This window comes from Meriones unguiculatus, chromosome 11 (genome assembly GCF_030254825.1).
Source record: "Meriones unguiculatus strain TT.TT164.6M chromosome 11, Bangor_MerUng_6.1, whole genome shotgun sequence".
NCBI classification, from domain to species: Eukaryota; Metazoa; Chordata; class Mammalia; order Rodentia; family Muridae; genus Meriones; species Meriones unguiculatus.
The window spans coordinates 47,653,265-47,720,497 of record NC_083359.1 but is presented as its reverse complement, the minus strand read 5'-3'; the positions used below and the strand labels follow the sequence as shown (position 1 = coordinate 47,720,497).

Below are 67,233 nucleotides of genomic sequence, written 5' to 3'. Positions count from 1 at the left end.
TGTATGTGTGTGTGTGTGTGTGTGTGTGTGTGTGTCTTTGTTCATGGAGGTCTGAGGACAACTTCCAGGAGATCATTGTCTTCTTCCACTATGTGTGTTCCTGGGCTCTAATTCAGATTGTCAGGCTGCCAACCAGTGTAATGGATTACAGGTGAGCACCACCATGCTGGGTTACAGGTGTGAATAAGCAAGCTAGATTACAAGTGTGTCCCCACCATGCTGGGTTACAGGTGTGCACCACCATGCTGGGTTACAGGTGTGAATAAGCAAGCTAGATTACAAGTGTGTCCCCACCATGCTGGGTTACAGGTGAGCACCACCATGCTGGGTTACAGGTGTGCACCACCATGCTGGGTTACAGGTGTGAATAAGCAAGCTAGATTACAAGTGTGTCCCCACCATGCTGGGTTACAGGTGTGTACCACCATGCTGGGTTACAGGTGAGCGCCACCATGCTGGGGATTAGATACAGAGCCTCATGGTATATGTGAAGCAAGCACTGTAACAACTGAATTATATTCCCAGCCCTTGCTTTTTTATTACTTTGAGACGGGCCTCAACTGCACAGCCCAGTTTGACTTTGAATTCATGGTGATCCTCTTGCCTCAGCCTCCTAAACTCTGGGATTAGGTGTATGGGTACCATGCCGGGCTTAGTCCCATTTTATATGGTGCTTTTATTTACTGTATGTGTGGGGGGGGTGGCTCACCTGGTAGTTTGGCAGTGCACCCCCTTGTCTGCTCCCCAAAGCCAGCTTTCTGAGGAATACCATCTCCCTGTGTTTCTGAATGGTCTGCATTGTCAGGGTGTTCCCTCTTGGCTCGTGCTTGGCCTCGGATCTTTGACAGGAGTCCGGAAGGGGTGTTCTGAAGACCACCTGGCAGGAGCCCCAAAGGCAACACTCCTCTGAGAACACGGCTTTCTGTTTGCAGTGGCCCCCACTGCTGACACACTTCCTTCTTCCTGCCCTCTTGGATTCTGCCCCCTTTGGCAGAACAAAGCCACCTGGGCCACAGACCCAGGGCCCCAGAAGCAGGGCAGGACTCCCAGGTCTGCTGGGCTGCCTCTTGAGATAGACAGAACACTAGCTGGTCTTCCAAGAGGGCTGCACTAGAGCCCAGAGCAGGGCTCCCACTGAAGGCCTTCTATTTGGCAAGGACTTTGCCAACTGAGGTGCCACCCCAGCCCCAAGATGGACAGAGGGAATAGCAGGTGCAGGTAGATGGCCGGGAGGAGAAGCACTGTCAGTGTGATGCTTAGGAAAGGGGCGGCTTTGGCTGAGGCACCCAGGACAGTCAGGAGTGTCGTTCTTCCACCCTGGGGAGTGAGAGAATGCTGACGAACAAGGGCTGGTCTTTTACTGTGAGAAGGGCTGACCTGGGGAGGGGGTACTGGAAGGCCAGCTTGCTCTCAGTCTCTGCCATACCTCCAACTCACCCCCAGCCCTTTCTTCCCCTTCCTCTGGGAAGCCCGCCCCTCCCCTAGACCTATTGTTCAGCCCCTGAACCCCTGGGCCTCCCAGCTCTTAGCTTTGAACAATTGCTCCTGGAATGCAGTCTGGAGCACACTTGGTTTGGAGCATGATTTCAGGAAGGCAGCATTCTCACCACACCAAGAGCAGGATGCCGGGCCCCACACAAGGGCTGTGGACCTGCTGAGGGATGAGACCTGGCTGAACCCATTGCTGGAGGGATGAGCCAAGATTCACCTCTCTTCTGGCTGAGGGAGGAGGGACCCAGGGTACAGAAAGGGCCACAGGAGACTCAATTGAAAGTGTCTTACAATATGGAATGTTCCACTTCAAGCTGTCTGGGCAAATAACAGCCACTTAGAATGAATTACCAAGCACTCCGTGAACTTCACCAAATCAATTCACTAAGGTTTTCATTTGCATGACATGGTTACATGTTTGTGTATGTAGAGGTCAGAAGTCAATCTTAGGTGTCTTCTTCAATCACTCTTCACTTTGTCTTTTTGAGACATGGTCTCTCTCTGACCTTGTACCTTGCTGGTTCAGTTAGGCTAGCTGGATGGCTAGTGAGCCTCAGGAATCCCCGTGTCTCTACCTACCAGTGCTGGGATTATAGGTGTATGTAATTAGGTGTGCTTTTTAGTGTAGGTGCTGGTGGTCTGAACTCAGGCCCTTATGCTTGTATGGCAAACAGGCCACCAGCTGAACTGTTTCTTCAGCTCTCCGTTCACTCAATCTTCATAGCATCCCTTCATCGTAGGAATTATCTTTATTACTATTTTACAGATGAGGAAATGAGGGTCAAACACCGGGTCATGGTTGAACTCCTCAAAAGACAAGGAGAGTAGAGCAAAGGAGGTCTCCCTGCAGCCCAGACACGGCACTCCATCAGGTTTGAGACAATGACATCATGGGAATTTGCAGGAGGAGGCTGGAGAGGTGAAAGTGCATATTGCTCTTCAGAGGACCCAAGTTTTGTTTCCCGCACTCGCTTCTGGCAACTCACAACCTCTCTGATGCCTTCTTCTGTTCTCTGTGGTCACTTGAACTCACATGCACAGACACACATGAAAATTCATATATGTTACACATAAATATTAGAGATAGCTAGAAAACCAGAATACCAGCACCTCCAAGCTCTTTACACGAATCTTAAACTTAAAAATTAGATGCTAATGTGTAACTTGCAAAATTTGGATATAGATTTGCTTCTGGGGTTCCCTCTTGTAAATCTGGAAGTACTGGTGCTTGGGTCCACATCCTTATGTCTCCCTGAGGCAGCACACATCCACAGAAACAGCAGATGTCTCCTGAGTGGCTGTTGTAGCCGTCTGATGCTGGATACACAGCACAGCAGCCCCCACTCATGGAGAATGCTTGCTCTGTAGACATAGACATAGAAAATAGGGTTAGAGAGGCTGCCCAGTGCTGGGTGGATAAACACACTTACACACTTGCTAACAAGCCTCATGACCTGACTTTGAGCTTTCCACATAGTGGAAGGAGAGACTCAACTCCACAGGCTGTCCTCTGACCTACACAGTATGCCATAGCATACACCCACACACTGGAGAGAGAAGGGAGAGAGAGAGAGAGAGAGAGAGAGAGAGGGGGAGGGAGAGGGAGAGAGATGGGGAGAATATGATTTAAAAGCCCTGCAGAAATAGATTCTATCAGATTTCTTAACCTGCGTAGATTCTAAGTCTCACGAAGGAGCCACCGTGGTCATGTAAGTGTGAAGTGTGTTTCATCTGACTGTTAATGTGTTGACTTCTTAGGCTCTTTCTCCAGAGGGCCCATGGCAGGGGATCCTCTGTGAGGGCTGGGAATCTCTGTCCTGCAAGCATTTCCCCTCCTTCCTAGTATTCTTTCCCTGGAATCAAATGCACTATACCATACTTCAGTCTCCTCCTGAACCACACTTTGGGGAATGTGACTTTTGTCTTTGGACACTCAGAATAACTGTGGTACCCTAGCAGATGATGCTAGACTGAGAGCCCAAGGGCCCAGGTATTGTCCAGGATTTTTATTGACCACAGCCAAATCTGTCCAAAATGCATCCAATTTAAGCATCTTCCAGCTGGGCCCAATGGTTCATACCTGTAATCCCAGCATTAAGTATGCTGAGGCAGGAGGCTTGCCCATGAGCTCCAGGCTATCCCGGGCTGTGCAATGAAATCCTGTTTCTGTCTGGAGGATCCAGCCGAGGCTCACACATCTGGGCTTCTGTCCTAAGGAGTGGTTATCCTCTCCCTGCAGATGAAGGTGCCAGGCCTGAGTGAAACCTGTTTCCCTGCCTATCACACAGGTGTGAATGAAATGCCTTGGGCTGGGCTGGGTGTCAGAGAGGAGAAATTAACATTCCCTTCTCCTGAGAGCCCAACTGGCCACCCCAGCACTCTCTCTCAACAGAAAGGGTTGGTATGTGAAGCTTTGCAGAGATAAACGAGGTCTTGCCATGGCTTCACGAATTCATAGGCAGCAAAGGAAGGTCACTAGCTTGGCTATCACTGGACAAAACACTCAGAATTTGCAGAGGAATCACACTGGGTGTGTGAGTTGGGAGATCTAATCTCAAACCGAGAGCAGTGGAGCAGGACTCACGCAAGCCACACCCTTGGTATTGTATTGAGTTACTCTCCCGCGGTCACCATGGATCACCAGATGAAGCCACCAAATAAAGAGCTGGCATCTGTGTACAGGTTTGGCCCCTAGCTGCAGAGAGAAAAGCTCATTGTTTGTTTGTGAGACAGTATCCTTGCTGTGTAGCCCAGGCTAACCTCAGACTTGAAACCCTCCTGAGAGCCAAGACTGCAGCTGTGTGCCACCATGCTTAAGTAGCAGTGAAGGCTTCACAGTGCGGCCTCCAATAAGCTGTGTCTGATCCTGGCCACTCCTGTGGCCCACCGTAAATCCCACAAGTAGACTACATTTCTTCATTTACTAAATTTTTATTTTATTTTATTTTATTTTATTTTATTTTATTTTTAAGTGTGTGTGTGTGTGTGTGTGTGTGTGTGTGTGTGTGTGTGTGTGTATGAGTGCAGTTGCCCTTGGAGTCCAGGAGAGCATGTTGGCTCCTCTGGAAGTGGAGTTAAACAGTTGAGAGCCACCTGTGGTGTGTTCTGGGACCCGCTCAAGCCCTCTGCAATAGTAAGTGCTCATAATCTCTGAAACATCTCTCCTGCCCCACGTTTTCACACTAAGAACATGGACCTGCTAGAAAGAGACCAGATGTGGCAGCCTGGGCAAAGTCTGTCCACAGCCCTCTGCCATCTGCACCTACAATGACAAAAGGATAGGCTCATGCTAGAACATTTAGGCTCCAGGGAAAGCAAGCCTGTTCTTCTTGCAACTACACAGGTTTATGGTCCTAGCTAGTGCTTGCTTCTGTGGCTGTTGGCACATGGGCGAAGCCAGGTGGAGACATGTGCTATGGAAGTTTTCACTATCTCCTGAAAACATGTCAGGAAGACCACTGCTGTTCATGGGACATGCAGGTTCTTTCCTTTACCCTGCTCCACACCCACCTTGCTATACAGGACAGCTCTCTCTCTCTCTCTCTCTGTCTCTCTCTGTCTCTCTCTCTCTCTCTCTCTCTCTCTCTCACTCTTTCCCTCTCTCCCTCTCTTCCCTAAGAAAGGGTTTCTCTGGGTAGCCCTGTCTGTCCTGGACTCACTTTGTAAATCAGGCTGGCCTGGAACTCACAGAGATCCATCCATCTGCCCCTGCCTCCCTGAGTGCTGAGATTAAAGGTGTGTGCCACTGTGCCTGGCTGCAGTGGCCTTTCTTAATGCAGCTCCTCTTGAGCTTTGAAGGGAAGGCTCTGTCTCTCTTCCAGCTCCATCATGCCACCTTGCATATGATGTGTTAATGGGACTGCCCTCCTGAGTCTCCTCCCCTTCCTGGAACTGTGAGGCTCTCTTTTTACAGTGATCATTCTGAAGGGTATTTTTGTGCCAGCTCCTTTCTGGGCCTTATTACTTCTAACATTTAGGATTCACATAACCTCAAAACAAACAAAAAAGTACCCTTGGAGGGATATTGAAGATGAAGCTTTCTCAAGGATGAGAGAACAGGGTGAATAAGGGGTCCTCACCCTCTGGGGTGGCTGCTGAGTTTTGAATTTAGACTCTTTTACGTTCAGGAGAGTTTTATTTCAGAGAATCCTGGTCTTCTTGACAGCCAACCTTGATCTGTAGCCGGGCATGTCCCCGTTGGTTTGGAAAGCTTTCGGCCCTGAAGAAGGCTTGGCTGTCCAATCTGTCCACTCAGCCTCCACACACAGCTATTCATTTGGAACTGACACGGACTCTGAGTTAATGAAACTGCAGATTTTCAAGTGTTATTCTTCAGATAAAAAGAAAAATATTCCTGTACTTTTTACTTGCTATCATGATAACACAATATAATGAGTTAAAGAAAACACATTAAAATAATTTAGAATCTTAGTATATGGCCCAGGTTGGCTTTGAACTTGCTGTGTAGCCCAGGCTGTCTCTGAATCCTTGCTCCTCCGTCTTTAGGTTTCCAAGTGCAGGGATTGAAGACAGCTTATTCAATGTGACTACTAGAAAATATAAAAATGACATTTGTCAGGGGCACTTTCTTCCTGTTGACCTCTCAATTGCTCTTTTGCCCCATGTCCCTGGAGCAGTATATGGAAAATTTCCTAACTGCAAGCCCAGTTGCCTTGAAGTGACACACAACATGGGAAGAAGGGACAGGTGACTCATCTTCCTTTGCACACAGAGTCCAGGTTAGAAAGACAACACCTACATTGTGTTTGGCTAAGGCTTAATAAGAAGGGAGCAGGGGTTGGGGCTATGAGCCAGTGGTAGTGCGGCAAGAACAAAATAAAAGCAAACAAAAGAGGCTCCCGCCACTGTAACAAGTTTCTACAGTCTAAACGACACTCCTCGCTGCTGTCCAACCCTGTACTGTCGCAGGAAATTCTCTGTTCTTGTCTCTTCACAGGGAAGAATTCAGCTGAGAGACACTTTAACGAGTTTCCTTAGCAAAGCGCTCTAGAGAGACTGCAGTGGACTGTGCCAAGATGGGAGCAGCACAGTGGGTTCTGTGTTGTGAGTCTGTAGATTAGAAAGATTTTATGAATATTTATTAGGTGGGTAGCATATTCATGAGGTAAAGTGACTCTTCGTCCCTCCCAAATCATGGTGGACTGAATCACCGGTTTAGAATATTTTTTCCCATGATCCTCTAGGAGAGCTCATTAGGAGGATCAAAACCACGAAATAAATGACTCTGTAGCAAAGCCTTTGAGGATGCCCGGTCACTAAAGCACGTGTGTGGGCGCTTTAGTTTCTGACATGGTGGGGACAACCAGTCTGCAGCCTCTAAGGGGTGTTCTGACCACCAGCAGAGGCTGCCAAGGTGCAGCTGCGGTTCTCCCGACTCCCTCCCAGCCAGCTCCCCTGGGAGTCCCCAGGCCCTCGGCTGATCTCATTGCTGCGTGATATATTCACAAACACACATATACACAGAAAGATGTATGTAGGTGCATCTATATGCTGTGGATGTGTGTGTTGTGTATGCATGTGTGTGCGTGCTGATATGTGGATATCTTTGCTCATATATGCATCTGCAAAGGCAAGAAATGAATACTGCATGTCTTCCTTTATTACACTTTACTTTTTAAAAAGAATTTATGTGTTTGAGTGTCTGCATGTCTGCATGTTGTCTTAGTCACTGTTCTATTGCTGTGAAGAGAAACCGTAACCAAGGCAACTTAGAGAAGAAAACATTTAATTGGGGCTTTCTTACAGTCTCACAGGGTTGGTCCATTGTCATCATGGCTGGGAACATGACAGCAGGCAGGCAGGGTGTTGGAGAAGTAGTTGAGAGCTACAGCTTGATTTGTAGGTAGTGGACAGATACAGAGAGAGACAAAGGCTGGTGTGAACTTTTGAGACCTCAAAGCCTGCTCCCAGTGACACACTTCTTCCAACAAGGCCACACCTCCTAATCCTTTCCAAATAGTTCCACTAGCTGAGTATTTAAACATACAAGCCTATGGGAGCAATTCACATTCAAACCACCGCAGGGAGGCCAGAAGAGGATGCTGGATGTTGGATCCCCTAAAACTGGAGTTACAAATGGCCAGAAGCCACCATGTGGGTGCTGCAAACTAAATTCAGGTTTTCTGCAAGAACAGCAGGTGATTTTAATCACTGAGCCATCTCTCCAGTCCCTCCATTTTTTAAAATATATTCATTTATTTATTTATTGGAAATAGGTGTCTCATGGAACCTGAAGCTCACTGATTGGCTTGGAGCCTAGCCGCTCCTGTCTCCACCTGTTGGTGCTGAGACTACAGTCCTGTACCACCGTACACACCTTTTTACATGAGTCCAAACTCAATTCCTCTGAGAACACTACCCACTGTGCCATCTCCCTAGGTTCCTGTTGTTGTTTTTTTTTTTTTTTTTTTTACCAATAGAAGATTTTATTTTATTTTTTCCTTATTATTATTATTACAATTAATTCACTTCATATCCCAGCTGTAGACCCCTCCCTCATCTTCTCCCAGTCCCACCCTTTCTCACTCCTCTCCCCATGTCCTACCCCTAGTCCACTGAGAGGGGTTGTCCTCCTCCCCTACTATCTGACCCTATCCTATCTGGTCTCTTCAGGACTTCTGGATCCTCTTTCTCTGTGGTCAGGCTGCTGTTGTTGTTTACTTTGATACAAGAATGGGAGTGTATATGCACAACCACACACGCACAACATAATTCAGGGTTCAGAGATAAGGATGCACATGGGAGATAGCTATGTTTTGGGGAATGTTTAGCAAACATGCTACTGTCCCTTCAGTTGTGTGAGCTCAGCTGTCACTATTCCCAAAGTTCCAGCTGTCTCTGCTATAATATTCACCAAAGGACAAGACAGTACGAGCAGTTGGGCTGAGAAATTGAGTTCTGAATTCTTCTACATCAGCAAGTAAGAGGTTACATGACAGTCTCCCAGGGAAATCCTCAGAGACGGAAATATGCTTCCAAGATGAGTGGCTGCAGATTTAGGACATGCTCCTGAGTCTCCGATCTACACATGAGGAAACAAAAGCACAGAGAGGTTGAGGGACTCCACCAAAGGCAACACAGCCTGAAACAGAAGAAAGATCAAACACATCACCATCACACAAAGCTGAGACATCATGCAAGAGGCGGGTCGGCCTAAGTAAGCAGAGAGAGCAGATGAAGGGAAGAGGATGGGAGGCTGTAGCTTCCAGGGACTCCTGCTTCTGCTGCCCACCCCCAGCTAATCATGGGGTTCCAGGCTCAGGGTATACCAGGCCCTATTGGGGTTCTCTCCTGCAGACACTGAGGAGGTTAGGAGGCCTAGGTGTGAGCTAGTCCTTTGGATGAGCCTTGTGTCCTTCCCAAGACCCCAGCAGCGCCCTGGATCTGGGTGTCCTCAGAACGCGCTGACACTGACTGCAAGCAGAGACATTCCAAACCTGGAGGAATGGTAACAATGCAAGCCTGAGATGAGGCTGGGGAGTGGGCGGGGTTGGTTGGGAGTCTAGCCAAGGCCTGCTGGGGACTGTACACGTCCTCAGCAAATATTCTCAGTGCCTACTGTGTAGCAAGGCACCCTACTGTGTGTAAGACCATGGGCCGAGGCATTCCTGCATTCTAGCCCTGAAGCTCTGTGGCACTGGATGGGCCTATCTTCATGGAGTAGAGGCACTTCTACCTCCTTCCCCCATTCTCCACTCCCTTCCTTTTGGGCTTCATGGGACCTGGGAGAGATAAGGCCAGGCAACTTGAGCTGCTGTCTCTTGAATGCCGGGCTGGGCAGAATCATCACTCCACCCCTATCATCACCTCATGCCTGGCTTTCTGAGGCCAGCTGTTCCCAGGCGGGGTCCACGGTCTTGGGGCCCTTGACGCTGCCCCTTGCTCTTAGAGTGCATTCCTCTCCAGCTGGAATCTGCACCATGAACAAGACAAACATCTTCAGAGAAGTGTAGGCCAAAGTGGCAGGGTGGTGACAGGTGTGGCCTTGAGTGAAGCAAATCGTCCCCCTCCCCCAGTGAGGGGATCCTGAGCAAGAAAAGGCCCAGGTACAGGGTGAGTCTTCACTTCTGCCGGCCTACCTCAGTGGCTTTGTGGTCCAAGGACATTCCCATTCCTGATTCCCAGCCTTGGATTTTTACTGTGGGGTCAGGGAACAGTTGGGGACACAACGGCCTGTACAGTAGGCCTTTGCCTTGGTGCCAACGGAAACCTCTACTCCAACACTTGGCCAGTGGGCATGCAGCTGGACCTTATAGCAGCCATGCACTCATGCACCCGTCTGCGTCTTTGTCTGTCTCTTTGTTGTTCTTCATTTTATGGAGAGAGGCGAGTAGACCCAGAGAACAAATGCTTAGGAACCTTCATGTCAGCTGGGTATGGAGGATCATGACTTAGGAGGCTGAAGCAGAGGGATTGGTTGTGAGTTCCAGGCCAGCCTAGGCTGGCTGAATTCTGGCTCAAAAGAAAAAAAGAAAGGAAGGAAGGAAGGAAGGTGAGAGAGAATGCAAGAGAAAGAATGAGGGGGGGCAGCTTCCACTGTGATTGGCTGCTGTAGTGGACACCTTTGTTGGGATTGGCTGTTGCACTGATGATTCAGGTGCCACTGACGGTTGCCTAGTAAGGAAGTACTACTTCATGAAGAACTAAAATTAAATACAGGAAAGCGGGTCCCTGCCATTCCTGACAAATTGTCTAACAAACTCTGAACTGCGGAACTTTCCAACAGGAAGCAGTTTCCAGGGATGTTTGTAGCGGGTCTGGGTCACTAGCCTTGTCTTTTTCCTTTTGACTCGCAGACCTTGAAAAGTACTGGACACCTACCAAAGTTTCCCCCAAGGGTCATGGTGTGGGTGTGTCCCTCATGAAGTCCTGGGAATCCCAGGCATGCTCAGTGGAGCCAAGGATCCTGGGCCGGAACACACAGGAGATACCCCAGAAGAGAATTAAGTGTCTGCTCTGTGCTGGAAGCAGACATATCTGTGTCTTTCCGCAGTGTTAGAATGTATTGAATTGAGGCAGAGACAGAAGATGTTGCCGATGATAGAGCAGCTGCAGAACTTGGGTGTGGCTCACTGGTAAGGTGCTTGCCCATCGTGCATGACATCCTGGATTCCATCCCTACTACTGTGAAAACTGGGTGCAGTGGCACACACCTGTAATCTAGTACTGTACCCAGGTCTTGGAGGCAGGAAGATCATAAATTCAGTGTCATCCTTTGATACAAACTGTGTTTGAGGTCAGCCTGAACTATACAAGACCCTGTCTTAAATAAAATAAAATCAGATAAAAACTCAAAAAGAGTCACCAAGCGATTAAAGATAACAATGAACCTGGCTGGAGAGCTGCTGGAGGCTCACAGAACTGTCGGATTGCTGAGGGAACATGTGGGCCCAGGTCCAGATGGACTGCAGACAGACACAGGCAATTCAACCAGAGGAACTTGCAGAGCCAAAGCCCCAGGGACAGTAGAGAGTACATCACGGGGGAGGGGGGGAGTAGAGGGAGGACGGTCCCTGGTTCCCAGGGACAACTGAATGAACTAACATCGTCAGACTCAGGTGTTCAATAGGTACCCAGGATTGGTTTTTCCAACAAAGTTTTATTTTAATTTTTAAAAATTTTCTGAATTGTTTCTGTGTTGGGTTGATCTGAGCTTTTATTAGTCAAACACTAATTGCTTGTCCCACCCACCTTACTGTTCTGTGAGCGAATTCTCACATATCCAAAATGATGTTGTGTAAACTTTGCCTCCCAGACTATCCCTGATTGGCTAAATAAAGTTTCCTACAGCCTGGACTGGACAGAAGAGAGGCAGGCAGAGCCAAGGTTCAAGGGCTGGGGGTGGCAGAGAGGCCACAGGAGAGAGGAAGGAGGAAGAAAGGAGCAAGTCACCATGGGTTAACATGAAGAAGCTTGCATGAGGATTGGCATGATGAGAGGAGCAGCCCAAATGCAAACATGTGCAAATATTTATTGGGATTTTGCCTGGGAAGTAGACAAGATAGCTTAGTGGGTTAATATCTGTCCAGCCCCAGTGTATTAAGGCTTATCAAAAATCTAACAGGTTTCTGTGTCTATATTTTATAAATAGCAGGTTAAGGAATAACTGTCAACTTAATAATTATTATAAATTAATATTATATATTAATAATCAGTCTACCTTTCTTACCAGTCTTCTCCTTCCACAGTGTAAGTCCTGGGACTGAACTCAGGTTTTAGGCTTGGTGGCAAATGTCTTTTCCCACTGAGCCATCATCTTGCCAGCCCTGAGAGGGTTTTAATACGTCCTTGGACCGATATGCTACGCATCCACTTTGTCCTCCTTCTACTTTTGGAATAGACTTTCAGTTTGTGCCAGTAGTGAGAATTCTGTTTGTTTGTTTGTTTGTTTGTTTGTTTGTTTTCAAAACCCAGTTTGTTATATTTTTGTTTTAATCCCAGGTGTGGGGAAAGAGCTGCTTCACAGCCTCATGATTTGCCTCATGCACTAGCAGAGGTGTCATCTTTTCCAGCTGCAGATAGTTTAATTCTGAGGATTCTGAAGAAGGTATAAATGCCAGAGCCCTGAGACGGATGGAGTTGGGAGTGCTCTGAAGAAGGGGAAGGAAGAGGAAGAAAAGGAGAAGGTGGAGAAGGAGGAGAGGCTGCTGCTGCTCCTACAGCTGCTGGTTGGTTCTGCTGCTGTGCTTGCTGCTGCATTTGCTGTTGTGTTTGCTGTTACTGGATTGCTGGTTTGCTGGACTGCTGGGTATTCTGATGATGAAGATTAGACTTGCCTCAAGGAACTTTATGTCCCTAATCAGCAGGAAGCCTATAGAGGGCTACACCCCCTTTTCCCTCTAACCTTCTTTCTCTCCTACCTAGTGTTAGAGGGTTGGAAGAAATTAGGGTGGAATAGGATTGGAAGAGAGGTAAAGGTATAAGAATCCAATAAAATAGATTAAAAAAGAAAACACCAAAATGTAACAGTTCCCTATGTGACAAAACCCTCTATATCAAAGAAGACTCCTATCTCAAAGAAGAACATTCAGAACAAAGAATGTTCTGAAACAGCTGTCCTCAACCTGTAGATCACAACCCCTTTGGGGATGAACAACCCTTTCACAGGGGTCACCTAAGCCCACTGGAAAACAATTTTACATTATAATTCATAACAGTATCAAAATTATAGTTATGAAGTAGTAATGAAAATAATTTTATGGTTAGGGGTCATAGCAACATGAGTAACTGTACTGAAGGTTGTAGCATTAGGAAGGTTGAAAAAACACTGCTCTGAAGGGTGGTAAAACATCCCATTTTGCAGGGAAGCTTGTTGAGCTCAGGAAGTAAACAACTCAAAGGCTTCAGAAAGCCCCTGAAACTGACCAGAATCACTAGGTCCCTCCCTCTTCAAGTGTGTATAAGCAGTAAGGCCAGCCGAGTTGGATTGGTGCTAAGTTAGAGAATATATTGTGTGAAAAGCACCATGATCACTCTTATAAAGGAAAACATTTAATTGGGGCTTGTTTACATTCAGAGGTTAGTCCATTATCTTCATGGTGAGAAGCATGGCAGCATGCAGGCAGGCATGGTGCTGAAGAGGTAACTGAGAGTTCTGCATCTGGACTGGGCAGGCAGCGGGCAGCCAGGCAGCCTGTGACACACTTCCTCCAGCAAAGCCATACCTCCTAACAGTGCTACTCACAATGCGTCTTTGGGAGCCATTTTCATTCAAACCAATACAGATGCTCTTCAACTTTGGAGCTGCCCGAAAGATGGTGCAGAATGCTCCAGATTTCTAGTTTATGAGGTGTTTGATGATGCAGCTGCCTTTGTGTCATTTCTGCTCCAATAAGTAACCCCAATAAAATTAATTGGTTCATGACATTGGGCTTTGGTGGTGTCCTTACTTCGTTCTGTCACCAGTTCTCTATCTAGGGTGAGTAGACATTTTTCATGTCTCCCCAGCCGTGTCATACAACAGTGCCCCATGGGAGGTGCCGGACAGGTGATGGTGGTATCTGTGTGCACAAACAAGATGCACAATTATCTTGCCTCAAGTCAAATGCTACTGTGGAAAATGGAGTCACTAAAGGCAAGGCACAGCTTGAAAGCCACTGCCTCATACCATAAAACGTAATTTAGGTCACAGCTTATTCTCCACACTTTGCACAAAAGAACCCTTCATTTCCAGGGAATGCTGGGTCTTGCCTTCCACTTGTACATAGTATTACTTATGGAATGGTCTGTGTCTTTCTTCATTCCTCACCCCCTGCCTACAGAACCCTGTCTGCATGCTATGAGCTGAAGAGGGCTCTCAGATGCAGCTGTCCCCTAGGCAGGTCTGTCTGCCTCACCTGCTTCAGCTTTTTGTGGTTTGGGAGATATTCAACTTCTCTGGGTAGATGGAGGACTTTGCTCTTGAGGTCTGAGGGTCATGACCCTGCAGCCCTCTTCAGCTGTTACAAGGGTGCCTGTTGTTGCCTAACAAGTCCCACAAATGGCAGCACTATACAACACTGATGTTAGCCTGGAGTTCAAGGGCTGTGCCTGGTGGGTTTGGCTCTTCTCTTAGAGCCTCCCCACGGTGTCCCCTAGCCCATGGATCTGGGAACAGAGCCTGCTTCCAAAAAAACTGTCATTAGAGCCTAGACTGATGGCACAGACTCATCATTCTTGCCTCTGGGAAGTGGCAAGATGACAATTTCAAGGCCTGTGAGAACTGCAGAGTAAACTCAAAGCCAGAATGGACAACTTAATGAGACTCTGTCCCCAAAGGAAAAGAAAAATACAAAAGAGGGCTGGGGTCACAGGTCACTGGCAGAGTCCTTGCCCAACACATGCAAGGCCCTAGATTCAATTCTCAATTAAAACGAAGAAGAAAAAGAAGAAGAAGAAGAAGAGGAGGAGGAGAAGGAGGAAGAGGAGGAGGAGGAGGAGGAGGAGGAGGAGGAAGAGGCCAATCATTATGTTGTTGGAAAATCTCTATTCACTACAGTTATTGGTTGAGGACTACTTTCTCACTCCGTTTCAGTGGGAGCCACCCTTCGGGAACCTTCTAGAATTCCTTCTTATGTAACCTACCATCTTCAAAGAGTCCAGAGCCCTTCTTCATTCTCATACTCTCTCTCTCTCTCTCTCTCTCTCTCTCTCTCTCTCTCTCCCTTCCTTCCTCCCTTCCTTTCCCCTCTCTGGCCCCTCCCCTTCTTTCTTTCTATGTGAACACTGTTCACATATATAGTCCAGGCAAGCCTTTTTCGCACATATAGCCCAGGCTAGCCTCTAGCTCTCGGCTTTCCTACCTCAGCCTCCAGTATCACACAGTTGCCACGCCCAACCCTCTACACTGTGATGAGCCTGTCTCTCATTGTTCTCTGTGCACCAGCCAGAGAAGACATCAGCCTCTCCTCTCCAAATTTACTTAATCAATACACAAAATAGTTTATATTCTATCCTATATTTTGAAGGGCATGTATATATCAGAATGGCAAAATATAGCCATTTATTTTGCAGACTCACCAGTTTTGTCGAGACAGATAACCCCCGCTCTCTCAGCATGCAGCAGGAATGAGCTGTGCCGAACAGAGCTATGGCTCAAAGGTCAGAGCTTGCCTGGACTACAAAAGGAACTCAAGACCAGCCCAAGTATCTTAGCAAAGTTAAAAAAAAAAAGAGAGAGAGAGAGAGAGAGACAGAGTGGGGGAGAAAGCCAAGAGCATAGCAGAGCCCTGGTCTGGGATATGCAAGGCCCTGGGCTCAATCTCCAGCACTAATGAAGAGACAAAGCAAAGAAAGAGAGACAAGAAGAAAGAGAGAGAGAGAGAGCAAACAATGTATTTTCATTAACTTTCTGAATCACAGATCTCATGTTTGCTGTGTTTAAGATGGTGGCTGATGTAGTCCAGGCTACTCTTGAGCTCCATACGGATGAGCAAGAACTTCTGATTCTCCTGCCTCTACCTCCAGAGTCCTGGGTTCCCAAGTGTGTGCCCCATGCCCAGTTTCTGCAGAGCTCAGGCCTTGTGCATGCTAGGCCCGCACTCTGCCAACTGAGACCCATCCCCAGGAATGGTACCACATGTCTCCTAACCTTATTCTTCCTGTCTGATATGTACACGAGACCAACAGCTCTCCAACCATCCTCCCTTCTAACCACCCAAACTCTGCTTCCCGCTAAAACATTCTGCTCTGGAGCCCCACCTCCACCCTACCTACAAGCTCCACCCACTCTTGGGATTACACCGGCTGTCAGTGGGGGTGGGGAGCACCTTCTCACAGTTCCATCTCCCCAACTAACAGCTGCACCCCCATGTTCACTCTGCCCTCGTCTGATACCCTACCCCCAGGGTTGAGCTGGCCTGGGATCTGAGATCTTGACTTTGAATTCTGCATGTCCAGTAGCTGGCCCCAAGACCCTAGACAAATTACCTACCTTCTTTCCCTGTTTGCATACCTGGGAGACTGGAGTATGAAGTTCTTCCACTGTGCTCACCCTTGGGGAACACCTGGGACACTCCAGGAAAAAGTAGCAGGGAGCCTCAGCAGTCCAGGCTCCATTACTTTAAGGTGGAGTCTGGGCAGGGTTTATCACAAAGCCATCCCGGTGTCTGACAACTGTGAATCAGGAAAGTCCCTAAAGTGGCCAGGCAAGAATGTGGCTCCCATAAGACCATGGGGAGCTCATGACCCAGCACTCCTCCCCAGGGCCTGAGGGGAGTGGCCAGAGGCAACACTCTGGCAGCTGCATCCCAGGTACCAGTGTGCATCCAGGGAGTTAAAATCACCAACTCCTGTAGACTGGGAGCAAGGAAGTGGCATGAGAAAGCCCGGCATGGTGATGCATGCCTATAATTCCAGCACATGGGAGGCTGAGGTAGAAGGATTGCTATGGATTTTAAGCTAGCCTGAACTACCATACATACTGACAAAAATGACAAAAAAAAAAAAAGAAAAAGAAAGGAGGAAGAGGAGAGAAGGAAGAGAAGGAGGAGGAGAAAGGTAGGCAAGCACATATCTGTAATCCAGCCACTTGAAAGATGGAGGCAGGAGGATTAAAAGTTCAAGGTAATCCTTAGTTATAGAGTGAGTTCAAGGCCAGTCTGAGTTCATGTGTGTGTGTGTGTGTGTGTTTGTTTGCCCCTACCTGTGTGGGTATGAGTGGCAGCCAGAGATTGACACTGGGGTGCCTCCTCAATCACTACTCCACCTTATTTATTTGAGAGCTGGACATTTTGGCTAGAACGGCTGACTCTCCAGCCCTGGGAACATCAGGTGGGTTTCACCTCCACTGCCACCGTCACCCTGACAGTGCTGAGCTTACAGGTATGCCTGGCCATGCTCTCTTTCTTATAAGGGTTGTGAAGGACCATGGTCTGGAGCGGTCCGGCGCGCCCCAAAGCCCTGGCTGGACTGGGGAGGGAAGCACCCAGCACCTGAGTGTCTGTGGCGGAAGTCAGAGCTGTGTGGCCCCTGAAGGCTCTCCTCAGGACAGGCCTGGGCGTTGTGCCCCCAGCACAGTCCATTTGATGTTCAGCCGCACTCACTCTGCGAGGTTTCCTTCCAAACAAACAGCTTCCCCTTCACAGGGGTTATCGGGTCACAGCCAGGTGGGCAGGGCCGGATTTCTGCCCTGGGCCCTCCCCGGAGGTGGGAAGGGGGCCAGCCCGTAGGGTTAAGGGAGGGCTCTGGCAGGCCTGGCGGAGCCCTGCTGGTCTTGGCCTGGACTTCCAGGTGGGGCAGCTCTGGCTGGGCTGGCTGCAGTTACATGCCCAGAACCGCTGGGCTATGAGGAGCTTGGGAGCTCCGGAGCTACTGCTGGCCGGTGAACAGTGATCTGCCACTGAGGTTATCAGGGTGTCCTGCTTAAATGCTCCCCTGGGTACCCCAGGTCTTTCCTCTTCTGGGCCTGGCTGAGCTCAGTTAGTGTTTGTTGATGAACAAACGAATGAATGAATAAATGAAAAAAAAAAAGAGAAATGGAGAGATTAGTTTAACAACAGAAATGCATGGTGCTGTCGGGGTTTAGAAATTATGTCACTGTTCTGAACGTGATCTGTAACAATTCTATTTGTTTGTAAATGTTTCGTGGCCGTGGGCCTAATTGTGAGCTAGTTGGGAATATTCCCATCTTACGGGCGAGAAGGTGACGGCACAGAGAGGCTAAACCACCTGTGCAAGGTCACACGCTCCATCCGCAGCTCCCTGTGGGGAGAGCAGGGTCTTAGGCTTACTCTAACTTGAATGGGAAGAGAGAGAGAAAAGATGTTTCATTACACGAGGCCACACCCACATGAGGGCAGTAAGTACCCCTCAAGAACTCTAGCTCACAGCCTGCATCCGTTTCCCCATCTACCAGTTAACAGAATGGGGTTGCGAGTCTCCTGAGTGACAAACAGCTGGCACACACAGCTGTCCCAGAAGTTAGTGGGGTGGAGGAGGGGCGATGGCTGAGAGTGGGATCTGACCCCAGGATGAGGTCCAAATGGAGGCATCATACCCATCTGTGGACCTGCCTTTGTCCTGTTCAGCCCTCTGAGGCTCAGTCTCGTTTGGGGACTACCTTTTGGTCACCGCATGCAGATCTGGGAGTCTGTCCAGTGGGGCCCTTCATCTCCCCACTACTCTCCAGAACAGATGGACTCTTCAAGCAGTGCCAGGAAACCAGGAGAGAGGGAAGACCACACCTGGCATCAGCCCCCCCCCCCCCCCCGCCAGGCCTGCCAGGCACTGGGTGGGGCTGTCTGTGGAGGGCATTCCCTTCAGGCCTTTTCTACTTCCACCTACTTTCCCTGTCATTGTCCTTTCTGACACTCTCGGGTTTTGTTCTGTACTAGGCAGAACATTTCTTACCCCAGGACATTTGCACATGCTGTTCTGTCCAGGAACAGCAGGAAAAAGTTCCATTTTGCAGTGGCTTTTTGACATTGCAGATTGCAGGTGTCCTAGAAAGGCTGTGTAGGTCAGGATAACCATAGCCTCAGCTGGATTTCATTCAAGTCAGCCTAGCTTACTTTGCTGAATGATTTAAAAATTTGTTTACCGGCTGGGTGTGGTGTTGTACTCAGGAGATAGAGGCAGGAGGGTTTCTGTGAGTTCCAGACCAGTCTAGTCTACATAGTGATATTCTGTCTCCAAAAATAAAATAAAATAACTTTCTTTGTATGTATAGTTGTGTACACCATGGTTCATGAGGTCAGAGGACAATTTGTAGAACTCAATTTTCTCTTTCCACCATGTGGGTACTTGAGAGGATCAAACACAGGGCATCAGGCTTGGCATCAAGAACCTTTCCCACTGATCCATCTCCCTGGCTATGCTGAGTGACCCCTCTTGTTTGACATTGTCCTAGTTAGGGTTACTATTGCTGTGGTGAAAACCATGACCAAAGAAATCAGGGTAGGAAAGGGTTTATTTGGTTTACACTTCCACATCACAGTTCATCATCAAAGGAAGTCAGGACAGAAACTCAAATAGGGCAGGACCCTGGAGGCAGGAGCTGATGCAGAGGCCATGGAGGGGTGCTGCTTACTCAGCCTGCTTTCTTCTGCCACCAGCCCAGGGTGGCGCCATCCCCAGGAAGCTGGGCCCTCCCCCATCAATCACTAATTAAGAAAATGTCCTACAGGCTTGCCTACAGCCCCATCTTATAGAGGCATTTCCTCAATTGAGGTTCCCTCCTCTCAGATGACTTTAGTTTGTATCAAGTTGACAAAAAATTGTCCAGCACAGACATAGATACCATGAGAGTCCTTCTCTGAGAGTTTTGCCTTCTGTTGCCTCCCAGTGCTGGAGAGCTCCTGGCATTTGGCTGATATGGGGGTGGGAGTCTGTATAAATAAAGGAAGGAAGGGATGATGGAATGGGCAGAGACTGTATATGTATGTTAGAGTGGCAGCAAGGGAGTTCACTATCCTGTTCTGCAGCAGAGAAGAAAGCCTAATGTTCTGCCTTCTGTGTGGGATGGTTCATTGACTTCCATCATAGCAAGAGTGCATAGATTCTGATCAGCCACACTTTGCCCTGATCAGTGCTTTCAGAACGGAGCCTGTTTTTCTGAGGCATGAAGAGCACTGCCCTGCATGGGCAAGTGTGCCCTTCCTTGCAGATCTGAAGCTGGAGGCCCTGGGAGGAGAAGGGCAGGGAGCGGCAACTGGCTTAGGTATCAGACAAGCTGGGTCATGCCTTGTGCCCGTGGATCAGGCTGACTTGTGGGTGGTGTGGCCTGACTGGTTGGGTAAGTGTAGGGTGTGGGCTGGTGAGAGTAGAAGCCAGGGAACTGTGACACTCAGTCTGGAGAGGGGAGCCCTCAGTGTGGACAGTGCCTCCTGTCCTGTCTCTGGCTCTTGTCAGGACTGATTCTTGGATTGGGGTCATCCACTGCAGAGCTCCCACAGAATCCTGGCATTCTTCCTAACCCAGGGAGGTGCCAGGAACAAAATCACTCTCAGAGCGTTTCCCAACAGCAGTGTCCTTTTGGTAGAAGGTGAAGTCAGGTGTTTGGGGCTGGACAGGCAGGAGCTGGGTTAAGAGAAACGAACCTGGAGGCCGATGAGGAATGGATCCCCAAAAGGGGATCAGAGAGCTGGGCGTAGTCATTAGGTATGTGGGGGCCACAGCCTTCAAGTCCTGACTCTTACTATGCATTTAATTAACTTGTCTGAATCCTGGTTCCCTCAGATCATAGTATCTACTTCCTAGTGCTACTGTGAAGATAGAAGAACTTGGGTGTGTAGGTACTGAGTATCTAGAAAGTGTTTACATTTCATTCATTAAGTGGAGGAGCTTAGGGCAACAGAGGACTACATGGCTCCTGCATGTACTTGCTAAGTTTCTCTTCCCTGAACACACATTGACGGTGGACCAACAAGATGCCTCAATGGATAAAACACTTGCCACTAAGCCTGTTCAGTCCCCCCCGCCCACACACAACCCATATAGTGGAAGGAAAGAGCATATTTCTGCAAGTTGTCCTCCCACCTCCCTCATAGATAAATCTAGTAAGGCTAGGCGTAGTGGCCCATGCCTCTATAATCTCAGCACTTGAGAAGCAGAGGCAGGTGAATAACTGTGAGTTTAAGGCCATCCTCATTCACAGTGCATTCTAAGCCAGCCATGGCTACATAGTGAGATCCTCTTTAAAAAAAAAAAAAGTCAAGCTGTAAGAATGTTTCTAGCTAAGGTATTAGTGGCTGCCTTGCAGCTAACAGAACAGTAAATAGCTTGAGGAGTCAAAGGAATAGTCTCTGTAAAGCCTAAGAGGGGAAAGGGGAGCACAGTATGAAGAGGAGGTCTGAGCTTAAGGGGGCTTCCTGAGTCCCCCCCCATGTCTACCGATGGTCCTTCCCTTCAGTCTTGGTTATATTATACAGACCATTACTAGACACATCCTGAAAGAGGAAGAGGGGAATTGAAGAAGCCCTAGTATCCCCTGGGGAATCTTCTCTCTCTTTCGCCTCTGTGAAACGACAGGATCAACAGAGGCTCTGCATGGGAAGTGCCCCGAGGTTCCTGTCTCATTCCTCTGTGGTTTAGCCTAAGTTCTTAGGATGTATTTAGAAGAGGACCCTTGAATATACCCATCTCAGTACCATCTTCGTGGTCGCTGTCTGTACATGTGTGTGGAAGGCTCGTGTGCACTGTGTGAGCCCATGTGTAGTGTGCATGCATATGTGTGGAGGCCGAAGGTTCACTTCAGGTGTCTTCCTGATCACTTTCCAGTCTACCTGTTGAGACAGGATCTCAGATGAAAGCAGACCTCTCTGCTGTGGCTGAACTAGATAGCTGCTCTGGGGATCTCTATGATCCAGAGTGTCAGAAGTCTTGAGCCCTTCCCAGTGTGCCCTCTGCCTCCCGGTTGAGGATCAAGATGTGAGCTCTCAGCTGTTCCTGCCACCATGGTTTCGCTTTGCCACCATGGACTCTAATCCCCTGGACCATAAGCCCAATGAAGTGCTCCCTTTTATAAGTTGCCTTGTGATGGTGTCTCAACAATAGAAAGATAACTAAGATGCGCCGCTATCAGTGTGTACCACCACTGCTTGATGCAGTGCTGGGGATCAAACCCATGACTTCCTGCACGCTAAGCAAACATGCTACCAAATGAACTACATCCTCAGGCCCTATAAATACTTTAATTAGATCATAACCACCCCATTTCTTTATAGCTTGTGTGGCTAAAGCTATGAGGCTCCAAGTAAGGTTTTTGCTCTCCATCTCTTTACAAAATATATATATATATATATATTGTAATAGTAATATATATATTACTATTACAAAATTACTATTACTATATATAGTAATATACATATTACTATATATATATAGTAATAATAAAAATAAAAAAAAAGCTGATGCTTGGTTCTATATCATTGGAAAAATAAAACTATTTCTTTAATTCCCATACTCAGGAAGTTGAGAGCTCAGAGCCAGCATGAGCTAAGTAGTAAGTTCAAAGCCAATAAAACAAGGTAGTTGAGTGGATAAATTAAAATCCCAGCACTCAAGAGGTGGAGGCAGGATAATCAGGATTCAAGGTCATCCTGGGAAGCATACCAGCTTCAAGGCCAGCCTGGACTACATGAGGTAATGTCTCAAAACACCACCCAGTACCGAGGAAAACCAAAGCAAAACAGCCTTTCCTCCCTAAAATCTGATTTATATATATATAAATATATTTTTTGTTTGTTTGTTTGTTTGTTTGTGTGTGTGTGTGTTTGTGTGTGATGTGCAGGTGCCCACAGAGACCAGAAGGGGGCATCAGTTCCTGGCTTTATAGGTAAGACACCCTAAGCGGGTGCTAAGAACACAACCATACGAGCAGCAAGGGCTCTTAACCACAGAGCCATCTCTCCAGCCCCAGCTTACGTTTTTAATGTAAAAAACATTACTTTAAAATGGGCCATCTTCTGTTCTTTATCGAAAGCACTGAGCCTTGCCTATGCTCTACCGCTAACCTGACATGAAACTTTCATCATGGTCCCACATAGAAATCAGCCTGAATGGGAGGAAATAGGAAAAGTAAATACAGCCAGAGCAAAACAATGAGCTCCAATTCCATCCGGAGGCTGCTGGCCAGCCAGCTTCTGCACTGAGGCTGGCAGCTCCTTCCAGAGCATCCCACAAAGCTGCCAGAGCATGCTAGGAGCACTCAAGCACATGGCTCGCACACTGCCCTCTGCCCTGCACCTTCAGCAAGTGGAGCCCTGTCTCTGGGCTTGTTCTTTCCATGTAAGTGTTCATCCAGTTTGCCTTCCGGAGGCCTTCCACCTTCCCTAAACAACAGGAATCTTTTCCTTTAACCTTGCAGCTGTCTATCTACTACGAATCCCTCCTCCATCTATTGTTTATCATGCAATGTTTATCATATAACCTTTAACACAAATCATTCTTGCTCTTGTATATATGTTTATTTCTTTACGTATTTTGCCCAAGCTCCCTTGCCTGACTGCACCTTCCACAAGGTCAGAGATTAAATTGTTTTCTTTCATCGTTGTGCTCCCAGCAGCAAAACAAAGCAGGGTTTTGGAGGGGCTGTTAGGTAGGGTGTGCCGTACATGCCTGTGGTTCCAGCATGCAAAAAGTGGAGATGAGGAGGACCATGAATTTGAGGCTAATTTGGGCTATATTGGGAGCTCCAGGCCAGCCTGAGAGACATAGAGAGACTCTGTTTCAAAAACTAGTCAGTTGGGAATGTGACTAAGTTGGTTGAGTCTTAGTGTGCTAGAAGCCATGGGTTCAATCCCCAGTGATAGAAAAATGCATGTTGGTGACTCACACCGATATCAGCCCTTGATGGATGGAAACAGGAGAATCAGAAATTTAAGGTTATCCTCAACTACCTTGTGAATTTGAAGACAGCCTGGAGAAGATCCTGTCTCAAAACAAAAGTTGGTAGTGGTGGGCTGGAGAAATGGCTCTGCAGTTAAGAGTACTTTCTGCTCCTCCAGAGGACCTGAGTTCAGTTCCTAGCTCACCCACATCAGTGAGCTTACAACAGGCTGTAATTTTTGCTTCAGGCATCTGCAGGCACACATACACACTCACAGAGACCATAAAAAGCCCTAACTGGATATTGGATACATGAATATTTATTTGCAGTACTTCTCAAGCCTTTGTATACACACTAGCCATCTGAAGATTTTACTAAAATGCAGATTCTGATTCAACATAAGGTAGAGAGTGACTGAAGGAGACAGCAGATATTGATCTCTGTCCTCTGCATGCACACTTGTTCACACATGGCTGCACACATAGGCTGATAGACATGTGGGCATCCTTGGAAACAAGCTCAAGATATTCACACAACATGTGAATGATGATCACAGGTGCATTCGTAGTGCCTAGAGCTTATGTTTTCCTTCCTCTTCCTTCTATTCAGGTTGTGTTCCCTTTGTGTCCACTCTATTGTGCCTGCGCTTTTGATCATAAGCTCCCTTAAGCTTCCCTTTGGAATCTAGATGGAAGGAGTGAATACATGAGTTTCTCACGTGATCAGCTGTTGAAGGGAGACACCCTGCACCCTGGATGCTCTTGTCACCTAACCCACTATCAAAGTATTCCTCAATATATGGTTGTTCAGAGAATCCATCTGTTAGAGCCTCGGCTGAGCCACTGAGTCTCCAGACCTGCATCCAAGAAGCATCCTGCACCATCAGACATGCCCAAAAGAGAGCCATGCCTTCAGATTTGCCCCAGAGAAGTGTCCATTGTACCTGACCCCTGTAAAGAATATCATTCTCTCTAGACATCCCTGTCACTGGGAACTTTAAGTTCCAGACCCTGAATCATTCCAAAGTGTGAGTGGGGGTAAGGATGTAGCTGGTGCAGTGTTTGCTCAGATACAGGTGGCGCTGAGTTCAATCCCTAGCACCACATAAACCCGATGTGGTGATATTGTCTGTAACCCCAACATTTGGGAGGTGGAGGCAGCAGGATCAGAAGTTCAGTGTTACTGTCAGCTACACGGTGAGTAGGAGGCCAGCCTGGACTACATGATAGGCTGCCGTAACCAAACCAAACCAAACCAAACCAAACCAAACCAAACCTAACCAAGGAAACTAAAGTGTGACTGGATCTCGAAATCTGGATTGCCATTGTTCACACATCCAGATTTCTCCATCTGAGCCCAGTCTTACCCTCCCTAGTCCTGTCTATATAGCAAGTCAGTGAAGATCCATCACCCTTGGACCAGCTGCTCACCCTCCCTTCTCTCATCTCTCCAACCCCATTTTTGCTCTGCCCTTTCTGGTTGCTCTTCCACACTTTCCCACAAGGCTTTTGCACTCACAGACTCTTGTTTGCTTCACCAACTCCCACTTGCCTGTCAGATGTCAGACCTAACTTCCTTGAGGGAGCACTCCCAGACATGGGGGTGTGTGTGACAGTTACTATTGACTGTCAGTTTTACAGGATCTGGAATCATCTAGGAGAAAACCATTTGAGCATGTCTGTGTGGGACTGTCAGATTGGGTTAGTAGGGGGAGGGTTAGGTGGAGGGGGGTTTGGGGAACCCACCCTAAATCTGGTTGGCACCATTCTGTGGGCTGGGGTTCTGGACTGAATGAAGGAGAAAGCCAGCTGAGCACCAGCACTCCTTTGTCTTCTTGGCTACAGATGCCACATGGCAAGCTGCCTCAAGTTCCCGCTGCCATGACTTTCCTGTCAGGACAGACACTCTCCTCAGACTGTGAGCCCAAACAACCCTTTTCTTCTTAATACCTTTGTCAGGTATTTAAGCACAGAAGTGAGACAAGTAGCTGACACAGGGAGTGAAATCCCCTCAGTGCAGTCCCACAGACTGCTGGGCACCCTTCTTTCATAGTATGTGGCTGAGGCATGTGTAGTTACCTCTGGGGTGACTACACATCTGTTTCCCTGGACACCTGTGGTCCAATGAAGGGTCTAGCTATGAAGGCAGGAGAGGGGCCCTTGTCTGAGTCTCAGACCTGTCTTGGTGCCAAAAGGTAGGTACCTAGTAAGCAGTCCTCCAGAGAACTAGATCAGCCTACTCCACTGCCTATGATTCAGTCCTGGAGAACCACATGGTCATAACCACCATATTCTATTGGTGGACCACATGCCAACTGATGGCACACCTCTCAATAGGCTGAGTGTCAGACAACATGAAGATATATTTTAAAACAATCACATATTCCCCAAAACTTGAAATCCATCCATCCATCCATCCATCCATCCATCCCCCATCTGTCCACTCATCTATCAGTCATCTATTTACCTATCCATCTATCTATCTATCTATCTATCTATCTATCTATCCATCCATCATCCATCATCTATTCATCATGCATCCACCATTGGTCCACCATTCATCATTGTTTCATCCATCCATCATCCTTCTGCCCAAAGATGAAAGGGACCTTGATGCCCACTATGAATGAGATGTTGGTGACTAAGGGGTGAAAAAAATAAACAAGGCCTCTGTTCTCAAGAGGTGTTTTTTTCTGTTGGGGAATGAAGCAAGGTGACAAGTAGAACTTTCCAGCATTGGTTACCACATTCCATAAAATAAATGTGGTGACACATTTATTCTCTGCTGTAATGCCAGGGCTCAGTGTCTGGTGCACGGAAGGTCAAATTAAGTATAGGTTTAGTGAATGACTGGGAGGAAATATCGTTCCCTTGAGACATTGTTTGACAGAGGGGAAGGATTTTGTTTTGAAAAATTAGAAATAGTTACAGAACACAAAGATGCTCTCCCAGGCTGAAGGAAGTACATTCATGATGGTACCAAAGATGTTTAGATGTGACTGCCCACCCCTGGAACATTAGTGATAAGGACATTTCTTTGTCTTTTGACGGGGTCTCATTTATCCCAGATCCTAGGCTGCACTCAGACTCTATGTAGGTGAAAATGTTCATGGATTTCTTATCCTACTGACTCCACCTCCTAAGATTACAGGCATGTACTACAACACACAGCTAAAGGGGTGTGGAGCTCCAACTAGAAAAGCTAGACAAAACACTCTACTGATGAGCCATGTTCCCAGCCTAGGCTTTCTCCCCCCTAGGAATTTTCAACACCGTGCTTTACTCGGATCTTTCTCAAAGAAACAGCCTTCTCACTGGGCTGAGGATACAGTGGGGCTCTCTCCCATAAGCCATCCTGGTCTCCAGATGTTTGGGCCATGATGAGGTTGGTGGTGGAGAATAGAATACCCTAGGCCCACTTCTTGCTTCCTGGTGTCCTCTCTACTTCAGAGAACTTGAAATCAGGGAAAAGGATGAGCTCTGGCCCTATGGTGTCAAAGATCCTGATAAATGTGGGAGCCAGAGGCAGAGCAACAGGTGTTTCAGGCACAGTGGGAAAGCCCTGGATGCACGGTTTGTGTTTCACAGCAAACATATGTCCTGAATCACTTACTGTTATAAACGTTAGAAGACACGAGCCAGCCCAAAGCAGCATGCGTTGAGGCTATGTCTGTCTCCAGGGGCTGGGAAGTTCTAAGAGCATTGTCTTTGAAAATTATCAGACTTCTTTGTCATAAGTCAAGCAGAAAATGTCATACCATTAATCTTTCTCGTTCAATTTCTGAACTTTATGGGGGTGGGAAATTACAAGGCAACCAGTCAAAGCCAAACCTTGACAGTCTTCCCATCCCAAGAAAGGCCCTCCTCCACTGCCAGCTCTAGAATCCCTCCCAGCATGGTTCCTGAAGTGCTGATGTTTGGGGAGAGAGGCTGTCACTCAGATGGTACAGTGCTTTACTAGAATACACAAGACCCTGGTTCCATACCCAGCACCACACAGACTGTGTATACTGATGAAAATGCCTGCAACCCCAGCACTCAGAGGGAGAGGCAAGATGATGAGAAGCTCAACATCAACCTTGGTTATGCAGGGAGTTAGAAGCCAACCTGGGCTATGCGAGTCCCCACTCAAGCCAACCAACCAACCAACCAAACAAACAAACAAGAATAACCCCCCAAGCAAACAAAAATTAGAGTCCTGACGATGTAGGGTGCTGTGTTCTGAGGGGGACCAGGAAGGTAGTTTCTGGATCTCCAGGCACATAAATCTATAATAAGTAAGTGCAAGCCACCAGAGGAAAGGGGCCAGAGCAGGAAGGTGGCAGCCCATCTCTTAATTGGTTCCCTTATTTGCAAGAAGCTTCACAAAGATGGGTTATGGGTATTTCTGCCATTCTGTTAGACAGAAAAATCACCTCTTGTAGGTATGGCCCCTTGCCCAACTCACAGGCAGAATCCATGAGACCCAGAACTCACAGCTTGAAGCCTAGGGGGACTTGTATCTTCTAGTCTCTGCTGGGAACCATTGTTTGCAACCCACCTCTCAGAGATGGCAGAGGTAGGTGAGTGAGAAGGAGGAAAGGGTCTCAAGACAGCGTAGCACAGAATCTATGTACAGCAGGACTTGGCAGGGCCCTGCCTACAGTTTTTCACATGCTAATCGGCAACTAGCTGAACCACACCGAGAAGGCTGGGCCTTGGCGTTTTGTGGTGTTGGCTTGGTTTTTGAGGCCAGGTTTGATGCAGCACAGGCTGGCTTCAGACTTACTGCAGAGACAAAGAGAACTTTGAATTTCTTATCTTCCTGTCTCCACCTCTGAAGTGCTGACCACTCTCCAGATTTTGGGGGGAATTCCTCATCTGAGGACCCTCCTCTATCTCTGGGAGAGTAGCCAAAAGTGGGAATGTTTAGGAAGCTTAGAAGGCATTTGCTCTGCTCCTGTAACCAAAGCATGGAAAGCCAAGGTAAAGCCAATGTGGGATGAAACAAACTGCCATGGTGCCCAGCTCTCAGGAGATCTGTGCCGTGTGGCGGAGGAAATGTCATCTTAAAGTCCCACGGCCGCTTAAAAAGGGAAACGGGTGCTGGGAACCAGCCTTATCACTCTCATTCCAGACTCTCATTCCAGACTGTGGATGCAATGTGACCCACAGCCAGCTAGTGCTGCAGCCATGGAGGACTGCATCCTCAGACCATGAGCCAAATAAACCCTTGTCTATGCTTTGTCGGGTATTTTGTTACAGCAAAGAGAAAAGTAATGGACACAACTAGCCTTTGTTCCCAAGTAAAGATGACACGAACCATGTGTCTCATTCAATCTGTGATGGACACATGACACATGCAAGACATACAGACACCTGTAAGCCATTGGGAGTGGGGTACACCATCGTGCTTCTGCTAATGGGTGCAAAAGCATCAACTAGAACTCTGCCTCCAGATCTGATGTTACCTATGCTGTGTAACAAATTGTCCCATTATTGCATCAATTGTTACAATTGCACCCCCAAGCAACATCTGTTCAGATCTCACAGTTTGAGGGGATCCTGAGTATGAGCAGGATTTGGCTAAGCCCTCTACCTCAGTTTCTCACAAGGGTTCCATCAAGATGTTGGCCACAGCTGGAGTCTTAGCTGAAGTTTCAGCTGGGGAAGGATTCACTTCAAAGTTCCCATAATGTTGGGGCATTGTGGTCCTTTAATGGGACAGGCTGGCTGGGCAGTGGTGGCACATGCCTTTAATATTTGTGCTGGAGAGGCAGGGGCAGGAGAATCTCTGCAGCCTGGTCTACAAGGAGTTCCAGGACAGCTGGGGCTACACGAAAAAAACCATGTCTCGAAAAACAAACAAAAAGGGGTGGATGGGTGGGCTGAAGGTTTCAGTTCTTGCTTAGGTGTTGGTCGAGGCATCCATCAGTCTTTACCAATGAGATCACTAATAAGCTAGCTAACCACAAAGAAGCATGCAAGCCTGGAAGGCAAGAGTTGGCTGGTGAGACAGATGCTACAGTGTTTCACAACTTAGTCAAGTGACACCCATCACATCCAGTACACTCACTATAAGTAAGTCATACTATCCAGTCTGATGTTGGGGAAGATGAATGCACAAGGAGGGAAAGCACATGAGTACAAGGCACTCGGGCACTAGAAGTCAGCACAAAAGCATAGGCACCAACCTGTTCTCCAAAGGAATGGTCCCTGAATGGAAGTTAATACCTCCCCACACACCCGCATCTGTGAGGACTCAGCTCCCCAACCATGGTGCTTAAACCACACTCATCTTTCATTATTCCCTAATGACATTATGAGCCCAAATCACTATTACATTAAAATTGCCATCCTTTTTGACAAGAACTCAGGCTGTCTTCAAGAGCTATTCTGTTGGCCTGCGTGATGGTTCATGTCGGTTACCAACTTGACAGCATCCAGAATCATCTAGGATACAAACCTCTGGGCATGTCTGTCCAGGACTTTCTAGACTGAGTTAACTGAAGTGGGAAAACCCACATTTGAATGTAGGCAGTACCTCCCAATGGGCTGGGATCCCAGGCTGAATAAAGAGTGAACGGAATAAAGAGGAGACTGAGCTAAGGCCCAGCACCACCTCTTCTTGCTTCCTGACTGGATTCAGCATGAGCAGCTGCCTCACATTCCTGTTGCCCATGACTCCCCTGCCGAAATGAACTGTGCCCTCACACTGGGAACCAAAACAACCATTTCTTTCCTCAAGCTGTTCTGTCAAGTATTGTTACAGCCATGAGACAAGTGACAAATACAGGCTCCTTAAGGCATTGATCAGATCTTCCCCATGCTTGGTTAGCTCTGCTCATTCTTTTTGAAAATAAAGAAGAATCAACAGGAACATCAACAAGAAACTGACAGGACTGTGAACTGCATCAGCTGGAACACGGCCAGTGCTCTCTCTCCAGTGCTCTCTCTCCTTCTCGCTTTTGACATAGGGTCTTACTATGTAGGCTGGCCTGGAACATGCTATGTAGATCAGGCTATCTGCAAAGTCATGGAGATCTGTTTACCTCTGCCTCTTGAGGTTCTGGGATGTAAGGCATCAACCACCAAGCCCAACTGGTCTCTGTCTTTAAGAAGAAAATATGTGAGGTGTGTGTGTGTGTGTATCTATGTCTGTGTATGCGCACATTGTGCAAGTACACATATGGGGGCCAGAAGAGGGTGTCAGATGTCCTCCTCTATCACTCTTCACCTATCCCTTTGAGGCAAGGTCTCTCCCTGAATATGACTTTCTCTAGGTTAGAAGGCAGTGCTCTCCAGCAATCTTCCTGTCTCTGTTCTGCTCTGAGTTATAGGTGTTTCCAAGAATGCCCAGCTTGTTACATGGCTGCTGGGATCTGCCAGGTCCCATGATTGTGGCTTAAGTGTCTTAACCCTGAGCCGTATCTATAGGCCCTCTGTTTCTCCAAACTGAGCTAACCCCTCATGTCGTCTTTCTCCACGACTTTCCATGTCTTCAGTCACCCTGTCTCCAAGAAAAATGATCCTGTTAGTAACCAGCCTTTGACAAGTAGCCAAGAGGCCAGAGTGGTATACAGAAATGGGCATGAGTAACTCACCCACCTCTCAGCAGCTCTGGGCCTCAGGGGGAAATTCTGTAACCTACTCATTGTAGCTCTGCTCCAAGCAGATTTTTGGGGGTGCAGGTGGATACCAGAACGCTATTTTACTCATGGAAATGGCAAAAATGTTACAGGAACTGTCTACTGCCCAAAGGTTTTCCAGCTTTCACAAGTGCCTTGTTGTTAATTGCTCATTGGCTGAAGTAAGTCACATGGTTCAGTTCCAGCTTGTGGGAGAATGTGCCCCGCCCACCCAGGGCAGCTAGAGTGGGCATGTGAGCTGTGGCACCAAAGTTTTGGGAGTGAGAACTCTATGGAACACACCGCCCCTCTCCCTCACAAACCATGTGGGAGTCTCAAGTTCATTACTGAAATGCCAGGAGTAAGACAAGCTTCTGCCTCCATGCCCTGGAGAAAGCAGTATAAAGAGAAAGTGGCTGGTGAAGGGAACAGGTGGGCGGGGCTCCTGCGCAGGTCTAGAGAAGAGAGACTCAATCCGCCCATTCCTTTCTTCCGTTCTGTTCTAGTTCTTCTCAATTCAGGACACACCCATCAGCAAGAGGCCCCAGAGAAGATGGAGGAGGCCATGCCCAGCTTTCCCTCCCTGGGAGAAATATTGGTCCTTTGCAGGGATTCTGCCTGAGCGCTCCTCTAGCTGACAGCTCCTGCTGTCACTGCCTTCCATCATCCTTTGCAGTAGACCTTAACCTTGGGCTTGTAGCTCTTTCAGTCAACACCATCTGGCCACAGTTTGCTAACTCTTTTACTTTGGTGGTGTTTATATTTGTGAGTTTATCTTCTACTTTTGGAGGATGGCACTGGCTTCCTGTTTGGCAACACTGGGCTTCCTTTCGAATGAATATATTCAAATAAACACTTTGTCATTCCTATAGGGCCTTTGTGCAGGGCCCTTTCACAGATGCCCGAGTCTCAGTTTCTTTGTGGATAAAAGGAGCTTGTCGTTTTCAGGGCTGCAGTGTTGCACGACAGCTAATGTTTGTCAAACAAGGGACCTAACGGTCAGTACAGTGCTTGCCTAATCCAGAAGCCCTGGGTTCCATCCCTTGCACCACAGAAGCTGATGGCGGTGCACACCTGTCATTCTGGCACTCTGGACAGGGGGATCAGAAGTTCAAGGTTATCCTTGGATATTTAGTAACAAGTTGGTGGCCAGCCTGGGTTACATGAAACCTTGTCTCAATAACAACAATTACAAGCTAATGTTGATAAAGTTTAACACATGGCTAATGCTTAGAAAATGATAGTAGGCACCAGAACTCTCCCTTCTGGCAAAGCCTTTGGGTTTTCTGTTTTCCAGATGACTATGGGACACAGAGGCCTTAGCTCAAAGTAGCGTCTCCTGTCCTCAGTGAAATGACTCTCTTGCTTGGGGATGAGCCTTCATTGGCCTTTCCCATGCAAGGGAGATCCTAGACCAACTGCATTAGCTGGAGGCCTGGGGGAGTGACCCTTCAGGCTGGGTGGGGGAGCTCTCATGTCCCCCAAGGAATCTCTGACTTAGACCCAGTGAGAGCTTCCCTCTACAGAGCTCTGCAACTGAATTTTAAAGCGATGCCCATGAACATTAAAACCCAGCAGCCTGGCTTGGGGTGGTTGTATGTGTGGCTGGGGGTGGTATTTGCCATGCAGATCTGTTACCTTAGCACTTGGAAGGTTGAGAGGCAGAAGGGTTGAGAGTTTAAGGGCATCCTGGGTTATATAAAAAACCTTGTCTCAATAAACAAACAAACAAAATAATAAAAAAATAAATAAATCAGGGGCCAGCAAGATGGATGTCATTGTTAGCTCAGCTGTCAACTTGACAGCAACCCAAAGGGAACAGCGATTGAGCCATTGCCTCCATCAGATTAGTCTGTGAGCATGTTGGTGATACATTTCCGTGACCACTGCTGTGGACACAGCCATCCGTGGGCTGGTGTGTGGGTCTGGACTCCATAGGTAATTGAGCAAGCCAGGGCAAGCAATCCCGTAAGCAGTGTTCCTCCAGAGTCTCTGCCTCTGTCCCTGCCCCTGCCCTGAACGATGAACTGTTTCCTGAAGTGCAAGGTGAAATCAGTCCTTTTAAGTTGTTTTGTTCCTGGTGTTTATCACTGCAACAGGAACAGAGGACCCTAAATTTGAGGCCACTAAATTTGAGGACCCAAGTTCTAGCATTAGGATCTGCACAGTGGAAGGGTCTCTCTGATCTCCATGTGTGCCTTCCACACACAGTGAATGGATAGATAAATAGATGCAACAAAACTACTGAACACAGAGAAATAAGTGAACCAGCAAGATGGCTCAGCAGGTAAAGGCACTGGCTGTGCGAGCCTGGTGATCCCCAGAGGCAGCAGCAAGGAGGAAGGAGAAAACCAGCTCTGCAAAGTTGGTTTTCCAGATGCACACACACACAGCTTTTAAAAATGCTTTAAGAGAGAGAGAGAACGCAATGCCCAATGGAGACCACAACTGTGTGTGAGTTCCCATTTGTCGCTACAGGAAAAAGCCAGTTGCCTTTTATTTTTGGGTTGTACAAGTAATACAATCCTGTAAAATTACAAGTTTGTATTGTGCTGGGCCCTGTGTCTGGATATCTTCAACTGTAAAACATCCCCTTCAACACAGGATGGGGCTCGGGCCACTGGCTTACTTCCATAGCCTTCCGGCCTGTCTGCCGATTTTCAGGTGGAGACTGAGGAGATGAGAAGGTATTTGTGGGTCTTTTGGCCATTCTCAGGAACAATAAATTCCCAGGATGGAAGTTCAAAGACGTGGAAGTGATATTTAAGAGGGGATGTATGGGTATTAGTTTGGGGAGGTTGCAAGGAGGAAAGGAGGAATGGGGGGTATTGAGGTGAAACCCATGTGTCTGTGCATGCCAGGCAAACATGGGAACATGGAGTCTCATCCTTGGCCTTCTTTTTAAGTTTTGAGTCAGGCTCCTACCAAGTATCAAGGGATGGCTTTGAACTCATTCTGTGGCCCAGGTGGGCCTTGAATTTGGATCCTCCATCTCAGACTTCTCAATAGTTAAGATTATAAGCCTGGCCAGACATGGAAAACTCTTAAGATTGCTCCTAACGGTGGATTTACCTCAGGGAGGAACTCTAAATTTTTCAGTTATGGCTTGGCTGGCATCTATTCCCCCCCCCCCACCATGAGCCAGGCACTGTGTATGTATGGCTTTTAGGCCTTAGGGCAAGGTCCCACCATGCCTTCAGTTTCCATCATGGGAAACTGAGGCAGGAGAGATTAACAACCAGCTAAATTAGTAAGAGAGACAGGTGGGTGCTAGGAAGAAAAGGGGAATCAAAGGTTCCTCACCCTGAAGTCAAGAGAAGAGGGGTGACAGAGATGAGAACTCCAGCAGAAGACTTCCAGCGCCCTTGAACTTTGCTGAGTGCCACAGGGCAGCGGCAGCGGCTGGGGTCCCCGTCGGCCTCCCGCGGTCCCGCCCCCTGGCTCGGCGGGTCCTGACATCACCGACCGGGAGGCGGGATTGGGAGAGGGCGGCGGGGAGGAGGCTCGGCGGCCTGAGGGCGGAGGAGGCCGAGCAGTCCCAGCCCAGAACTTCAAAACAGCCGGCGCCTCACCCCGCGCACAACCCGTCACTGCGTCCGGACGCTTGCACCCGGTGAGTTGGGGGCGCGCCCGGGGACAGCGGTAATGTCGGGGTCCCGGGATGACAGAGGAGAGTTCTGTCCTTTTTAGGCATCGGGACAGGCCCGGAGATCCGTGGTTGACCTGGAGGGGTCGGGGTACAGTCCATGCGACAGCCCCGTTGCTCCTTTTCCAGACCTCTGGGGCGCAGACCTCCCCTTTTGGGCCCCCAGGGCCACCGTGCCACCCCAGGGTGGCATTCATTGCCTTTTGTGCTGAAGCGGGCGGGAAAAGTTTTGGGAAGAGTCAGGGCGGATCCCCTCCCAGCCACCTCTGGCCCAAAGCTTTCAAAGTCCAGCGTAGCCCACTTGTCGCCTGTGATAGCGTGGGATTCCCAAGCCGTGCTAATCAGGCCGGACCTGCCGTGTCCAGACCCCGTCGTGGGCCCTGGCGGGCTGCGCGCTCCTCCGGCCTGGGCTCCGTGGCGCCCCACAGCGGCGCGGGGCAACTTTCTTGGGTTCTTAAAGGCGTCCCAGCCTGGGGGGAAGCTCCAAGGATGAGTACCCCTGCTTGCTCTTGCCTACTGTGGCAGATCCTGAGGGCTTTAAAGAGAAGGAGGGATGGCACCCGTGATTCCACGCAAAGAGGAGGTACAATTGAGTGTGCATGACAGGCTTGGAGGAGGACTGGAGCTTCTAGCCTCAGTTCAGGGGGACCCCACTATTATGAAGCCCCTAAACCCTGCAAGTTCAAAGAGACTAGTGAGTGGGTGATGATGGTCGCCAGGGAATGGAGATGGGTGTGATTTTGGAATATTTTACAGGGATAGTTTTGGTTGAATATGACGGAAAGTTTTGAGTATAGTGGTGAGGGTTACTCAACATTGCTGGTTCATTTCAGGCCATGTGCTTGTACAATTACAAATGGTTTAAATCATAAATGCTATCTGTATTTTACCACAAGAGACACTATAGCCACCTGAAGCAGAGAGAAATCCTAAAAACCAGGTGTGCGTGGAGGCTGCCCACCTCTCCCTGGAATGTCACTTTCAAATAAGGGTAGAGGTTCCGCAGGATGGATCCGTGTAGGTTCCAGGGGAGACCCAAGGGATGTGGAAAGCCCATGGGGGTATAGCATGGGCTCCGTGTGCCTCCTCCGCTCCTCCCAGAGATCCTTATCCTGGACTGTACCCGCACAGCACGCCCTCCTGTTGAAAGTGGAGGGACCTGGCCCAGAGACCTGGCAGAGGCAGTGGCTCCAGGCTGTGAGGCCACAACCCCTCCATTTCCCCTGCGCCCTCCCTCATTCCCACCAGGAGATACCTCAGCGGGCTGCAGGAAATGGGAAGAGGCCTTTTTAGAGGTGTGGGTCCCCTGCAAGGTATGTGGGCAGATAGCTGCCAGCCCACAGCCTAGCGAGGCACTCCGGGTGGCCAGAAGGTGCAGAACCTGTTTTTCCTCCAAGGGCTTTTGGATCTTTACCACCTCCACCCCCGCAGGGACGAGTAGTCAGATGGGAGGCAGTGAGCAGGCCACACAACCTGGAGCCTTCTCTGTCCCTCAAATGCAGAAGCTGAGGTTGGCCTGCAATCTGGGCAAGGGTGTTGGTGTGGGAAGCTGGGGAGGGAGCCAGTCGGGAAGAGAGGGCAGGGCTGGGCGGGGTCGCCCCACCTGCGGGGAAGGCCCCCTCTCAAGCTCACCCTGCTCCACCAGAGAATTTAATTGTAAATGTAGACAGAGTGCTCCTGCGCTTGTGCACACTCTCACACGCATGCACTCACACATACACACGCTCACACCTGCTCTCTCTCTCTCTCTCTCTCTCTCTCTCTCTCTCTCTCACACACACACACACACACACACACACACACTGACACACCCTCCTTACAGCTTTGCTTCTCTGCCTGTGTCTTATCTTCACAGTAGGCCAGTTGCCAGAGTTTCTAGCTTATGCCCAGGTACATATTGACACTCTGCTGCCAGGGGCCTCCTCTCTTCCCAGAGCCTCCCTGCTCACCAGTGAGGTGCAATGGAAGGCAGTTCCTTGTCACAGTGAACCAACTCCAAGGGACGCCACAGAAACTATATAAAACTATATAAATACCTTTCCAGGCCACGAGGAATGGCTTGGGACCCTGAGGCTGACCTGGAGATGGTAGGTCAGCCACTCTTGGGGGCCGGTGGAGTAGCTAATGGTTATGAGTGTGGTTGATGCCCATGTCGGTCCTTCGGACAGAGGCTTCCAAAGCTAAGGTGGAGCAGGTGCGTAAGCCACGGGTGGCTCAACTGGCGCTGGGCATCAGGACCCAAAGGTGGGCTTGGGTCCCTGTTCTGGGGTTGGGGAGCAGAACCCCCTTTGAAGAGTGAGTTAAAGGTTGGCAGAGAGGCCTCAGCAGGAACACGCATTCCCGGAATCTGAGCCTGGGATGGGGTACCTGGGAGAGGACAAAGAGGAGGTATCCCACCTTACCCCATCACTGGCATGGTGTTGCTTTGCTCCCTGCAGGTGTTGCCCTAGGAGCACGGTTAAGGTGGGATGTAGGCAGGCCTTTGGCAAAATCAGGAATTAAACACATCTGACTCTTGTTAGGGCCAGACCCACGAGGGCTCTAAAAATATCAGAGGCTTCCACCCAGCCAGCGTGCTCACTGGTAACCCAACACCCCAAGTGAGGCTGGTGGCTGAGACAGATGGTGATGACAACTTAGGACTTCTGCATTCTAGAGTCACTTGGACTCTTCAGGCTAGCCAGCCTGGGGACAGATGCCTGCAAAGGGCGAGCACTCCCTGCATTCATTGGCATGGGGGGAAAAGTGCATTTCAGGACCTAAAGAATTTAGAAAGCTCCATTTTGGAGAGCAAGGCATAAAACTAGAGAGGTGGTATGGGTTGTCCAAGGTTGCACAGTAAGTTGGTGGCAGGCCTAGGCATCTTTGTGGAGGTAGAGCTCAGGTGAGGAGTTCAGTGACCAGGAAGTGGTCAGTGGATCTGGATCCCAGCCTCATAGGTTGAGAGACTCTCATGGCACGTTTATCTAGGATTCCAGGGGAAGATTGTCGGAGAAGACACTCTCAAGGGTGGTGGGTCACTTTTCTTAGTGTATCTGGGGACCTTCAGTGACAGCTTCTGGGCTCTAGAGAAACTGGCTCGTCTTGGGGCAGGATGTAGGAGGAGGGAGGCTGGAAAGAAACCAAGTACATGGACCATTCCTCTTCCTAGCTGAGATACTGTCTTTGCTTAGTAAGTTCTAGGCAGATGTAGAACTGAGCTCCTGGGTCTCACCTTCCTTGGGCAGCTAGGCTTCTGTTCCATGTGGACTGAGGCTCTAGAGGGAAAAGTTTTCCATTCTTGTCAGGCTTGAGTGCACCAGCATCTACAAGTTTCCTTGGACTTAGGGTCCAGAGATGAGTGAGGGGTCACCAGTATGATATTTGATATTAGCACCATCCTCAGAAATCTGGGGTGCAAAATAGCTGTTACAATGCAGGACAGCTTAGTCCCCACTGCAGATGGCTCTAGACTATAGGCTCAGTTCCTTGGCAGCAGAGCTCCTCATGTAAGATTTTTCTTTCTCTTTGGAAACATTATTACACTTATTGTTTGTGTGTGCTGGCATGTACACAATTAAGGCACACCTGTGCGGAGCTCAGAGGGCAACTTGCAGAAGTTGTTTCTCTCCTTCCACACCGAGGGTGCTGGAAACTGGACTCAGGTCTTTGGGCGTGGCGTGGTGGCAAGCGCCTTTACCCACTGAGCCATTTTGCTGGCCCTCATTTTTTCCTTCTGATAACATGTCACCAACTCATCTTGTGACCTTGCCTTTTTTTTTTTAATGAAAGTATTTTTAAACATTTTGAGGAGATGATCTCATTAATATGAATTAATGAATTTTTCTCCAAGAGTTATGCATTTCTGCTGGTGCCCAGGATTATTATAAAATAAAAGCTTTATGGCCTGACATAAAACAAAGAATTACTTATTTTCCTTGGTTGGCATCTGAAAATAATTGTAAACAGCACATGAACCTATAGTTTCACAGATACTCCTGTGGGGTCAAATGAAAATTTATGCTTTTTAAACCTCTAAAAGATTTTTAAAAATTAAAGTAGTTAATAAGCACAGGTGATCTTCAAGTTTGGCAAAAATCTTAGTACCAGGTAACTGCCTTTTTGGAAGGTGTTTTTCTAATGGGGATTAGAGTGGACACATTTCATACATACTTAATACGACATTTTTATTAATTTATGAAAATTCCAAACATGGATAAAATGTATTTTGGTCACTTCACGTTTTAAATAATTTATTACTTTTAGTGCGTTTGTGTGTGTGTGAAGGCACAGACACCGAGTGTCACCATGCGCACGTGGTCCATCTTGTAGGAGTTGGTTCACTCCTGCTACCATGTGTTCACATGCAGGTAAGTCAGGCTTGTGCCCTTAGGGAGCCATCTCACTGGCCCCATTTCACACTTAAAGTTATTATTATATCGTTTATTACAATTTATTCAAATTATATCTCAGCTGTAGCCCCTTCCCTGTCTCCTCCCAATCTCTCCCCCTCCCTCTCACTTCTCATGCTATGCTCCTCCCTTAGTCCACTGATAGGGGAGGTCCTCCTCCCCTTCCATCTGACCCTATCAGTCTCATCAGGTCTATCAGGTCTCATCAGGATTGGCTGCATTGTCTTCTTCTGTGGCCTGGTAAGGCTGCTCCCCACCGCCCGCCGATGGGGAGGTGATCAAACAGCCAGCCACTGAGTTCATGTCAGAGACAGTACCTGTTCCCCTCACTAGGGAACCCACTTGGAGACTGAGTCTGTGAGCTGGGGTTTTAGGTCCTTGGTTGGGGTATCAGTCTCTGTAGGGTCCTTAGGGCTCAGGGTTTTTTTTTTGTTTTGTTTTGTTTTGTTTTGTTTTGTTTTGTTCTGTTGCTCTCCTTGTGGAACTCCTGTCCCCTCCGGGTCTTTCTATCTCCCCCTTCTTTCATAAGATTCCCTGCACTCTGCCCAAAGTTTTGCTATGAGTCTCAGCCTCTGCTTCAATACCTCAATCAGTAGAGTCTTTCAGAGGCCCACACTTAAAGTTTTAATTTTGCTTATTCATATTTTTGAGACACTTTTGATTAGGAAACTAATCCATACACACTGAGGAACTCCCCTACACATGCCTCTTCAGCAAAGCCCCATGCTCAGCTTCAGACAGGGACTGATGGAACTGCCTCATCTTCAGCAAGGGTCCCATGACCTTTACTGGTTGCTCTGAGGGTCAGAGAAGGTGACCTGTAGATGTCTGAGGAAATAGCGTGAGATGTTTGTGATTTGCTAGAAGCAATGTGAGGCTGAGAAAGATGGGCTTGTCCATTTCAGTCTTGTGGATGTTATTAGGCAGCTGTCTCCTGTGAGCAACCTGGAGGGAGAGTCCCTGTCAAGCTGATTTCATCACCCTGGTCAGGGTTTGCCGAGTCAAGGTCTACCTGCTCCAGGACTGATGGATTCCATTCCTGAGAAGCCTGTAATACAGTGTGCTAGCGTTTCCTAAAGTTTTCCTATTGGGCAGGATGTGGGCTCGGAAAGCCTTTTAGAATTCTGCTAGTACCCATGCATTCAGGGATAGTAAGTACAATATCCTTTAGTCGGTTTGTTTGTTTGTTTGTTTGTTTGTTTTAGAATATTTTACATCATTAAGAACAGGGTTCAGGGGGTTGAGATGGCTCACAGAGAAAGGTGCTTTACCACAGGGCTATGGGTTTTTTTGTTTTGGTTTGGTTTGGTTTTTGGTTTTCCACTATGGATTCTGAGGATCCAATTCATGTTGTCAGGCTTCCTTAGCAAGCGGTTTCTCTGTGTAGTCCTAGCTGTGCTGGAACTCGCTTTCTTTCTAGACCAAGCTGGCCTTGAACTCACAGAGATCCACCTGTCCCTGCCTCTGGAGTGCTGAGAGCAAAGGCATGCATTGTCGTCACCACCTGGGACATTATCAAATTAAAAAAAAAAAGGTATCGGGATGTGGAGATATCAGTCATAAAACAAAAAGAAAAACAGACTTGAGTTTGAGTTTGACCCCCAAGACTCACACAGAAAAACTGAGTGTGCTTACAATCCTAGTGCTGACAGACAGAGTGGATCCCTGGGGCTTGCTGGTTAGCCAGGCCTAGCCTATTGCTGAATCCAGACTAGTAAGGGACTCTGTCTCAAAAGAAAAGAGCAAGGAAGGAAGAGAGGGAAGGAGGAAAGGAAAGAAGTGCACTGAGGTCTCCTGACATTTACATATCCATGAGCCACTTGTGCCTGTACATACATGAACACATACAGACATACATATACACACATACATTATCAAAACTATATATGAGGGACAGTAAAACAGCTGATTGGGTAAACACTTGCTGTGGAAGCCTGACAACATGAATTGGATCCATAGTGGAATGAGAGCCAACCCTGGAAGTTGACCTCTGACCTCCACATATATGCTGTGGCATGCATGTGCCCACACTCACCACACACATGAAGAACAATAACAAAAAGCTATATAATAAAACATGTATTATTCATATAAAAATAAACAAAACCTGTCATTACAGGCTCTGTGTTGTCATATGAATTGTGTTTATTTAAGGAACAATGCCTAGAAGGGTGCATCCAATAGACTAGCCTCTGAGGAAGGGAGAGGCCAAGGCACTGGGTAGCCTGAATGAGTGAAGGGAATGAATGCATGAGTTACTTCTGTGCCTGGCTCTTACAAGTTGTTCTTTCCTGCACTGGGCAAGCAGTGGGAGTTCACGGGTGCGAGGGTGGGCACTTCACAGGGTGCTCATGGCTCTGGGGCATCAGCTGGCCCATACGTGGTCATCTAGGAACAAGGTGGTAAGTTGAGTTGTCATCCAGCTGGGTGGGCATCTCTGTGGAGTGGCACAGGGTGGATGGCCACTAAGTAAAATAAGTTCAGTTCTGGTTGCTACGGATGAATGCTAGCAGTGGTTTGGAGAGAAAGACCAGCTAGTATGCTCTTGGGCAGTCATCCAGGCAGGTGACAGCGTCAGGCCTGGCTAACCAGGGCTTGGCAGAGAACTCAAGCAGATGGGTGAAGACCTGAGTCTCACACTATGCATTAGCTTGACATTATTTAGGGCAGGAGAAAATGGCCCCTACTTAGCAGTGTTATCAGCAGTAATGACAGTAATTACCATTGCTGCCTTTGGAGCAGTTTGCCGGCCACGTGCAGTACCTCCCTTTACTCATTTAAAGGTAGAAACTGTTATTATCTCTGCTCTCATGAATGTGCCTGTAAGGAGCATGCTCCGATCTCATAGCTTGCAAGTTAAGATCTGTTGCCGGGGCGGCTGGGTGCCATCAGACACACCAGTCCCCCTCTATTCTTCTTGTCAGAACTAGGTATGTGCTTTCTCCTCTTGAAATAATCCTGGTCTTTTGGGTCTAGAAGTCCTGACGGGCATCCTGGATATCAAATATGTTTTCTCTAAAATAGGTGATCTCAGTCCTCCAAGGCTCGATTTGACAAGATGGCACGCACGAGGCATCTTACTACTCTTGCTCCTCAGTGTATTCTGTATGTGAAAGCATGTGTGTGCTTATGTGGGTGTGGTGTGTGCACATGAGGCCAGAAGACAACCTTGGCTCCTCAGGTGTTGTCTGACTTGGTTTTTGAGGCAGGGTCTCTCACTGGTTTGGAACTTTCCATGTAGACTGGACTAGATGGCCAGTGAGCCACAGGGACCCACCTGTTTCTGCCTCCCCAACACTTTGATTACAAGTACGCATCAGTAGTCAAAGTTTGTTGTTGTTGTTTTTTAACAAATTCTGGGGATTGAACTCAGGTCTTCTTCTGCAAGGCAACCGCTTTACCAACTGAGCCGGCTCCCTGCCCATCCTTCACATGTGTCTATGATAACACTTAATGTCATTAGACGATATGCTCTTTTTAAGTCAAAAGGTGGCAGGAAAACCTCTTATTACAATAGAATGTGTCCCAAAGTCCAGGCGGATGACCAGGCAACCCAAGTGCCTACAGGAGGCTGAGAACAAGATTCCTAGCCCAGACCAAGCGCACTAACACCATCACCAACTTGCTTTGGATGACAGAATCCACCTTCCACTTTTTCCTGCGGGCTCTAGTTCTGAAACCCACCCCTCTCTTGTTCACCATGGCCACCATCTTGGCCTAGACCATCATTGTCTTCCTCATTGATAGACCATCCAAACTTTTGAGCACTATCCCCATATCTACTGAGGCCCTGAAATCCACTTTCCATTTTCACCCACAAGGATCAGGCAGAGGCAAAGCTGGCCAGGTGGCTCTCACCACCCTACTTAACAACTCTTCAGTAGTTTCGATTGCTCCTAAAATAAAGCCCGCCTGTCCACCCACCCCACCCCCACCCCCCAAAAAACCCAGGCTTTGTATGATCTGGCTCCATGGTCCTTGGCTGGCTGCCCATCAGAACCGCCCAAGGAGCTGTGATAAAATGCAATTCCCAGTCCCCACCTGGAAGGAATGACATCAGCCTTTGGGGAGGGTGGGGCCATTCACAGGTAGTTTTTCAGGTCCCCCAAGTGCACTGGACACAGGACTGCATCCCTCTCTGAACTCACCAACTTCTGCTGTCATTCTGCCACCCACCGGGGCTGAAGCTTGTTCCTCTGTCTCTTGCTGGTGACACTGTGGATTGAACCTAGGGCTCCTCAATGCTAGACAAGAGCTCTATCACTGAACTGCATCCCCAGCCCTCTCTCTTCTTTTTTAAAAACTTGACAATGGATCTAAGTTGTCTTAGCTGGCTTTGAATTGTCAGTCCCCTGCCTCAGCCTCCTGAGCTGAGATGACAGGCTCCTCTTAGTGTGTCCTATAGCCTATGGTAGCCTGGAATTCAACTGTAGCCAGACTGACCTCAAACTCAATGTAGCGGAAGATGGCCATGAACTTGTCATTTTCCTGGCTCCACCTCTGGAGTGCTAGGATTACAAGCATGTACTGCCATACCCAGGATATTATAAAGTAGGCAAGTAATCTACCACTGAGCCACATCCCCAGCCCCTGCAGATCCCTCTAGACTCTGGCTCTAGTTCTGGTTTTATTGGTTTGTTTGTTTGTTCATTCATTTGTTTTGAGACAGGGTTTCTCTGTGTAGCCCTGGCTGTCCTAGAACTTGCCTGGTACTCAAGGATCCACCTGTCTCCTCTTCCTGAATGTCAGCATTAAAGGCATGCGCCACCACTAGCAGGCTCCAATTCTTAATCCCCTCTTCCCATTGCTTCTGTAGTTGTTTGCTTGCCTTCCCTTCCTCTCTGTGAGCAGTGTTCTCTGTCCTTTCAGAGGCATGCGTTCCTCAAGGCTTGCTTTCTTCCCAAGTCAATTCAGATGCACACTTCTGCCATCACTTTCAGTGGCATTGTTTTAAGAGTGGCTAGGGATGGCAGGCACAGGGACCTTGTGTCTGTGTCCTTCAATGTTGTATCCATCACAGATACCTGCCTCCTCCTGCCCCTGGAGAGGAGTCTCAGAAAGGAGGCTCTGTGAGCTGGGTCAACAGTGAGTTGGAAGCTTCAGCCTCCAGGGATGAGAGGGGATGCAGGAGCAGGGGAGGGCTTGGAAGACCTAAGAGATGACAGCTAGGGTCAGGGCTGCTGCCCCCCCTTACACACACACACACACACACACACACACACACCACACACACACGGCTCTGCTGCCCCCTCTATACCTCCCCTCCCCCTGGCTCTGCCAGGTTCCACATCAGACCAAATGACATCTGTTTATGTCCTGGAGACACAGGTCATGCTTCCAAATCAGAGCCTAAAGGAGCTTAATCATGGGCACACTAAGGTGAGGTACAAGTGCCTGAAGCTACTTAGAGATGATCTCTATAATATACAGAAAATGTTAACAAACAAACAGCAAAAGTGACATGCTCACATTTACCCTTGAGTGTTTCTTAAATGCTGTGAACCTGGCATGGGGGAGGGGGTGCACACCCGTAATCCCAGCACTTAGCATATGAAAGTAGGACTATCTGGTACTTCTGAGCTATATAGCCAGTTTGAGGCTAGCCTGGGCTACATGAGATCCTGTTTGGGGGCAGGAATGCATGTAAGCTTAATCTAGTTTAAAGAAAAATATGAGCAGGAGTGCAGGAGTGTGAGGAGGTGGTGGAGCCCCTGGCACTGTGTTTGACACTCCCCGTGTTCACCCCAGGTCCGTCACTGGCTGAGGACCTGTCTTCCCAGCTGCTGAAAGCATGGAATGCTAGGCCTCACAGCTTCCCTGCCTTCTACCCTCTGGGAAATTGTGCTGTCACCCCCTGTCCCAGGTCTATCCTTCACAAACAGTTGCAGGACACAGGAGTAAGGCCCATGCACTGGGTCTCAGGGTAGGACAAACCTGCAGGGTTGGCAAAGTCGGGTCTTCAGCATGCTCACCCTGCTTCCCTCATAACTTGTCACTTTTCACCAAAAAGCCATCACCAGCAAAATCTCACAGGTTGCTCCCATGGCACCCAGGCTTTGCTGTCATTCAGGGACAGACATGTGGCCATGCTGCTTGCCCCCAGCTCCTGACTCTGCTGAGGAGCCACTTAGCTCCTAAGAGATGGAGTTGGCTGGGGAGTAAAGGAGGAGAAGGAAGGCCGGATAAGGAGCTTGCCTTCCTTGAGAGTGTGGATGGTATGGTGTCCAACATCCTGTCTGTGGGCTTTTGGCATTAGAAACATAGATTAGGCCGAGCCTGGTGGTAATGACTTGTATTCCAGCTGTTTGGGAGGTGGAGACAAGGAGGATTGCAAGTTCAAGGCCAGTCTGGGCTACAGAGAAAAGTCCTGGCAAGCCTGGGTAATGTAGTCAAACAATGTGAGGAGAACCACGAGTACAGGTCAGCGGACAAGGACCTGCTTAGTACGAGAAGGCCCAGAACTTTCTGTCCTCGGTATTGCAAAAAGAAACCAATTTCCCCTCCCTGAATGCAGCGTTTCTTCCTGAGCCTCAAGAGAAGCTTGTGTCTGGCGGTTAGATGTATCTTTTTATATAGTGAATGAAAGTGTGTACTGTTTATGAATTGTATGTATATTCTTAACTCAACCTCAACTCACAATGTGAGGCCTTAAAATATTACTACACAAGGGCCAGTGAAACTGCCCAGTGGGCTAGGACACCTGCTGAGCAAGCCTGGTGACGTGACGTCACTCCCTGGGACCGCATAAAGGTGGAAAGAGAAAACCAGCTCCACAAAGTTGTCCTCAGACTTCCACGTTGTTGTTGCGGGGTGTGCACACACATCCACAATGATGATGTAACGGACGTTTTTAAGCATGGTCAGAGGACAACCAGAGGATTCACTTTTCTCCCTCAGCATGTGGGTCCTTGAGACCAAGTTCAGTTCTTCAGGCTTGGCGGCAGGTGCCCTACCTGCTGTGCCATCTCTCCAGCCTCAGCCTGGCTTTCCTGTAACTCCTATTTGACCACACATTGGCTGGCCCAGGCCTTGCTGTTTTCTGAGCCTTTTTCCCCCCTTTGTCATTTGTCTTCTGTAGGAGAGATGGAGGTTCGCCTACCACTCATGCCAGCATGATCTTGGTTCCATCCTCAACGTCCCTCTGTTTTCTTATATATGCAAAGTTATGTGGCAGGAAGCCCAGGGCGGAGCCTGTGCTTTTGCTCTTTGTGCTAGTAGATTCCCTGCTTTTTTTTTTTTTTTTGGAGGGGAGTCTTCTGGGCTACTCAAGCCTTCAGCTGACCAGACAAAACCCATTGACATCTGGAAAGACCCTCTGTTTGCTCCAAAGCAAATGTAAACTCAAATGTGGATCTCATCCCAAACACCTTCCCAGCAACACGCAGCCAAACCAACGTGTAACACATCCCCACCAGACCTGATAGCTCAGGCCTGAAATTCTGCTTCTTGGGAGGCTGAAGCAGGAGAAGCATTAATTTTGGTTAGTTCAAGACTAGCTTTTTTAAGGTTTTGGGAGGAGGTGGGGGTGTAGCTCAGTGGTAGAGGGCTTGCCTATGATGCAGGCAACTTCGTCCCAGCACCACTAAATAGCATCAGAAACTGAATTCCCGCTGACCACTTACTTGTTCTCATTTGTGTGTGGATGTGAATGGACACATGTTTGCCAGGCACATGTGTGAAGGTCAGAGAATAATTTGTAAGAGTCTGTTTTTCTTCTCCTGTGTGGGTTCTGAGGATTGAGAACCCTGAGAATGGTCAGGCATAGGGCAAGTGTCTTTACCCACTGGGCCATTTCGCCAGCCCCCTACCAACACTTTCATGGGACCAGATCCATGGCATTAAATAAAGCAGAATACTTTTTCAATTCCCCTTAAACCCCTTCAAGAGGAAATCTTGGCTTTGCGCTAACACATTGTAAATTTTCCCCTCCACACATGGCATCCTGTTTTAGCAGAGAACTAGCTGGCCTGGCACTTGGAGTCTTCAGCAGTGAGGGGTCTGGCTAGATGCCACCTCACTCTCTCAGGACGCTCCTGATGGTGGCCGAGGCTGACCTTCCACACTGATAGATTCACTTTTTCTTATAAATCTGCAGACTGAAAAGTGAACTGACAACTGTTTATTCTGCAGTACTCAGACCTTAGGCGTGCCCTGGGGGAAATGCCACCTGGGGTAATTCCTATATCTCTGATATTGTCCCCACAACAGCTGCTTGTTTCTTCTCCTTCTAGAGACTGCCCAGGTGGTTTCTGTCCACTGGTGACTGTCCTGCAAGAATGAAGGTGGATGAGTGGAGGGAACGTTAGCAGTGGGGAAGGCAGGAGGAGATTCTGAGGACTTTCTGTGAAACACAGCTCTGTCCAAAGTGAAAGAGTGCCATAGCCCAGGGCACACAGGCTCTGGTTGCACTGAATGAAATGTCGCACCATGGAAGTGGTTACATGAACTTTTTGTAGTTACAGACCCAATAGAAGGTCACCAAGCAAGGCGTTTTTCAGATCCGCTGGTGAGGGCAGCAGGTAGGTGTTGGAGGGTGATCGCTGCTTGAGGTGTCAGATGCTGTTTGACATTCTTGACCTGTGTGATTGGTAGCTGGTGCTCTGGTAAGTGTGTATGTTCCAAAAGGATTTATCTGAGGGTCATAAGATGTCAGGTCCAACACAGAAGACTCCAATGAATTGCTGTTAAGGGCACTAAAGATAGAGCAAGGTAATTAGGCTCTGGACCTGGCATATTCCGACTCTCCACAAGCACAGTGCTCTCATCAGTCAGCTTTGTAGGATCTTTAACATAGGTGTGGCTTTGTTCTGGGTACCTCTGCACACAACAGTCTATTTCTTGACTGGTGATGATTAAAGGCGTCTGCAGTGTGCCAGGCTCCAGTCATTCTCCACTTATTTTGAATGGGGAAACCAAGGTACAGTGGTTATGCAGCTAAACCCATTCAGGCTGCCTGGCTCCAGCCTGTGGGTTTTGTTTTTGTTTTTGTTTTGTTTTAAGACAGGTCTTCAGTATCCCAGGCTGGCATCAATCTTTCTATATAGCCAAAAAATGACCTTGAATTCTTGATCTTCTTGCCTCCACCTTCCAAGTATTGGATTCATAGGCATGTGCCACCATGCCCAGTTTCATGTGGTGTTGGGGAATCGAACTTCGAGCTTTGTGCATGCTAGGCAAATGCTCTACCACCCGAGCCACACCCCCAGCTGGCCTGTGTTTGTACCTCCTTTTGCTAGAATTATTTCCTGCTCCTAGGCTGCTTTCTGGCTCCTTCCTCTATTGACTTACTAGTTAATCAGATGATTACCTGGTTTCCTAGATGAGTCGCCCACAAAATCCATCGACAGAAGGGATAGCTCTTGCCCCTTATAAAAGAAGAAGTGGCCATTAAACAGAGTTCATCTGGGATTACTTTCAAGCTGCCAATACAAAGTGCTCCAGAAAGAAAAAAATTGTTAATGGGTACACAGACTGGGAGGACCCTGAATCTGGCACCCTCCTCCCCCACTAGTAATCCCTTCTAAGCCAGCCCTCTCGCTCCCCTATACACACTGTGTGCTGTAATCACCCTCTCTGGGCTGCTGGGCAGCCTAACTGAGTAGGGTTAATTACAGGGAGCCCCTTGGATGCTGGAAGCCAGAGGTGAGCACTGTCATTGTCTAGGGCAGGAAGCAGTCACTGCTGGAATAACAGTAATTATTCAACATTCAGCAAGTGTTGCCTGGGAGGTCATCTTGCTTCAGTCCTTGCCATCCTGGATTGCTGAGGCCCTTCCTCCCTTGAGGGCCACTCCTCCAAGCTTCATGTCCATCCGAAAAGGATGTTCTACCCCGACAGAGGAGGGCTGACCACCACTCAGGATTCAGAGAAGCTCTGCTCCGTTAGAACCTCCACATTAAGCTTAACAAGCAGCAGCGGAGCAGCCTCCTCACTGGAGGAGATAAGAAGTAGTTTCTGCCCTTGAGGAACTCTGACTCTAATAAAGAAGTGTTGGCTCTTGCTGTATACAAATCTTCCCAAAGTGTGACAGCTTCAACAGAAAACATGAGTTTGGTTTAAGTTCTTGAGGTGGATGCTTTGGACTGTGTTCAGTTGTGCTCTGGGGAAGAGAAAACTTAGGAACAGAGTCTCTGTGTTCAGCTAGAGGCTTTCTAGAATAGCCTTTCTGTGAACCACATGGCCTTATATACTCCAGCTGGCCAGTCTGGCCATGTTCATGTGGTCAGCAGGGCAAGGATTAGGGGCATAGCACCTCTCAAAGCTGTCAGTCAGAACCAGGGCAGCTTCTTTCCTGCCACCTTTTGTAGCTATAACAAACCAAAGCCAGCTGGGGTTCGTTGGTGGGATGGATCCCACATGTCTTAGTTACTTTTGTGCTCTGGACAGAAATAGCTTAAAGGGAGAAAGGTCTGTTTGGCTTATTATGTCAGAGGGATTTCAGCCTGTGCTGATGGGGAGGGCTTAGCAGTAGGAATGTGTTCCCAGGGCTCCTCAGTCTTAATAGGCCAGGAGGCAGACAGAGTGAAGGAACCCGGGACAGGCTCTCATCTCAGAAACCCAACCTTCATATCTACTTCTAGTCAGGCCCACCGTGTAGAAATCCCACAGCGGGGGACAGCAAGGTGACATAGTGGGTAAAGGTGCTTTGTCACTAAGCCTGACGACCTGAAGCCCCAGATAATTGAAAGAGAGAACTGACTCCCAAAAGCTGGCCTTCCACACATGCTCTGTGGTACATACAAACACCACACACACACACACACAGAGAGGTAAATGTAGCATCCCACAGCTCAGGACCAAGCATTCAGAGCATGGGCTTGTGAGAGCCATTTTAATTAAATCAATTAGCACTACTTTCTAATGGGGACAGGGTCACTTGCTCGTTCTATCTCCCAAGTGCTGGGACTCCAAGGGTGTCACTCCATTCAGTTATGAAGTGTGTCGGGGGGAGGGGGGCTTTGTGCATGCTAAGAAGCATTCTAGCAGCTGGGCTGTGGCCCCGGCACCACTAATTTTCTGCAAATGTTAGCTTTTTCCCTTTGTGAACGTGAGGCATTCTGGTCTGTCACTTATTATTATTATTATTTTAGATTATAATTTGATTAGAATATCTTCTGTTTCCTTTTCTTTCTCTAACTCTCCCATATACCCCTCCCTGCTCTCCTTCAAACTCACCGCTTCTTTTTTCACTGTTATTGCATGAATGTATCTCTATACATATATATTCTTAAAATATAACCTGTTCTGCCCATATAATTTTACTTGTATGTATGTTTTCAGGGCTGGCCATTCTTGTAACGTTTTTGTCTGCTTGGATATCAGGGTTGTGCTGGCCTCACACACTAACTAGTGGGTAAGGAGTGTTGTTGATCCCTCTTTGGCTTCCTGGGATGTGGGTTATTCCTCTTTAATGTTTGGCTGCCGGGGCCTGGAACTTTCTCCCTGTGGCTGCCCCACAGTCCTGCTAAGCTTCTGCCAGTGGGAGGTTCAGCTCCTGGTGGGCTCCTGTTTCCCTTGCATGGGCACATCTAGGCATCCTTGGGCATTCTCTGGTTCTGCCTGTCACACTGTCACCTCAGAGACAAAGCTGGGCGTTACTTGTTTCACCTGGGGCCTACCTACCACCACACATGTTGCCCAGCCACATCTGTTTATTTATATACCCTGGGGCTTCCTGGGCCCCGTAACTCCCAGGATGCACAGAACCCACTGTACTGAGGTAGAGACTGAGGTAGAGACACAGCAGGTGCTCCGTCAGTGTTCACTTAATGAATATGGCTCCTTTGGGGGAGTCTGGTATACTCTTGGCAATGGGCATTGGCTGCCCTGTCACTGATGTCATGGTCATGATGCCACTGGGTTGGAAGCTCTACCGGGGTGCAGACAAGTCATTCATTCTGTGTGACTTCCGCACTGGGGCTCTGCCAAATTCCAGGGTCCCGCCTTTGGCCATTTCCGGACAGAGCCAAGTGCTGGCCTTTAGCCCAGGAGCCCCAGAGTGAATCCTGAGCATGAAGCTGGGCCTCCCAGGGTCCATGGGCTTCTACTGTCCCCAAGACATCCCAGAAGCCTCGACATCCTCTTCTGGCTGGTATCAGACACCAAGACAGGAAGCTGTGTGGATCTCTCATCTTCCTGAAAACAGCGGCCAGAGCCATGTTCAGCTGGCACACTAAGGGGGTGGGAGAGGGCTGGGCTCCGGGCAGCCTGGGGTGGAACACCAGCTCTAGGCTGGGTACCAGATTTCCTGAATGTGGCCCAGCATCTCCTTGATTCCCCCTTCCCCATGCTAGACCAGTACCTGGGGAGGAAGACTGTAGGTGGAGCTCTGGCTAGAGCACTGCCTGGATCTCATCAAGTAGGTCTGCCTTGGAAGGCCCCGTACTTTCAGCCTGCCCTTGTGTCTGTCCTTCTGGGAACAGACCTCCCCAGGCCTCAGCATCAGTTAGAGGAAGGTGTGGCAGAATGGAGCTAGATGGACAGAGCAGCAGTCCAAATAGCAGGACCTCCCTGGACTCTGCATGTTCCTCTACATGGATGCCTCCTGTGCCAAAGCCACTTCCTCTTGGCCAAAGTTGAAGTCCTGGGCTCCTGCCCAGGGGATTATGTGAATGAAGGACAGGAGAGGACCCCAGGTTGCCTGTAGGCCAGCCCCTCCCATCAATAGAACCCTGCTAGCAGTACCCCATTATTCTTGGCAAGGTGAGTGTGGTGTCTGGGATGGGAGGGCCTGTGAGCTGGCAGCCCTTCTGTGCTTTCCTTCATCCCTGAATATGTGAAGAAGCAGGGGAGGGAAGGACAGAAAAAGGCCTGGGTTCAGAATTGGACAACCAGGGTTGGGTCCTGCTCTGTAGCCGTCAGAAGCCTCAGTTTGTCATCTGTGAAATGGGGATAATGAGCCCTTGCTCAGCTAGCTTCATGAGGCTTTACATCAAGACACGCTGTGCAAACAAAACTCCACCCTTCATCACAATGCACCTGGTTTTCATGTAGGGTGGCCCCTTGGGGCAACCATCTCCCGGAATCTGTTCTAGCTCCTACAGATCCTGGAGTTCTAACTGCCCACAGTGGGATTTGCTGGTCTTCCCTGGAGAATGCCATGTGTGGCTGGCTTGCTGGGCAGCAGCAGCTGCTGAGGTTGCACATGGCCAGGAGCCCAGGAAGACAGAGCCAGGAGAGGGGCAGGGAGAGTGGGAATGCACTCTGTGAGGGAGTGGAACATGTATGTGGGACTCCACAACCAAGGCCCTGGGGTTGTTATTGTTTTTTAATGTTGGGAAAACAAAGAAAGAAGCATTGAAAATAAGAGGGACAGAGACAGAGCGAGATGGGAGTGGCTTTGGGGGCGAAGGAAGGCAGAATGTTGATGACCAGGCAGTGATGACTGTTATCTACACAGAGACACTTAGTAGATGGGGCAGGGTGGGGGTGACAAGGGAACACCCTTCTGTAAGCAAGAAGTTAATAAGGGTGTGTGAGCAGGGGAGGAACCTTGAGCAGCAGGCATGAAGCAGACCCACCTCAGCGCAGTGGAGGGAGAGAACCCACTCCTGAAAGTAGTCTCTGGTCAGCATGTGTGCACCCCAACAACTAAACAAATGCAACATCAAACAAAGCAGCCAGCAGGCTGTCACGATGGCTCAGTGGGTAACAGTGATTCCCTCAGGGCCTGAGTTCAAGCCCCAGGACCCACATGGAGAAGAGAGAAAAAGAACTGGCTCCCACAGTTCTCCTCTGATCACCACAGGCATGCTGGGGCATGCACATGCCCCCAGTCACACGTTAAATAAATAAATGTAGTAAGCATTTTAAAACAAAGTTAATATGGGGGCTGAGGAGACATCTCAGCTTCTAAAGTGCCTTGCAAGCATGAGGATCGAAGTTCAGATTCCCAGAACACATGTGAAAACCAGTCAGGAGCTGTAATCCCAGTGTTTAACAGTTTCTCTTCCCTCCCCTCCCCTCCTGTCCCCTTCCTTCCTCTTCCCTCCTGTCCCCTTCCCTTCTCATCCCTCCCCTTCCCTTCTCCTTTCTCCTCTCTTTTTTTCCTCCCTGTTCCTGCTCCCCTCTCCTTTTCTTTTTTGGAGGACAGGCTTTTCTGTAATCCAAGTTGGCCTCAGACTATGTAGCCAAAGCTGGTTTTGAGTTTCTGGTCCTTCCACCGCCTCAGGAACTCAAAGTCTAACATAGCAAATTTCTTCAATTAATTGCTTTAAAACCTGAATGGGTTTGTTTGAAAGGATGCTGTGCATCACTACTATGAATGGCATTATGAGAGGGAAAGAATCTTAAAAAAACACAGCAAACTAAAAGATGCTATTAAATTCCAGTTACAAGCTGTGTAGGGTAGGAATGGGGAGGGGCAATAGAACAAGGTTAACAGCCAGCTGTGTCTTTTTCCATGGAGTATTTAGAAAGGTTAGAATGGGCACTATGTGGGGAATTAGTCCTATCTAATGCCCCTCCCCCACATACACACCAAAAATAATAGAGAAACCGGCTCTAATCTAAATATCAGACTTTTGAGAAGTAGGTTAAAGCTTACTTTCTTTCTTTGTTTTTTTTTTTTTTTTTTTTTTTTTTTTTTTTTTTTTTTTTTAGTTTTTGGGTTTGTATGTTTGCATTATGTGAGCAGGACACTGAAGAACACCATCACCATCCTGGAGTTCTGACCTGGTGAACAGGCCTGGGCATCTGACGGTGCTGTGGCATTGAGCCTGGCTAGTGAACTTCTATTGGAAGGTCAGAAGTGCAGTTATTTGGAGGCAGCGTGTGGTGGCACTGACGCAGCCTCAACAAAGGGGAATTTGTCCCTGAGAAAGGAATTGGAGGAATCTCTGAGTTGGTGAACTAGCTGCTTCGAGCTGCCTGGACCTCCCTGAATGTGTTCTGTGGATGCACAGCTCCTGGCTCATGTGATGAGTTCTCATCTCAGAGACTAGCCCTATGTGAGCCCATGAGCTGCAGCCAGTCCCAGAGGGAATAATGGAGGAACAGTAAGCATGTCAGGGGGGAGAGCTGGCAGAGATGGGTGGCGGGTGTGTGTCCACCAGAGGGGACAGCAGGATAGTTGGTACCAGAAAAGTTCAGTCTTGGACAATTCCATTTCATACCTGTGTGCACTCAAACTACTGAGGTGAAAGTTTCATGAGAGCTGGGTCCTTGCTTTATCTCAGAAGTTCTCCATGTCCATGTTATAATGCAGAAAGTACAAAGCTAAATGAATGGAGAAGCCAGACACAAGAGCTCACAAACTGTTCCATTATCTAGTGTCCACAGCAGGCCAGTCCAGAGACAGGGCTGAGTGGGAAGGATGACTGCGTAATGGGTAATGGTAATGTTAGCGTTGCTTGGCTACTGGGTAGTGATAATGGGTATGTAGTGTTTAAACATAATGCCACCAGGGGCAAATTTTATTCAATCACATTTACCTCCAATAAAGCATCTTTTCTGAAAATAACTGTGTGTCATGTATGTGTGCGCATCTTCGTGGGGACCACTTGCCAGTGTGTGTACACTCATTGGCCAGAGAGGTCAGTGTCAAGCGCTTTCCCTATCAGTCTCCACCTTGTTTTCAAGACAGGATCTTCACGAACTTGGAATTCACCATTTTGGCTAGACTGGCTGACCAGAACGCAAGGATCTGGCCATCTCCTCCTCACTACATGGGGCAGGGGTGGGGAGTTAACAGCACACTTGGAAATACCCAAGTTTTTTATGTGGGTCTGGACTCAAGTCCTCAGGCTTGTGCGGCTTCCTGGCCTACAGACGACTCTTGGAATGTGCCCTTTTCCTTCTTAGCTCGCCTTTCTCTCTCCTGTTCTTGTTTTCTCTGTGTCTCTCTCTCTGTCTCTATGTTCTATCTCTCATTCTCTATTGGTCTCTCTCTGTCACACACACACACACACACACACACACACACACACACACGAGTGCTGGGCTCAAACCTCAAGATCTGGCACATTTAGGCCAGCACTCTGTCACTGAGTTAGACCTCCACCCCTAGATGGCTTTGTCATTACAAAGGAAAAGTAGGTGAATGCTGCGGACCATGACCAGCTGACCAGCTGGCCCCACCAACCATGGGACAGACTGACACTGTGTCTGCTAGTGGGATATGCTGAAGCCATACCCCTTAGTAGCATTTCCGCTAAGAGCCTCCACTGAATCATGGGTGTGATCACGGTCTTAGCTATTTGATGAGCTCTAGAATCACTAGGAGACAGGCCTCTGGCCAGGCCTGTGGGGATTATCTTGACTAGGTTAACTGAAGGGGGAAGACACATCTACTCTGGTGGCATCATTCCCTGGATGGATCCTTTGCTGCACAAAAAGGAAGTGAGCTGAGGACAGGCATCTGTCCTCTGTTTCCCTGCTCACACACGGCAAGCCTTCAGTACCCTAGAGCAGGCCCATCTTTCTTCAGTGTGGTATAGTGCTTAGATTTCACAGGGCAGTTGTGTCCTGTTCTCTATTATTCAGATTGTCCTATCAGACAATTACCCAGAAATCTCAGGGGCTGAACATCCAGTCTTGTCAATCATAATCTCAGTTCAAGGTGTAAGGCTTCAATGTCACCTAGCTGCACTGCCCCACCCTAAAGTGTGAGGGATTCTGGCAAGTGTTGTCTTCCTATGAGACCAGAGAAGAGAATGAAATTAAACCTGTCTGCCATACATCATATGTATATTTCAGGAGCCAAAATTGTTCAAATGTATATATAAGCTGAACTCAGAGGCATATACATTTAGTCTAAGAACCTGGGAGGCAGAGGCAGGTGGCTCTCTGTGAGTTTCAGGCTAGCTTGGTCTATGTAGTGAGCACCAGGCCAGCCAGTACTACACACTGATACCCTGTCTCAAAATAAAAAAGTACAAAAACAAAACAAAGCAAAATCTACATGTGTCAATGTATGATGTGTGGTATGTGTGGACATGCATGCCACAGCACACATGTGGAGGCCAGAGGACAACTTGGTGGAGTCGGTTCTCCCTGTCCACCTGTAAGTAGGTTCTAGGGATTGAACTCAGGTCAGCAGGCTTCTATTTTGTTGATGTGATAAGTGTTTGTAGATCCATGTGCCCGGGCTCTGTTGCTTCTGAAACGGGGCTTGTGTAACTCAGGCCGGTCTGTTGGGCTCACAGTGTTGCTTAGGACTTGGGATTATAATTCTTCTTCCTCCGTTGCTTGAGTGCTGGGATTACAAGCATGTCTATGTTTAAGTAGTGGTGAGAAATCTAACATAGGGCCTCATGCATGCTATGCAAAAGTTCTACAAGCTGAGCTACTGTTCCAGCTCTGAATTAGAGAGATTCTAATTGTTCGCCATCCTGGTGCTCTACCTAGATCCAGCACTGCAGAGCCCTCCAGACTTTGGTACGGTGAAGTCTCCAGGCAGGAAGGTGGGAAGAGCGGTCCCAAAGTTTCTGAGATCCTGCTAAAAGTTGTTGATTTGAGTTTTGTCTTGTTGTTGACAGGTTGGACTTGTTTCTTCCATCTTTCTGGCTCCTCATCCCTCTCTGGACTTCGCAGTTGCCCCCTCGGCTTTCCCTGCCTTGTGAACATGTTGGTGATTCTGGCCTTCATCATCGTCTTCCACATCGTCTCTGCGGCACTGTTGTTCATTTCCACCATTGACAATGTACGTACCTATTCCTGTCAGCTACCAGGAGTCATGTGGGGACCATAGATTAGGGGGGATGTGACCGAGATCTGGGGGATCCTGTCTGCTGAGGCATCTTTCCAGCCCAGGCCTCGGGGCTCTCATCCTGGCCATGGGACTTTGGGAACGTCCTGTGCTTGGGTTTGAATGAGGTCCTGTGAGACAGAGTTAGTTGATATGATGCTCACCTCCCAGAAGCCCCTGCAGGCGAGTTGAACTCTCCTGCGGTTCTCAGCCTCTGCACTATTATCATTTGGAGCTAGATAATTCTCCTGAATATTCTACTGAATATTTTTTATTCTTTAAATATATTTATTTCATTTTATGTATATGGGTATTTTGCCTGCATGCTTTTGTGTACACTACCTGTACATGCCTGGTACCCCAAGAAGTCATAAAAGGGCCTTGCTCCCCTGAAACTGGAGTTACAGATGGTTGTGAGCCACCATGTGAGTGTTGGGAACCAAACCTGAGTCCTTCTCACATGTCCTTAACCACTGAGCCATCTGTCTAGCTTCTGTTTTTACTTTTTAAATTAGAATACAAAGTAAGTTCTTCAAAGCTTTGATTGTTCTACTTCAGACAAAGAGTTAAAAATTAAAATACATGAGGAACTATAAAACTTACACAGTTAATAAATAGCTCAACAAACTGAACAGACAGTTCTCAAACCAAATACATGTAGCAAATAGAGAATTTTTAAAGAGCTCAACATCCTCAGCCATCACGGTAATGCAAATGAAAGGGACTGTGAGATTCCATGTCACCCCTGTCACAGTGATGCTCATCAGAACAAAAGATAACCTTCTGTTCAATGGCGTAGCTACTGCTAAGCCTGTGCCCCACCTACACCCATGGAGACACCACCACCAGGAAAGACACGAAAGTAAGAAGGAACCTGTTGGAAAGGAGGGGGTTCTGTGGGAGAGGGAGGAGGATGAGCGACGGAGAGAGGATGAGAGTGCCCCAAACACACTGTCTACGTGTGTGAAGTCCTCGAGGGAGTTTTAGAAGACAAACAACAAAACCTCCCAAGATTTTGAGGTGAGGAAGGAGGGTGATAGGATACGTGTGAGGCAGACGTAGAGGGGTGCTTGTGGGTGTAGGGGTAGTTACAGGCGGGGTAGGGCTGTGTCTGGTGTGTGGGGTGTACGTGTCTGTCTTTGTGTGTCTAACTGGTGTGTGTCTGTCTGGTGTGTGTGTCTGGTGTGTGTGTGTTTATCTGATGTGTGTGTGTGTATGGTGTGTGGAGTGTGTTTGTCTGTGTCTGGTATGTCTGTGTCTTGGTGTATGTGTGTGTGTGTGTGTGTGGTGTTTATCTGGTGTGTTTGTGTGTTTATCTGGTGTGTGTGTGTGTGTATGGTGTGTGGGGTATGTGGTGTGTGTATCTGTGTATGGTGTTTCTGTGTCTGGTGTGTGTGTGTGTGTGTGTCTGGTGTGTTCGTAAGATTTAGACTGGCTGATGTGAGCTGAGTGGTCCGACAGCAGCTGTCTCACACCGGAGAGGTCCAGAGCTCAGAGCTGCTAGCCCCAAGGTTGATGCCTCACAGCCTGAGTCTGGCACTGAGGTTTGGAGGCTGTGGGGGTGGATAGCCAAAGACACTGTATTCATGTGAGCAAAGGGGGTGGCAGCCACAGACATGATCACCCAGGAAGAAAAGGGCTTGTACACACACACTCATGAATGTACTTGAACACTGGAGCACACACACATAAACACATGTGCAGACCACATACAGCAGACACATGCATGCACTTGCATGCACGCACACACACACACACACACACACACACTCATGTGTACCACACACACCATACATACCAAACACACAGACATGCATACACACACACATGTCCACACAAAAACACACAGGCACACACATACCACACACACTAGAGACACACACATGTGCACATACACAAATGCACGTGCACACACACACACACACCACACAAATACCTCATACAGTAGACACACACACCAGACACATACAGCAGACACACACACCAGACACACATACACCTACTACACACATACCACACACACCAGACACATACATGCAAACATGTGCATACACACACACAACACACACGTATACAAACTACTCTGATTCCTCCCACTTCCTCCCCTAGGCCACTGGCTCACTGGGTGGACAGCACGGTCTGTATTCAGGGCGAGTCTCATTTTCTCCTGTTACTCTCCCATGTCGGCCCCCTTTGGAAACACCCTCACAGACACACAGGTCATCTCGTTGTCTTTTTGGACAGCCACGGTCACACATCCCAAAGTGCATGTGGCTCCCAGGCAGCCTGCACATCCACCTCCCAATGAGTCCTAACAGTGGCAACGTTGTTACTCTTGACACTGACCCCGGGCAGCACTCAGCCCCTGTGTGCGCTATCTTGGGGATCTTGGAGGTGGGGGCTCACCTCTGCTGGTTCCCAGGGGCTGACCTGCATCAGTCCTGGCCTGGCAAGAGCCTGCACTGCTGTGACAGGTAGAGCCAGGACTGGATGATCTCGGAGGCTCCCGGTTAGACTCCGCCAGGGGTCTGAGCAGTCGGCCTTCCAGAGGGTCTTGCTGCGCTGCTGAGTGGCACAGTGTGGCCACGCAGATGTGTGAAGCCACCAAGGAAAGGGCCCTCAATGTGAAAACAAACAAACCAACGGTACCAAAGTTTCTTCGAGAGTTCTTGTTCTTTTGTGTCCAGCAGCTAGTCCTCTGGATCCCAAAGAGGTCCATGCTGAGTGAAAGGCTTAGGCAGGCTCTGGACAGGCATGTGCTCCCAACCCAGCTGTTTACATTAGGAGGACATTCACAGAAAGAACGGGTAGAGGTGGCCACCCGTGAGTCGGCCCTGTTCAGCATGCACTTGAAATTTGTCTTGCAGTTGTGGCTGGATGTGAGGTGGGAGCCCAGGGACATTTGTGGGCCCAGTATGAGGGCAGGAAGTGGCCAGCCTTTCAGGGCACAGGCCATGGTGCATGTATGGAGGTTTCCTTCCACCATGTGGATCCTGGGATTAAATTCAGGTCATCGGGCTCAGCAGCAAGGGCAGGGCCTTTCCTCACTCCTGAGCCATCTCACCAGCCCGTGGGTACTTTCTTGAAATTAATTTTTAGGTTAACATATAGAGTAATGGATTTAATCATGGTATCTTCACACATGTGTGACATTATACTTTGTTGTCATTGTTCTCCTTCCCCTACTGCACTTCCTGGCCACCCCCTCTCCAGCTGGCACCTTTTTCATCCCAGTTACACACACACACACACACATACACATACTTCTGCCGTTTTACCATATGAATCCCGCCACCTTCTATTTCCCATGTCTTTTAAAGCCTCTTCTAGGTTCTGATCCCGTCCCTGGTCCCATGACCTATAAGCACACACACATAAATATACACACATACACAATCCTGAATCCAGTTCCTCATGAGTGTTTGTCTTGCTGTGTTCACCCATTTTTCTCCAAATGTTTTGATTTTTTTTTCCCATGGGTGCACAAAATTCTGTCATGTAGTGTGCCACATTCATCCGACAGACACCTAGGCTGGTTCCATTTCCTGGCTACTGTACCAGGCTGCCCCCTGACATCATCCTTCCATCTACACATTCCCCTGCCATTCCGGTAGAGCTGGCCTCCATTTACCCTGATGGCTGATAACTTACTATGTTTCCCCAATGGCCAACTCAGATCCTTGTGGAGCCCTGCAGCCTGGCATCTGGGGCTCAGTAGAGACCCAGAACTGAACTGAGGCCTCTTGACTCAGAACACGTGTTTGAACAAAGTCCCCAGGGGTCTCCCTTGTGGTCTGCCCCCTGAGAAGCAGGCTGTTTGGTGGAAGCCCACTTCTGCTCCTCCACACAGCAAGACCCGGGATCTGTGTCCTTCACCAGCAGCTTCCATTCCCTTTGCAGGCCTGGTGGGTGGGAGAAGGCTTCTCAGCTGACCTCTGGAGAGTGTGCACCAACAGCACCAACTGCACAGAGATCAACGACCTGAGTGGCACTGACATCTTTGAAGGTGAGTGTGTGAGAGTGGGACTTTGGTGTCCCTGCCTCTCCTCCCTACTGAGCAGACCCAGCCGGGTCCATCTCAGTGGCAAGTTGATCTGCTTGCTCTCCATCCTGTATGTCATGTTGATATAAGCCCCAGGAACAGGCAGCCTTGGTTTGGTAAACAGCGTCAGCCAGGACAGCCTGCTGAGCCCAGCACAGTTAGTGTTTCTTCAGCCTCTGCTGTTGCTGCTCCATGCCCTCTGTGTGGGATTATTTCTGTATTATTGCTGTTTAAATTAGGATCCATGAACTACTAGCTAAATTCAGCTCAGGACTTGTTTTGGTATGGCCCAGGAGCTAAGAATGGTTTTGACATTTTAAAAGAGTTGTGAAGAGAACAAAATCCCCAAAACAAAGCAAAAAAAAAAAAAAAAAGAAAAGAAAAGAAGAAGAGGAAGAGGAAGAGGAAGAGGAAGAAGAAGAAGAAGAAGAAGAAGAAGAAGAAGAAGAAGAAGAAGAAGAAGAAGAAGAAGGAGAAGGAGTGACTAGAAGCTTGAAGTATTTATTGCCTGCCTCTTTGGAGGGGACGGGGGATTGCCACCTCATGTAAATTTATCTGAGACATACCATCAGTGGTAAACCAGTGTCATGGGCAATGAAAACAGGCAGACATACTAGAGACCCTCAGTGAAGTTTGGCCCTACTGGCTCCCAGTCAGAGGTCAGGGGCCATGGCACACATGTTGACATTAGTCAGTTCTCTCTGTCTCCCATGTGGGTCCTGGGGCTTTAACTCAGGTTGTCCCCCATGGTGGCAGATGCCTTAACCAGAGCCCACCCTCCCCCCACTTTTTTGTGCTCAACAGAAACAAAATGTAAGCAACCCAAGCACAGTTGTAGCTGCCCCTCTAGGTCTGCAGGACTGCTTCTGACAGCCCACGAGGATCCCAAAGGATGTAAAATGGCACAGAATTACTTGGAACCTATGCAGACCCTCCTTTATACTTGAGTTTCTAGATGATTTGCAATATGGAATACAATCTCTGTATGTCATTTCATTTGTGTGGATCTGGTATGGTACATGGCAAATTCAAATGTTGCTTTCTGGGTTCTCCATTCAACTGACACACCCAAGAAATGGTTGTTGAGTCCAAGGAGGCAGAAGCTGTGGCTATGGAGGACCATCTTAGCAGGTGGTACAAAATGCTAACCCTGCAACATAGCCCATTCCTGATGCCTCCAGGAACCCCAAAGCTATCGCAAGGTCACAGCCCCCCTCTCCACTGACTCTCTGCTTTTGGTATCCTCGCTGGGTTCCACCCACACTGGCATCATGGGCTGCCAGTGGCACAGTCTGCAACTCAGTGTCAAGAAACCCTATCCTGAAAGCACACAGCCATTTTTCCTTGCAAAGCCAGTTTCTGCATTTGCCTCATCACAGGATATGAATCACCTGGGGTCCTTGCTAAAAATATAGCTTCTTGGCACCCACCCCAGAGTGATGGCAGCCGAGTGGGGAGTATACCGTTTAAACAAGCCATCCTAGGTGGCTCCTTGAAAAGTTTAATAAGTAATGTTCAAATGTTCACAGGGTCACAACCTTGGCCTGTTTTGAAATTCCCCTAGAGACTTGAGAAGCCCCCCAATGGGTGTTCTCAATGTCTGGCCTTCCGGTTCATTTCATCTCAGGGAAGTCTGGTAATATTTTTCAGAATAGAGCTATCATTTACAAACATGGAAATACAGACTTCTTAAGGGCTCTTTGGATCAAGGAGTTTTGACATATAAATATATATTCCTAGCAAACCACCACTAAACACAAAGTAGAGAACATTCCTAACACTCACAAGGTTCTTTGGCCAAGCCCTCTCAATCCTACCCAGGGAATCCTGTCCCTATGGAACTGTTTTCCCACTCTCCCCCCCCCCCCCCCGCACTGGCTTATTTTTACCTGCTCTTGGACTTTGAGGTGTGAAGTCAGGTGATGTGTTTGTGCTAGAGAGGGTGTTGTTTGTTCACCATAAAGTTAGGAAGCAGGGCCAGGTGTTCTCCCTGGGACCCTGATCTGCAGCCAGGATGTATTAAAAGCCGCTGCTCTTTACAAGCTCTGCTACCGGGCCAGCTTCAGGCAAGCTAAAAGGCTGCAGGTTGAGCCCCAGGTGCTGTACTTTTAAAAGGCCCCCTTTCCTGAGCTTGACAGGTAGGCACTGTGAACCAGAGCAGGAAGAAGGAGTAATGGGTTCTGGCTCCATCTTCCGGTCAAGTTGGTATTTTGGTCAAGTGCCTAGCTGGATGAGAAGAGGTAGGTGGGCTGGAAGACTCCACGGCTGCACTGGTGGTCATGCTGGCCAGGGGTATCCAAGCTGTGCCCACAGAGCACGGTAACTGCGAATAGTGCCCAGCACAAGGCTGTAAACGTCCTGAAGATGTGAGCTTTACCTTGATTGTGCAGATCTGTTTACAGATGATAACATTGTGATACAATGCCTAAAGGTCGGATGGACGTGCCTGGCTGTAAACAGCCCTGGGACCCTCTCCATGAGGCCGTGGCCTTCAGCCGTGCCTTTGTCTTCTCCCCACAGATTACTCCATCATGCAGGCGGTGCAGGCCACCATGATCCTCTCCACCATCCTCTGCTGCTCCTCCTTTCTCATCTTCCTGCTCCAGCTCTTCCGCCTCAAGCAGGGAGAGAGGTTCGTCCTGACCGCCATCATTCAGCTCTTGTCATGTAAGTGAAGCTGGAAGCTGTCTCTACTGCCTGCACATAAATGCAAAGGCCAGGAACTGAATCTTAAATCATACAGTATTCAGATAGCCGCCAGCCTGCGGAGCCAGAGCAAAGCCCGCCTTCTGGATCCTTGTTCTGGAATCCTTCTTATGGAGTGCCAGAGCAAACAATAAACCAATTCCAAGTTCAGATGGACCCTCTGGCCAGGTAGCTCTTGTCTCTGAGATTCCCCTTTCCCTCATCATCATCTCTGTTGCAGACACCAAGGCCACGCACGAAGTCTTGCATTCCTTCTCAGTCTCCACTTTGGATGGCATGTAGACTTATAAAGTTAGCTCAGAACAGATCAGTGTCAGGGAACACAGAGCCTCCTTCCTCTAAATGAAATATTCTTACATAGCTTATGCAGTGCTCCTGCATTGTACCCTCATCAAAAGAACGGGAGAAGAGAAGTTGGGGAACACCCAGAAAGAAGCTGGGCCACACACTAAGTGTGGAGGAGTTTGGATTTAGTTTTGGGGAAAGGGAGGTGTCCCCAATGCATGAAGCCTGAGCTCAGGTCTGTGAGGAGAACAGCAAGAGCAGTCTACAGTGTGTTGTCTGGGTACAGAGTGGAAGGAACAGTGTGCCGAGTGGAAATCCTGGGATGAAGAACCCAGGGCAGTGAGAGCTGGACTATGGAGGGGCCAAACCAAATGGGTTCTCATAAGCCATGGGAGGGACTAGAAGTCTGTATCCTAAGCTAGTGGGAAGCCATTAACAAGTGTTAGGCTCGTTCCAAACTAAGCATGGTCTTTAGAATATCTGAACCCTGGATTTGTTCCTGGCAGGTCTGTGTGCCATGATCGGGGCTTCCATTTACACGGACCGGCGCCAAGACCTTCACCAACGGAACCACAAAATCTATTACCTACTGCAAGATGGCAGCTATGGCTACTCTTTCATTCTAGCCTGGGTGTCTTTTGCCTTCACTTTGATCAGTGGCCTCATGTACATGATTCTGAGGAAGCGCAAATAGGTTTCAGGAGCCCAGACACTCTCCCCACAGTATGGCATCCACGTTCACATAACCATTTTGTATATAATCATTTTTTTGTGGTTTTTCTAGCAAACATATTGTTTCCTTTAAAAGCATATGTATGTGTATGTATATATATATACATATACATACATATATGTGTATATATATAGACAGAAAGAGACAGAGACAGAAAAAGAAAGAGGAGTTTCTTCATTCTTGGGATCAGAGACCAGATCATGAAGGCTGGCATTCAGGATGTCTGCCCACGGAAAGTCTCAGCAAGGCCCAACAAGATCCAGCAATGTGGAAACCGCAGGATGCTTTTCACCAGTAGATCTGGGGTGGGGTATGGCCAAAGAAGGGAAAAGCCTGTCTTACGGGGTAGAGTCTTTGTAGATTTCTGCCCTGCCCTCTTCCCCTGCCCACTCCACTCTGACAGCTGCAGGTGGGATAATGAGGGGCCCAAATGAGGGCCATCTATCCTCAGATATTAACTTAAGTTGGTGTAAGAAGCCAGCAAAGACTAGCCCTGGTTTGTCTGTCAGGGACTCAGAGTTCCCCAACCCCGCTGCAGTGAGTTAGGTCATCACACAAATTTGCTGATGTCTGCTCATGTTTGCCTTAAGGATAGTGACTGCTGACCTAGCTGTCATGTTTAGGCACTGAGTCTCCGCAGGTAATTCCTTAGGGCATCTGTTACATGCGACTCTCAAGTCCACTTATATGACCCTCAGAATCCTTCATCAAAGGAGTGGGCTTAGGTATCTGAATTTCTGATGAGCTCACTGCAAAATGGTTAGATGCACTAAAACTGGGTCAGAGTCCTAGAGCCAGGGGAGCAGAGCCACCCTGTAAAAGTTCACAGTCTCATCACATTGAGATGACCCCACTGCCAGTCACATCTTGGCTTCTTGGCAGCTCTTGCTACCTCTTCCATGGCTATTCATATCTGGGCCACTTGTGCCCCACTCCCAGGCCATAAGCTTATACCTGGGAGGTAGGCTAGGCACCCCTTCCCTGTCCTGCCTTGTAAGGTCTCTCCTTTTCCTTCCTGCCCTTCTTTCTAATGTGGGTGCTTCTTTTAGGCCCCTGTTTCTAGAGCCTCAGGAGATCTATCTTCCATTCATTCATCCACCAGTCATTCAACATGAATGAGTCTTGCAACATGTCAGGTGCAAGGGATACCTTTCAAAACAGTTCCTTGTCGGACTCAGAGTCTAGTGAAGAACACACACCAGAAACCAATTAGAAAAACTGCCAGCCTTGATAGAGCAGCAGGAATCCCACCAGAGATTCAAAACCTCCTAGGGTGAGAGGGAGCCCACTTTCTTCATACCTGCTTTTAAGTGCCTTGGTGTATCTAGACTGCTCTAAACAGAGTTCCATTCAGCTCCAGCAGATGCCATTCATCGGGCAGTGCCCTCTGGGTTCTACCAGAGAATACTTCAGAGCCATGGCTCTTAAGATGGGCATTGAAGGCTGCACTCCAGTCAGTTCCAAGGATATTCTGAAACACGAAGCCATGGGAAGGTTTTCAGTAGCACTGAAGGAGTGATGTGCCAGGCGTAAGACTCAAGAACTCTGTGATGGCTACCTCTTCCCTGTGGTATCCTTTCCTTTCCCATAATTGAGCATCAAGTTATGGTGGTGACTGTGGGACAGGGTTGTATATTTGTGTTGTTTAAACATTTGTATATGAGGGGAGAGGTCATTTGCCACCAGCTCAGTCCCAATGGAGCTGGGGATGCTGGGTCTCAGTGGCTTTAGGACCACCAATGACATATCCTCAGTACATGACTGGCTTCCCTACTTCTCTTCCTTTCCTTCCTTCCCTTGGAAGGACTGCCTAGGTGACATGTGGCAAAGCTAGGACAAATGACCGTGTCTTGCCTCGATGGAGAATGTCTTATAGTTCACTGTTGGCTACATCATAGGGTTGTTTCAGTATCTTGAGAAGCCCACGAGAGGAAGTCAGTCTAAGTGTCCACTTTACCTTCCCATTGGGTGCTCTTCTGCAGTTGTTGCTTAATAATTATTCTGAGAGTCACGATGGAAACAGAGACCTGAAAGCCCGATCTGAGCCAGCACGAATTCACACCTCAGAAACCCCAGGGCTGCAGAAGTGCAATGGGAATGGTCCTGTGGGTTGTCTTGGCTGCTCCCTACTGTGGCCAGAATTCAGTGCCCACAGCCACCTGTGACATGAGGTACCTCTCTCCTGCTTTGTGCCCTGCATTTGGGATGCTAGAAAGAGATGAAGGTTGAGGGAGAAAAGATCTGCCCTTCTATGTAGGATCAGCTCTCAATTGGTGCTTACCACTAGTTACCAAAGAACAACAACAGTCAGCTGGGAAACCCAAGAAGCAAATATTAGGACCAAACCTGTCACTGTATTTAAAGGAACTTTAGTTTGCTCATCTTGCAACATTTTTATAAAGTGCTGTAATTCATGGGGTGGGGCATATGACAGAGACAGACTAACCCGTGTTTGTCAATTGCATTAAAATTATTTTGGGTCTCTGTTTAATGAATTCAGACAATGTTTGTGTGGTGTTGTGTTTATGTCTTGGATGCCGGAGAAGCAAGATATTTCCTGTTTCTTCCTACCCTCTGCTAAAAGCTGTGAGCCTGTGTATACCCAAGCAAATAGCTGCATTCTAGAATGTTCCTATTAACTGAAGCTGGATGTGGACAGCCTAAATGTGGACCTACTATGTCCAAATGTACACTCATTACATACAGTCACACCCCTCTCCAGGAGCTGTGTCATAAACGCACCCAAGTGGGGGTTGTCACCACATAGCAAGGCAGAGGTTTGTCTACAGAAAGTAGAGGTTACAAGGAAGAGCTATGAAAGCCTTGAGCTTAATGTTGAATTTTGTTTTAGAACAGGTGTGATTTCAGGCAGTCTATTTAA

At 48.4% G+C, this 67,233-nt stretch overlaps 1 protein-coding gene and 1 long non-coding RNA gene across 2 annotated transcripts; one reads left to right on the top strand and one right to left on the bottom strand.

Annotated features, from left to right (window-relative positions):
- Window positions 1-7,247: 7,247 nt before the first annotated feature.
- LOC132646348 (uncharacterized) lies at window positions 7,248-34,294 on the bottom strand. Its single transcript, XR_009584532.1, has 3 exons — window positions 34,167-34,294; window positions 9,319-9,424; window positions 7,248-8,533 (listed from the first exon to the last, which is right to left on the bottom strand). It is a non-coding gene; the product is annotated as an uncharacterized LOC132646348 (long non-coding RNA).
- Window positions 34,295-34,329: 35 nt separating this feature from the next.
- On the top strand, window positions 34,330-66,856 carry Emp2 (epithelial membrane protein 2). The gene is made up of 5 exons (XM_021648410.2): window positions 34,330-34,476; window positions 56,378-56,541; window positions 60,487-60,592; window positions 63,149-63,295; window positions 64,126-66,856. Exons 2-5 carry the CDS (start codon window positions 56,464-56,466, stop codon window positions 64,311-64,313), a joined length of 519 nt encoding a protein of 172 aa, XP_021504085.1. The 5' UTR covers window positions 34,330-34,476; window positions 56,378-56,463; the 3' UTR covers window positions 64,314-66,856.
- Window positions 66,857-67,233: the final 377 nt, after the last annotated feature.

Coding starts and splice junctions, on each gene's coding strand:
- Emp2 (XM_021648410.2), top strand. CDS start 56,464: ATGTTGGTGATTCTGGCCTTCATCATCGTCTTCCACATCGTCTCTGCG. Junction 56,542..60,486: donor TCATTTCCACCATTGACAAT/GTACGTACCTAT, acceptor TTCCCTTTGCAG/GCCTGGTGGGTGGGAGAAGG. Junction 63,296..64,125: donor CATCATTCAGCTCTTGTCAT/GTAAGTGAAGCT, acceptor TGTTCCTGGCAG/GTCTGTGTGCCATGATCGGG.